Here is a 72,089-nt window from a genome sequence, read left to right on the forward strand (position 1 = left end):
TGTTTCCCTTACCTTACACAATTCAATATCCTTATCCTTAGTGAATACCAAAGAAAAGAAACTTGTTCAAAATCTCCCCCATCTCTTTTGGCTCCACACAGATCTGTCTACTCTGATTCTCTAAGGGACCAATTTTATTCCTCACTATCCTTTTGCTATTAATATAACTGTAGAAACCCTTTGGATATATTGTCACCTTACTTCCCAAAGCAAACTAATATCTTCTTTTAGCTTTTCTAATTTCTTTCTTAAGATTCTTTTTACATTCTTTATATTCCTTGAGCACCTCATTTACTCCATGCTGCCTATATTTACTGCGGATCTCTCTCTTTTTTCCAAACCAAGTTTCCAATATCCCTTGAAAACCATGGCACTCTTAAACTTTTAACCTTTCCTTTCAACCTAACAGGAACATAAAGATTCTGTACCCTCAAAATGTCACCTTTAAATGACCTCCATTTCTCTATTACATCCTTCCCATAAAACAAATTGTCCCAATCCACTCCTTCTAAATCCTTTTGCATCTCCTCAAAGTTAGCCTTTCTCCAATCAAAAATCTCAACCCTGGTTCCAGTCCTATCCTTCTCCATAATTATATTGAAACTAAGAGCATTATGATCACTGGACCCGAGGCGCTCCCCAACACATACCTCCGTCACCTGACCTATCTCATTTTCTAACAGGAGATCCAACACTGCCCCTTCTTTAGTTGGTACCTCTATGTATTGCTGCAAAAAACTAACCTGCACACATTTTACAAACTCCAAACCATCCAGCCGTTTTACAGAATGTGCTTCCCAGTCCAAATGTGGAAAATTAAAATCTCCCACAATCACAACCTTGTGCTTTCTACAAATATCTGCTGTCTCCTTAATTTGCTCCTCCAATTCTCGTTCCCCATTAAGTGGTCTATAATACACCCCTAAAAGTGTTACTACACCTTTCCCATTCCTCAATTCCATCCAAATAGTCTCCCTAGAAGAGCCCTCTAACCTATCCTGCCAAAGCACCACTGTAATATTTTCTCTGATTAGCAATGCAACACCTCCCACTCTTGGCCCTCCAATTCTATCACACCTGAAGCAGCGAAATCCAGGAATATTTAGTTGCCAATCACACCCCTCATGCAACCATGTTTCACTAATAGCTACAACATCATATTTCCAGGTATCAATCTATGCTCTAAGCTCATCCACCTTTCTTACAATGCTCCTATCATTAAAATAGATGCATTCAAGAAATTCTCCACCTCTTACTCTCTGTTTATCTCTAATGGTGCAAACAACTTTACTATCTTCTTTTTCTTCCTTCTCCCCTGCATCTTCAGTCTGAGTGTTCCCTTTCTCTATCACCTGCCTATCCTCCCTCACACACTGTCTACTAGCTTTCTCTATTTATGAACTAACCTCCTCTCCTAGTCTCTTCAATTTGATTCCCACCCCCCCAACCTCTCTAGTTTAAAGTCTCCCCAGTAGCCTTAGCAAATCTCCCCGTCAGGATATTGGTCCCTCTAGGATTCAAGTGCAGCCTGTCCTTTTTGTACAGGTCACACCTGCCCCAAGAGAGGTCCCAATGATCCAGAATCTTGAATCCCTGCCCCCTGCTCCAATCCCTCAGCCATGCATTTATCCTCCACCTCATTCCATTGCTGCTCTCTCTATTGCATGGCACAGGCAGGAATCCCAAGATTACTACCTTTGTGGTCCTTTTTCTCAACTCCCTTCCTAACTCCCTATATTCTCCTTTCAGGACTTCTTCCTTTTTCCTACCTATGTCATTGGTACCTATATGTACCGTGACCTCTGGCTCCTCACCCTCCCACCTCAGGATATCTTGGACGTGATCAGAAACATCTCAGAGGCTGGCACCAGGGAGGCAAACTACCATCTGGATCTCCTGACTGCGTCCACAGAATCGCCTACCTGATACTCTAACTATCAAGTCCCCCATTACTACTACCTTCCTCTTCCTTTTCCTACCCTTCTGAGCTACCGAGCTGGAGTCTATGCCAGAGGCACAGCCACTGTTGCTTACCCCAGGTAGGCTGTACCCCCCCCCCCCCCCAGCAGTACTCAAACAGGAGTACTTATTGTCAAGGGGTACTGCCACTGGGGTACTCTCTAGTACTGACTCTTCCCATTCGCCCTTCTAATTGTGACCCACTTGTCTGCCTCCCACGGTCCTGGTGTGACCACCTGCCAGTCACTCCTCTCTATCAACTCCTCATCAGTCTCCCTGACCAGACGAAGGTCATCGAGCTGCAGCTCCAGTTCCCTAACACAGTCCCTTAGGTGCTGCAGCTCGGCGCACCTGGTGCAGATGCGGACTTCCAGGAGGCCAGGAGACTCCAGGACCTCCCACATCCGACACCAAGAACAACAAGCTGCCCTCACACTCATAATTTCCCCTTTCCTCAAATAATAGGAAAAATTTAAAACTAAACCTACCTTGCCTCGCCTGTTTCTGCCTAAGCCCGTTGAGCCAAAGCCCTTAAGCCTTCACTCTGCTGCCCACAAACGACACTGCCCACTGTATAAGGCTGTGTTCCTTTTAAATCTTCCGCGCTTCACTGCCCGACGTCACATGCCTGCACAGTCACACCTCTCTTAACCCCGATGGGAAGAAAAATTCAGAATGGCTCCCACCTCAATCCCGTTCTGATTCTCAGACTTCCTTCTCCAAGTTCTTGATGAAATACCAAGATATATACCAAGGATATCAAGGAACCCTAATACTGTGAAAGATGGTGATAGAGAATGAATTATCGGATATGATTTCCTTGATTTACTTCATGAGTCATTGAGTAACTGGTGTAAAGTTAAAGTCGATGCATGCCTGGAGTCGTAGGACTTGTAACATTGACAGCCTCTAGAGCATTGGAGGTGTGTTTTGCATACCCTTGTCATCTATGAAGTATTAGATCTAAACAAATGTCCAGTTTAACTTATCTTTGGTTGCAACAAAATGGTTGAAGATGGAAAAAAATAGAATGTGTGTAAACTGAAAGTGTATAGAATGATGTGCAGCAATTGTAAGTAAATTAAAGTTTAGTATAATCAGCCTTTTATGCTTTATTTCTGAGCCTTCATAATTGGTTGAAGCTAGTTCTTTTCATAGTTAATAGCAGCTGAGATTTTCAGATCAATGTTTATAAAAATCTTGCTGCTGGTAAATTTTGGAGCTTGACATCATTTAGGATTATTTTTGCCCTTTAGAAGAAAGTGATAATTAACAAGATCTTGTCCTGATGTGAGTCTGATAATAGAGACTGGTCCAAAGACACCCAGAAAAATGTATGGAATTGTTTTAGCTTACCAAACCGTATTTTTTTACCATTCAGCATCAGAACATCTAAGCTGCACATTCAAAGATATTGGAACACAGAATGAAGCCTTTTCAGATAATATCTAAGTCCTAATTTTTTAGATTTTTGCGGCCAGTAGAAGTAATTGTTTGCTAAGTATTTCTCAATACTTGCAAATTTTTGAATATTTTTGTGAGAACATGATGTTATTTACTGATACATGGTATATATGCATAGAAATTAGAAAATCAATTAGGAGAGCAAAATTAGATTTAAAAAAATACCATTTGTACTCACACTGTTCTATTACTACATCTTCTGTTATGTTTTGTTATACTTCAACAACCATATTGACCACTTCGGGGGCATGTAAACAACAGATACCCCACTGTGCAATGGTGAAAGATCCATGAGTTACAATAGTTGTATTGGCAAATAGAACAGTTCAGCAAAGGAACTAATCTAAGACAGATTCAATCAGTAATTTTTTATGACCAATTATGCACATTTTTGAATGCAGAAAATTGCAACACTAATGCTAGAGGTAAAGATGAGAAATTGTGATGATATTTATATAAGGAATGTACAGTACTTATTATGAGAAGTGTTTTGTATATTTAGAAAATAGAGGTTAAAATTCATTTCCATTCTTCAAAACTTATATATGTTCCGACATTGGAATAATTGTACATTACATAATGGAGTAGGTACATAAGCTGTAGGCACCTACTCTTTCGGTCTGAAGACATTACTGTTAGGAACAGTTTCTTCCCCGCCACTAACAGATTTCTGACTGGCTCATGAACCCACTGAACACTACCTCACTACTTCGTTCTCTTTTTGCACCATTTATTTCTTATATATTCTTATTGTAATTTGTAATATTTTTATGTATTGCACTGTCATGCTACAAAACAAAGTTTATAACATTTGTCATTGATAATAAATCTGATTACTCTAATAACATTTAGACAACAGAACATTATTTTCAGTGTTGTGTATCAGTAATATTTAAGTAACATTGTAAATATATTGTTTGATTAAAATTCTTTATTAGTTAAATAATTAATTATTGTTGAAGTACTCATGAAGTCTCATTATAATTACATACATCATCACGCCACCACATCATACGTGTATGCCTCACGTGTATATGAAGTTAGACTCACATTCTGGACTCGCCGTTTTCATTTCAATTTATTTTAAGTTTTGGAATTGCAAAACATAACTGTGCTGACAATGAAATTTTAAACAAACCTGTTGAAGCACAGTGAGATATTTGAGTTAAAAAAAAGTGCAGTCAGATGGTTTAGTTCTTAAAAAAGCACAGTGAGATGGTAGAAATAAATGAAAGTGCAGCACACTTCCTTTGCAAGAGTGAAATGGTTGAGTAAATAAATGCAGAACAACATGTTTTTTCTTCAGAAGAGGAGAATGTCGGTTGAGTTAAAAAAAGAGAGGAAACAATCAAATTCACAGGTTCATAATGATTTCCAAGATGGCGGCGCGACGCAGCTTGCAGCTGCCACTCTGGAGCTGATTATCTGTTATTTGTGAAATGGGGTGCCGTGAGCAATCATAATCGATTGAAAATGGATGTGGGAGCATGGAGGAACATCAGGAAACCTCCAGGAAGACCTTCTTCATTGCTGCTGCTGCTGTGAGGTCCGGGACTCTGCTGGGAAGAACAGGCCCCCAGTCCTCGGGGTCACGTTGCTGATGGCCGTTGGTGGGGCCGTCTTAATACGCTCAGCAGAGGATGGGGCTCGGAGAAGCTGTGCCGGAGGGAATGGTTGGAGGCTTGGCAGTTTGACAGAGTCCGTTGTGGTTCGGTCGCTTTCGGTATGTGCTGCGTCTGCGAGGCTGAGTTGGGCAGTGCTGTGGAAGTCCATAGTGGGGGTATTCCTTTCTGCCACCGGCGTGGGATGGCGAGTCTGTCAGGACCCTGGGGACTTGTGGAAACTGTGTGGTGATTTCTTTTGAACTTATAGTCCTTTAACATCTTTGGACTATTTTTACTGTTCCCATGGTCTGTTTTTTTTTTATCAATTATGCTATTGTTTGCACTGTTGTAACTATGTGGTTTTGTGCAGGTAGCTTTAGTTTTTGGTCTTTTGGCTCCTTTCCGGGGAATGCGCTAAGACGGTAGCATGATATTAATACGCAGCAGCCTCTCCAGACTCTGGATTGGGGATTGCCAAATGTTATGTGGATTTTCTGGTGTAGCCTGTTTTGTAATATGCTTTTGTGATATCATTCTGGAGGTATGTTGTCTCATTTTTTAACTGCATTGAATTTGTGGTTTCTAAATGACAATAAACTGAATCTGAACCTGAATCTGAATCTGATTAAAGGGTGCCAGGTGATAATAATCATAAATAAAAGCAGAAACGGCTGGTTACATTGGAAGGATAGACACATTTGATAGCACAAGACGTAACCAGAATGTAAAGCAGAAACATTTAGCATTGAAGCCATTTTTGATTACAGAACACTTTAGGTTTTAAGTGGAAACCAAAGGAAGGGAAATCTATTTCAGCATACTTGGCTGAATTACAGAGATTGTCAGAGGATTGTCAGTTCAGTGATGATCTTAATAATTCACCGAGAGATTGTTTAGCTTGTGGAATCTCACAAAAAAATCATTTTAAAATGGCTCCTAGCTGAAGCAAAGCTCACATTTACAATAGTTGAAATTGCTGTATCAATGGAAACAACAGATGCAACTGAATTGCAGTCAGGAATGAAAGTGAGTGTGAACAAAATTGTAACATCTAAACATAAACTGGCCTAGCTGAAAAATTGTGGCAGTGGCTCATTCACACCAGACCAATGCAGATTTAACGGCAAAACTGAAGTTCAAAGTAAATTCAATAGGTGTATTTAATGTCAGAGAAATGTATACAATATACATCTTGGAATTCTTTTCCTTCACAGACATTGACGAAAACAGAGAAGTGCCCCAAAGAATGAATGATAGTTAAAATGTTAAAACCCCAAAGCCCCCCCCAGTTCCCCCCTGCCACGCACAAACAGCAGCAAAGCAATGACCCCCACCAGCAAAAAAGCTTCAGCACTCTCCATGGAGCATTCAAGTGTGCAGCAAAGCATCCATAAAGACACAGACTTGCAGTACCCCAAAAACGACTTTTTTTACCCGATAATTCAACATACCATAGGCCCTCCCTCTGTCCCCAAGAAGGGAAAAAGAGGTGTCCCCATTTTACAGTGAGGGGGGAGACTTAACAAATAACTCACTGATTTACAATGATAAAAGTCTGCTGTGTTGCTTTTCCAAGCTCTGAGCACTGAGAGTTGGCCCCAAGAAGATGCAGCTCTCTGGGCACACAACCCCCGGTAGGTAACCTGCTGCTCCCAATGTTCCATGTTCTCCCACAATGCTTCAGTCAGGGGCACCAGCCTAGAATCAGCATGTCCCAGAGCCACGAAATTCCAGAATCCTGAAGGCATGCTTGTCTGCAAAGCAGTCACATTGGGTTAGTAGTAGGTGGTAAGTGAACCAATGAGTGTTAAACCTAGTTATCCATTCATCACCAATAAGTATGCTGTAGGTGTGGTCACCACATATCCTTGTGGGGATGAAGTCCTATTTTCATACTGAGGATGTTTTGATTGTGTTATGCCAAACTGCTATCATGCTAATTACAGCATAGTTAGAATATATCTAGCTGTTCCCAGCAATGTGGAATCATAGCTTGTATTCCTCCAGTTTCTGTAATCTCATGGCCAACAATCAACTCCGTACTCAGATATCAACTATAGGAGTTCATCAGGGCAGTGGCCTAGGGTCAAAAATCAATAGTTAGTCACTTCCCTTCTGTAATAATGTCAGAGGGAGGGGATGTTTGCTGATGATTATATAATGCTCATTCCATTCACAATTTGTGAGAATCTGAAACACCACATGCTAACATACTGCAAGGTGTTGACACCATTTAGGAATGGACTGATAAGTGGCAATACAAGGTAATATTTATGTCCTCAGCCACCCATCTGATATTCCATTGCATTATCATCACCAAGTCCCCATCTTTTGATGTCAGTCCATCAGCATGGGAAGATGGTAGCTAGGGCATTGATTGCTTCATAATTATTAAGCACACTATGTTCATTAGTATATAATGTAGATTCTGTTTATAGTATTGCTTCAGAAGCAATCGAGTTTAGATTCCCATACACCCTTCTGGATTGGCCTCATTAACATTGGGGCTATAAGAGATAACAGGAGGCTGGGTATATTTTCTACCATCTAAGGGACATGTCAAAAGTATGACAGATTCCAATGTGTTTGCTTTGAGTCTCATTCCAGAATCTCAGACAACCTACTTGATTAATGCCCTAACAAACTAATTACTTTTAGTTTCATTTTCAATCTTTTTATTTATTTTCCAATAAAGAATATACAAGTCAGAGGAGAAGTTTAGCAAACAGATAATACAAAAGACATATAAACAGCAATAAAAAAAAACCAGAAAGTATATATTGTCAAAATCAGATAGGTAAAATATTATGCTGTTATATATACACTATAGTTGAAAAAACTATAACTCCCCATAACAATCATAAAAAAGATTGGACATTTTATTTGACGTAAAGGAAAAAAAACACTAACTAAACTAAAACAAAAAAAGAAAGGAAAAGAAAGATTGGGCAGTCCATTTGAGAATAAAATTAGAAAAAAGAGAAAGCGAAAAAAAAGTCCTTCCAGTCATCTCCAAACCTTCACGGATGAGAATTTTCCCTAAAGAGAATTAAAAAAAAAATTAAATCATGTGAAAATATTGAAGAAAGGGTCGCCAGACTTGTTCAAAATTAAAAGATGTATCAAATGTCCGGCTTCTAATTTTCTCCAAGCTTAGACATGACATAACGGAGGAGAGCCAATAAAAAAACAGTAGGTGCGTTCGGATCTTTCCAATATAGCAAGATAGCTCTCCTAGCCAGTAAAGTTGAAAAGGCTATCACATGTTGAGCGGAAGCAGACACTTTGCTTTCTTCCTCTGGAATAATCCCAAAAATTGCTGTAAGTTGGGTTAAACATCCACATCTATAACTTTAGATAATATTCCATATAACATATAACCATATAACAATTACAGCATGGAAACAGACCATCTTGGCCCTTCTAGCCTGTGCCGACACTTACACTCACCTAGTCCCACTAGCCTGTACTCAGCCCATAACCCTCCATTCTTTTCCTATCCATATACCTATCCAATTTTACTTTAAATGACAATACCGAACCTGCCACTTCTACTGGAAGCTCATTCCACACAGCTACCACTCTGAATAAAGAAATTCCCCCTCATGTTACCCTTAAACTTTTGCCACCTAACTCTGAAATCATGTCCTCTTGTTTGAATCTCCCCTGCTCTCAATGGAAAAAGCCTATCCACGTCAACTCTATCTATCCCCCTCATTATTTTAAATACCTCTATCAAGTCCCCCCTCAACTTTCTATGCTCCAAAGAATAAAGACCTGTGTATTCCAAACACATCCCTCCAAAAATTATTTAAGCTTACACATGACCAAAACCTATGAGTTAGAGTGGCCACTTCTGTGTTACATCTGTCACAAATAGAGCTTATATTAGCAAAAATATGCATCAATTTATCTTTGGACATATAGGCCCTGTGTACTATCTGAAGCTGAATTAAGGTATGGCATGCACAGATAGATGAATTATTGACTAGATAATACATTTTACTCCACTGATTATCTGAAAGTGGATGGTGTAGTTCTATTTCCCAGATGCATTGAACCCTCTCATAAGACGACATGCAAGCATTCATTAACTGTTTATAAATGATAGCTTTTAATCGTTTTTGAAAAGGTTTAAGCTGAAAAATAGCATAAGCCAAATTTAAAGAGCAGGGTAATTCAGGTACCAAGGGGTAATTCAGTAAAAAAAATCACATAAAAAATTCCTAACCTGTAAGTATTTGAAAAGAATGTGTATTAGAGATGTCATATTTATCCATTAACTGTGAAAAGGACATTAAACAGTCCCGTAAAAACAAATCTAAAAAAGTTTTTATTCCCTTAATTTTCCATGTTAAAAAAGCCTTATCCAAAGTTGATGGTTTAAAAAAGAAATTAGAATAAATATTACTAGAAAGTAGAAAATCATTTAATTCAAAAAATCTACGAAACTGAAACCAAATTTTTAAAGTATGTTTAACAATAGGGTTGAGAGCTTGTCTACCTATTCTGGAGAGTGAAAATGGAAGGGGAGCTCCTAATAAAGAAGCTAAAGAAAATCCTGTTACTGAATTATCCTCCAACTGTAACCATGAAGGGCGATCTTGGTCATCTATATCTTAAATCCAAAAAGTAACATAACAAATATTAATTGCCCAATAATAAAATCTAAAGTTTGTTAAGACCAGTCCTCCATTTTTTTTTTGGTTTTTGCAATATAAGTTTATTCACTCTGGAGCTTTTATTATTCCAAACATAAAGCAAAATCAGAGAATCTATTTTATCAAAAAATGTTTTTGGAACAAAAGAGGGAACTGCTTGAAATATATATAAAAATTTTGTTAGAATAACCATTTTCATAGCATTTATTCAACCTATCAATGATATCGACATAGGCAACCATTTAGAAAGCGCCTGTTGAGTATGTTCAACTAAAGGGGAGAAATTATACCTATATAGGTCTTTAAAATTTTTAGTAATTTTGATACCAAGGTAAGTGAAGTGGTTTTTGGCAATATTAAAAGGTATTTGATCATAATAATCTGAATAATTATTAATAGGAAATAATTCACTTTTATGTAAATTAAGTTTATATCCAGAAAAAATACCAAATTCTGTAAATATAGATAACATAAAAGGAATAGTTTCCTAGGATTTGAAATGTAAACTAATAAATCATCCCATACAAGGAAACCTTATGTAATTTATCCCCTCTCTTAATACCCTGCACAGAATTAGAATCCCTAAGAGCAATAGCAAATGGTTCTAAAGCCAAATTAAATAATAAAGGACTAAAGGGACAATCCTGATGGGTACCTCTATATAATCTAAAATAAGGAGACTTTTGATTATTAGTTATAACCGCAGCTACCGGGGCCTGGTAAATCAATTTAATCCAGGAAATAAATCCCAGGCCAAAATTAAACCTCTTCAAAACCTGAAATAGATAAGGCCACTCCACCCTATCAAAGGCTTTCTCTGCATCCAAAGATATGATACATTCAGATTCTTTGGCTGAGGGGGAATAAATGATATTTAATAATCTTTGAATATTAAAATGTGAGTATCTATTTTTAATAAATCCTGTTTGACCATTTGAGATAACATTAGGCAGGATATTCTCAAGCTTATTTGTTAGAGTCTTAGAGAGGATTTTAAAATCTACATTCAATAAAGAAATAGGTCTATAGGATACACATTCTAGTGGGTCTTTTTCTTTTTTTGGAATCAATGAAATTAGTGCCTCATAAAAAGTTTTAGGAAGGTTCCCAGAGGATGTAGAATCGGTAAACGTTTGATGAAGATGTGGTATAAGTGTTTCATGAAAAGTCTTGTAAAATTCTACCATATAACCATCAAGTCCTGGAGCTTTACCTATACTTTACCTAAATTTAGAATTTAGCTAAATGTATAAAATTTTAAAGGGATTGGACAGGCTAGATGCAGGAAGATTGTTTCCAATGTTGGGGAAGTCCAGAACGAGGGGTCACAGTTTAAGGATAAAGGGGAAGCCTTTTAGGACGGAGATGAGGAAAAACTTCTTCACACAGAGAGTGGTGAATCTGTGGAAATCTCTGCCACAGGAAACAGTTGAGGCCAGTTCATTGGCTATATTTAAGAGGAAGTTAGATAAGGCGCTTGTGGCTAAAGGGATCGGGGGTATGGAGAGAAAGCAGGTACAGGGTTCTGAGTTGGATGATCAGCCATGATCATACTGAATGGCGGTGCAGGCTCGAAGGGCTGAATGGCCTACTCCTGCACCTATTTTCTATGTTTCCATGCATAAAGGATATAGCCTTGGCTATCGCCTGCTTGTTGTTTAATAGGTGCATCTAACATATCAACATCTTGAATCGAAATTTGAGCTATGTTTAACCTTTTCAAAAATCTATTCGGTGCTATCAGAGAATTCAGATTTCTAATGATTAGAATAGAAGGTGCTTGTAATTTCTCCCAGAGCTGGCATACATTGGTTGTAGTGCATACCATCAATACTATGGCTGATAGCTGCTCTCAAACCTTTGAGAAAAGTAAGGGAAGGAGGCACCTTCAGGTTTACTTTCATCCTAATGTTGAAGTATATCACTGTTACTTTGTTGCCACTTAGACTTAATCCTAGATTACTAGCCAGCATACTTGGAGTCAAAACAGAAAGTACTGAAACTACTCATCAGGTCAAGCTGCATCTATGGAGAGAGCAGCAGAGTTCATGTCTCAGATCAGTAAGTTTTCACCAGAAGTAGAAAAGTGATACTTAAGAGTGTGCCTTATACTGCAGAGAGAGAGAGAAAAGGAAGAAAATGGAATATCTGTAACAGGATGGAAATGGAGATTGTACAAGCACAACTATGCTGTCAGATTCATCCAGTTTATAGGTAAATCAGGAGAGAATAAGAAAATGACAAAAAGAATATGTCGCCATGTAGAGATAGAACACAACAATTGCTAGAAATCTGAAACAAAAAAGAATGCCGGCAATATCTAGTACCATCCAATTTAACTCATTCTTTCTCTTTCCATAGAACACATCTAATCTCTCAGAAATTCCAAAAGAATGCTGGACTAGACAGCTTTGAAATCATGGTGTCACTTGGCCAGTGATCTCCATTCTATCAGAGGTACAATGTGCTCTCTACCTTTCCCTGTTATGCAATTTGTGATACTCTTGTTTCCCCATTTTGACAAAGGGTCATTCTGCTTTATTGTTAACTGTTTTACTCTCCATAGATGCTGCCTGATATGTTAATTATGTCATGGATTTCCTTCTTTTATTTATGATTTCAAGCATCTGAGTTTTAAGTTTTTAAATGCTGTGGGAGGACCATCACAAAACAGAAGTGGTTCAAAGTTCACCATCATCTTCTCCAGGACCATTGTGGATGGCCAGTTGATGCTGATCATGCGAATGATTCCACTGTGATGTCAGCATGGTTTCCTTCAGGGAAAAACTTGCCTGACAAACCTCTTGGAATTCTTTGAGGAGATTACACATAGGATAGATAAAGGGGATGTAGTGGATGTTATATATTTGGACTTTCAGAAGGCCTTTGAGAAGTTGCCACATGAGGTGCTTACCAAGTTAAGAGCCCATGGTATTACAAGAAAGCATGGTTAGTGCATTGGCTGATTAGTAGGAGACAACGAGTGGTCCTTTTCTTGTTAGCTGCCAGTGTCTAGTGCTGTTCTGCAGTGTTTGGTTTTGGGACTGCTTTTTAGATGATGGAATAGATGGCTTTGTTTCCAACTTTTCAGATGACATGAAGATTGGTGGAAGGTTGTGGCTGCAGAAGGACTTAGACAGATTAGGAGAATGGGTAAGAAAGTGGTAAATGAAATACAATGTTGGAATATTCATGGTTATGTACTTTGGTAGTAGAAATAAATGGTAGTGGAATTTTCTAACTGGGGGGGAAATCCAATAATCTGAGATGCAAAGAGATTTGGGAGTCCTTTGTGCAGAACACCTAAAGGTTAACTTGCAAGTAGAGTCAATGGTGAGGAACGCAAATGCAATGTTAGCATTCATTTCAAGAGGTCTAGAATATAAGAGCGGGGATATGATACTGAGGCTTTATAAGGCACTGGTGAGATCTCACCTTGAGTATTGTGAACAGTTTTGGGCTTCTCATCTAAGAAAAGATGTGCTAGCATTGGAGAGGTTTCAGAGGAGGTTTACAATGATGATTTTGTGAATGAAAGGGTTATCATATTAACGGAAGTCAACGGAAGATGTAACTTCCGTATTCTCCATAACTTCTGCCACCTCCAACGGGATCCCACTACCAAGCATATCTTTCCCTCCCCCCCTTTCTGCTACTCGTTCCCCCCCACCCAATCCCTTCTCAACAATCTCTGTCCTGGCACTTATCCTTGTAAGTGGAACAAGTGCTACACCTGCCTTTACACTTCCTCCCTCACCACCATTCAGGGCCCCAGACAGTCCTTCCAGGTGAGGCGACACTTCACCTGTGAGTCGGCTGGTGTGGTATACTGCGTCCGGTGCTCCCAGTGTGGCCTTTTATGTATTGGTGAGACCTGACGCAGACTGGGAGACTGTTTCGCTGAACACCTATGCTCGGTCTGCCAGAAAAAGCAGGATCTCCCAGTGGCCACACATTTTAATTCCACGTCCCATTCCCATTCTGATATGTCTATCCATCGCCTCCTCTACTGTCAAGATGAAGCCACATTCAGGTTGGAGAAACAACACCTTATATACCGGCTGGGTAGCCTCCAACCTGATGGCATGAATATTGACTTCTCTAACTTCCGTTAATGCCCCTCCCCCCCTTCTTATCCCATCCCTGACATATTTAGTTGTTTGTTTTTTTTTCTTCTCTCTCTGCCCATCACCCTGCCTGTTCTCCATCTCCCTCTGGTGCTCCCCTCCCCCTTTCTCCCGATGCCTCCTGTCCCATGATCCTTTCCCTTCTCCAGCTCTGTATCACTTTTACCGATCACCTTTCCAGCTCTTAGCTTCATCCCACCTCCTGCAGTCTTCTCCTATCATTTCGCATTTCCACTTCCCCCCACTACATTCAAATCTCTTAGTATCTTTCCTTTCAGTTAGTGCTGACGAAGGGTCTCAGCCCGAAATGTCGACAGTGCTTCCCTTTATAGATGCTGCCTGGCCTGATGTGTTCCACCAGCATTTTGTGTGTGTTGTTTGAATTTCCAGCATCTGCAGATTTCCTCGTGTTTGCTCTTTAGTGAATATCTAATACTTACAAGAAGATTAAGGACAGGTGAATCGTATTCTGTAATCTTCACACATTCCACTTGTTTGATTATTATTTAGACAAAAAAATCCAGTTAAGATGCTGCACCTGTTAATGCAAAATGGGAAGGTGTGATATGTCTGGTAAAACAAGTCTACCAATTGAAGTGAGTCACAATATCAAAATAGAGTGCTGGAATTATATACTCAGGAATGTTGTCATCAGTGCTTGAGGCTGGCTTTCCAAGTACTGTCTGTACTTCACAGGCAATTGGATTACTGCAGATTTCATTGGGATTCTCTTTCCGAAGATCTGTAAGTGTTTCAAAGTCTCCTCGACCCGTTGGGTCATCACGATCAAACCACCGAGTTTTCTTCTCACCTAGTTAAAAGAATGAACAGCAAGTTAACTTTAAGCACCATTTCAAGATAGAGTTGAAGATTCTGTATTGGGCAAAAAATTGAAAGGAAAAACTCAGACTATGTAGGCTGTTTTGGGTGTAGGTGAGTAAGTGGCTTGCATAATTGTATTGAACAGATAGTTGGTTTCTGGAAATCTGTAAAAGGAATGTCTTATGTCACCAATCCTGATATTTTCTGCAGGTTAAACTAAATGTTAGATTGACATTTAAGTAAATCAAGTCCAGTAAATCTCTTCTGACCCACTGCCACTAACGCTCTGACATAATGGTAAGTTTATTTTGAACTGTGCAAATATATAATGGTTCTTAGAAAAGTATTTCTTTTGGGTCGTTCATTTAAGCCTTACTGTGATGCAAGACACAGCCTGCACAGTTGTGGATGCCAGTATTCATAGATGCTTTTGCAACTTCATGCATTTGACGGGTCTTCAAAATTTACTTAGGTGATGCCCTCTCAGTTTGAAAATAGATTCATGGATCAAAAATCTGAGTGCCTCTTTTAGGATGGTAGTATATAGTTTTATAACACTGCAACTCTGACAGTGCCCTTCTTGTTGGCTATTGGACCATAACACCACAAGATAAGGCAACAGAATTAGGCCATTTGGCCCAACAAGTCTTCTCTGCCATTTCATCATGGCTAATCCATTTCTCCCTGTAACCCTTCATACCCCTGACTAATCAAGAACTTAGCAAATTCTTCCTTAAATATACTCAAAGACTTGGCTATCAAAGCGGTCTATGGCAAAAAATTCCACAGATTCACCACTCTTTGGCTAAAGAAACATTCTTTCCACATCCATTCCATTATGGCCTTTCACCGTTTGATAAGTTTCAATAAGTTCACTGCCCCATTCTGCTGAATTCCAATAAGTAAGGCCTAGAGCCATCAAACACTCATATGATAAGCTTTTCAATCCTTGAATTATTTTCGTGAACCACATTTGAACTCTCTCCAATGACAGCACACCCTTTCCTAGATAAGGGGCCCAAAACTGCACACAATACTCCAAGTGAGGCCTCATGGTGATTTATAAAGTCTCAACATTATATCTTTGCTTTTATATTCTAGTTCTCTTAAAATAAATGCTAACATTGTATTTGCCTTCCTCACCACTGACTCAACCTGTAATTTAGCCAGCCATTCTAACTATGGCTGCTTATATTAGGATGGTGTAGTTTTAAGCCAATCTTCTTGGCTTGAGCTATCTGTACTCTCCTCCCCTGAAAGACAGCAGTCATGCATTTATACACATTGTTACACGAGCATGGCAGTGGACAAAACCAAGTGCAGAATACGGGGATGGAGGCAGAGTTGGGAGGCATTATTAACATAGCGATTTTGGAGTCGGTATCCAGGAGCAATGCTAGACTTAGAACTGGCAGTCACAAGAACCATGAAATTTTAGTTACTCACACCAGAGTTAATCAATGAACTGGCAGATCCTTGTAGTGGTCACAGGGTTTTTATATTGCATTTGCTGATGGAAAGCAGGTGTTTGTAGTTAGTGGAATCTGGGAATGATTGGGAACTAAACGATGTGATTGAGGCCCAATTCTTGAGGAAAATAGCTAGGTGGGCAATTGCCGGAAGGGACCATGACAGCACTCCTCTCACAACAGGAGTCTCCAGGTGATTCTCCAGGCCTGTCTGGATGGTTCTGATGAAAATCCTGGTTGAGGGAAGGGTCTAGGAGGAAGGAGCGGGGGACCCAGGAACACTCTTCTGGACCATACCTTTCCCAGTCTACCAGGTATTGGAGACCCCTGCTCCTACGGCACACATCCAGTAGTCTTCGGACGGTGCATACCGCATGGTCATTGATGATATGGGCAAGTAGGGGGAGTCTCAGCCAGTGGACAAAAGGGGCTGATGGAGACTGGCTTTAACTGGAAAACATGAAAAGTTGGGTGGATGCGCATGGATCTTGGCAATTTTATGCAGACCGCTAGAGGATTGATAACACTTTTGACCTTGAATGGTCCCAGGAAGTGAGGGGAGAGTTTCCTATGCTTGTTCTTCATGTGGGATGTCCTTGGATGAAAACCAGACCATCTGCCCTGGTTGGTACACAGGCGATGATGATGATGAAATTTGTTAAGTCCTTTTCACCTGTGGTAATCTCGTGTCTCAGAAAACCAGCAACTATGCCTCTGAGAACGCGATGCCCATGTCTATCAGTTTGGTAAATATTGATGCAAAGTTCCCAATATTTCCTCCTCCTTTTAATCTTGTGCGGTTTTCAACATTTTGCATCAATTGCTATTTTATAATATTGGAAAAGAGTGCCTAAAAATTTTCCTTAATCCTTCTCAGCAAGGAGAATTCCTGGCCACTTTCAGACCTACCAACTCCCAATTATGTTGCAACCCTGCTTCCTTGCTATTCCGATATGCCTGGCCTGCTGTACCGAAACGTTTACCTGTGCTCACTGTTGTTCTCTGACTGAAATTACAAAGATTTTGTCATCAAAGGTCCGCAAAATTCCCATTCCTATCTTTGTCCTTCACAGGAAAATTTTCATCCTAATTTCTAATTAGTTGTGTTCAAAAAACATGTACACTTCAGCTATGGAGTAACCCAAGAGAGCTGATTCAGATCTTCAATGCGCAGCTGCATCCTGATGCTTCCGCCACTGGACATCGCCTAAGCATGTCACTTTCACCCAAGATCAATCTATCCCTGAAATTCATCATCAGAAGTATCCAAAATCGTTGAGTGGCTGAGGCAGAGTTAATCAGAGAAAACTGATAAATTCCAAGATTTTGGTTGATGTTGACTTGACTTGACTTGACTTGACTGACTGCCGCACTGGCACTTTTAACAGATTGCTGACGGATGAGGTTTAGCACTTCATCTCTTTGATTGATACTGAACTCAGTTTTCAATGTGGTGCTAGTTGGTGCACTGATAAACCTGCCTTCTTTGATATTACTACCATTTTGTATATTAAATTTTATCTGTACCTCTGAAAGGGATTTCTGTCCATATGAAGCACGCTGCATTGCACTTGGCATCACAAGGCAATGTAGACATCTTTTTATGCAGCAGTCAGTCTACGTTGATCACGTGCAGAGGTCGGTAGGTTAAGAATAGAGCGTGCGAATTTACAGCATAGTCCCGATTCCTTTGCCGGAATGAAGCAGAAAGGGAAGGAAACTACGAATTGTAAGAATTATACATTTTATTTCTTTCAGAAAGTAATGACTGATAATTGTAGTCTGGCCGTGATGCAGCTGTATTTCGTGTTTATGAATGTCAAGTAGCCTATTAAACAGAGTCTATGTGTTAAGAGGTTGGAATGCCATCAAAGTTTGCATTATTTAGAATAGCATGTTGATACTTACTGTGAACTGTAGTGGTTGCAGCACCTAAAAGTAGAAAGAAAAGAATTGATTTAGTCATAACTTGATACGCACTGACCAGTGGAGAAGATCCACCGTCATCCTGCCTAACTGCAGTGGATTCCAGACATCCCACAGTGAGCTGAACCGTCAGCTCAGGAACCACACAGCAAAATGGAGGTCAGGTATTCCTGCTCGGAAAGCACTGTCAAATCAGGGATGTTGAAAGTTGATGTGACTGGAAATTTTGTACAAAGGACATCAGGGTGTCTAGCAGTCCCAAGTAAGTTGCGGAGTGAATGATCGACATAAAATCTGCTGACCCTCAAAGCTATTTCTAGAGTATATGACAAAAAACACGGATCAACTTATGTCATACTTACAGAATGTTTCAGGGCAGGTGAATCTGATTCTGTAATCGTGGCACCTCTGATTATGTTGTAATTTGTTCTCACAAAAGAATCCAGTAGCTACATTGCACCTGTTGAGCACAGTGCAAGAAACTGAGATGAGGCCATTGCTCAAGCTTTTGATGCTGTCTGGAATGAAATGAAACTTGTGAAACAGTATGAGCAGCTTTGTTACGTACGGTTGAATATTCTGTCCGGTTTGTGAGGCTGGAACCCCTGAAGTTGTCTCCACTTCACAGCTGTCTGGATGAATGCAGATGCGGTTTGGAAATTCGTTTAGTAATAGGTTAAGAACTTCGAAATCTCCCTTTCCGGATGGGTCATCACGGTCAAACCATTCGGTTTTGCAGGTACTGACTGAAGATGAGAAAGAAGAGAAACTTAAAGAATCAATAGAAATTGTGGTGCTACTCATCTTCTGACTCAGTAGAGCTTAACCTGGAAGAAAATATCATCTCAGAATGTATCGCTTCTTCTCAACAAACTATACAGAAGAGATTGACAGAGGACTACTTTGGGATTCTCCTAAGGCTTTTATCCGTGGACAAATTATCTCATATTCTGTCGGTAAAAGAAAACAAAGATATTTAGATATTGTTTTATTAGTGGATAAAATTAAAGAAATTGATAAGATTTATTCCGTGACTCCTACCAAAGAACTTTATAAGAAAAGAGTTGAGCTTCAAATGGAGCATAGCTTATTATTATCTTCAATTGAGAATCAATTAATTAGGACCAGGGCCCAATTTTATATCCATAGTGATCGAACTGGTAAATTATTAGCTAACCAATTAAAAGTTATTTCGACTAAGCGACAAATTATTAAAATTCGTAAACAAGACGGAAATCTGACTACTGATCATAAAGAAATCAATAATACTTTTCAAGATTTTTATAAATCTTTATATCAATCAGAATTTGACGGCGATCTGTCCATGATGGATAACTTTTTTAACAATTTGAATATTCCCAAACTGACAGATGAAGATCGTAGCTTGTTTGATGCTCCTATCTCTCTGGCCGAAATAGGAGAGGCCATCTCATCAATGAACTCAGGGAAAGCTCCTAGTCCTGATGGTTTTATTATAGAATTTTTAAAAACTTTTTCTTCTCTGCTTTCCCCTTGGCTATGTGAAATTTTTAATGATGCATTTGTTAAGAAGAGATTGCCTCAGTCTTTTTATGAAGCTACTATCTCTCTAATTCTTAAAAAAGATAAGGATCCCACTCTATGTGCATCTTATCGCCCTATATCACTATTAAATGTAGATTCTAAGATTCTTACAAAAATTTTAGCTATTAGGTTAGAAATGGTATTATCACAGGTTATTTCAGAAGATCAAACTGGTTTTATTCGGATTCGGTAATACTTTTTTAATATTAGAAAATTGATTAATATACTTTACACTTCATCACCCACAATTCCAGAATGTGTTATTTCACTAGATGCTGAAAAAGCCTTTGATAGAGTTGAATGGGTATATTTATTTAACACTTTGAGATATTTTAATTTTAGTCCTAATTTTATATCATGGATTAAACTAATATATTATAAACCTGTTGCTTCTGTTCTTACAAATAATTACAGATCTTCCTTTTTTCAATTATCTCGTGGTACGAGACAAGGTTGTCCTTTAAGTCCTTTATTGTTTAATATTGCATTAGAACCTTTAGCCATTGCTATTTGTGAATCTCCTAATATTTTTGGTATCACCCGTAATGAGAAATTATACAAGTTATCACTCTATGCTGATGACTTGTTGTTATATATTTCTGATCCTGACAGGTCTATTCCCGCTATTTTATCCTTGTTGGCTCAATTTAGTAGTTTTTCTGGTTACAAACTAAACTTGGATAAGAATGATTTATTCCCTTTAAACGCGCAAACTTTATTAAATGAAAGGACACCATTTAAAGTTGTTGATGATAACTTCATCTATTTAGGTATAAAAATTACTAAGAAATATAAAGATTTATTTACATTGAATTTTCTACCTATGCTTTATCAAATTCAACAACTTACTACAAGATGGTCTCCCTTATCCTTATCATTAGTTGGTCGGATTAATGCTATTAAAATGATGATTCTACCGAAATTCTTATATTTCTTTCAAGCTTTACCAATTTTTATTCCTAAATCTTTTTTTGATAACATTGATTCAAAAATTTCTTCATTTGTGTGGCAAAATAAAAATCCTAGGTTAAGTAAAAGGCAATTACAAAAATCTAAAAAAGATGGTGGTTTAGCTCTACCTAACCTTAGATTTTACTATTGGGCGAATAATATTCGTAACTTAATGTATTGGAAATCAGATTTGGATTCACCATTGTGCCCACAGTGGGTAAATTTGGAATGCAATGAGGCACAGGGATATTCTCTATTCTCCGTTCTAGGTTCTTCTCTTTCTGCCGATTTAGTTAAATTTAATAAACAGATATCCAACCCTGTTGTCAAACATACATTACGAATTTGGTTTCAATTTCGTAAATTTTTTACTCTGAAAAACTTTGTTCTTGATAGCCCTATTTTACATAATTTTTTTTTCAAACCTTCTTTGACAGATCAAGCCTTTAGCTTATGGACAAGGAAAGGTATAAAATGTTTTCGTGATCTTTTCTTTGAAGGTAGTTTGATGTCTTTCGACCAATTTTCCAACAAATTTGAGTTACCTAAATCTAACCGTTTTAGATATCTACAAATTAGAAATTTTTTTACATAAAATTCTACCATCCTTCCCCAATTCAACTTCAATGGACTTTTTAGGTATGATTTTTACTTTAAATCCCTATCAGAAGGGATTAGTGGCTTTTATTTATAATATGATTATGAAGATACAACCAGAAATATCAGGTAGAATTAAACAAGAACGGGAAAAAGAACTTCAATATAATATATCAATAGAAAAATGGGAAAAAATTTTACAAATGGTTAATTCTTCTTCTATATGTGCTAAACATGCTTTAATACAATTTAAAATTGTACATAGAGCTCATATGTCTAAAGATAAGCTTGCTCGATTCTATTCTCATATTAACCCTCAATGTGACAGATGTCATTCAGATGTGGCTTCATTGACCCACATGTTTTGGTCATGTCCCGCTTTACATAACTATTGGAAGGACATATTTGCTACCATTTCCTCAGTTTGGAATATCGATTTACAACCTCATTTTATTACTGCAATTTTTGGTATACCAAATGAGGATGATAATCAGTTTTCCCCTTCAATTAGATGAATGATTGCTTTTGTAACATTAATGGCCAGAAGGTCTATATTACAAAATTGGAAAGAAGTAAATCCTCCTACCACGTTCCAGTGGTTCTCTCAAACTATTTCTTTTCTGAGCTTGGAAAAAATTAGAAGCACTATTTTTGACTCATCAATTAAATTTGAAGAAACTTGGGAACCGTTCATTCGACATTTTCATATGAATTAATTTGGCCTCTTCCAGACCTTCTCTTTACTTATCCTTGTTCAGGTATGGAGTTCCAGAGTTTTTGGCACTATCATATACAAATAAAATGTTATTATTGCCCATGTTAGTTTAGTTTAGTACTTTTTTCATATTTTTTGCCTGTATTTTTATAATTTTTTTTCTTTTGATGATTATTTTTATTTTTTTCATATAATTATTATAGACTTGATTGATAATGCACTATGTTTCTATGTTGAAATTTTAATAGGATATTGTTATCCTACTACTAATTCAATTTCAAGTCTTATGTATTTATAAACTATTTATTATTATATTATGTTTCTTTTATATATGAAATTCAATGAAAAGATTGAAAAAGAAAAAAGAACGTATCGCATCTACATGCGTATGAGACTCGGGTAGGTCACTGATATGTGGCCTGCCGATCAATTTCCTTTCCCTTCATGTCCCATTTTGGCTAATATCAACAAGAATTTCCCGTCAGTAACAGATCTCCTTCTTATCCCATCACATATGCCATCACCTACACTTATCTCAATGAACCTGCATCTTTAGAAATTAGCAGTAGATCAACAGTATCAGGTATGTTGGTCTCTCCCAAATTCTAGTCCATATTTCTTGTCAATCTGTTGAGCATGAACTATTCTGCAATCAGGTATCTTGTCTTTGCAGATATCACTGCCTACTGTGGCCTCTGCAACCATTGTTTCTTTCAAGTAGAAACTCTGCTGCTTTTCCTTCAGTTGTGCTGAACTGGTATCCATAAATCTGTCATTGGCAAGTAGGTACACTGTAAATGGTGACAAGTTGTAGCTGCTTAGGACCTAGAAAAAATCAGCTGTCTGTTGCATTGTCATTGCAAGTAAAGGAGATTTTTTTCCTGCAGATTATATTGTTTACATGATTGCAGTAGGAGCTGTGATTTTGAGGAACTTGTAATTGATAGTGGACATCCTAAACAGACTTATGAAGATGAAATTTGTTAAGTCCTTCCCACGTCTATCAGTTTGGTAAATATTGATGCAAAGTTCCCAATATTTCCTCCTCCTTTTAATCTTGTGTGGTTTTGAACAGTTTGCATCAATTGCTTTTTTATAATATTGGAAAAGAGTGCCTTAAGGTTTTCCTTAATCCTTCTCAGCAAGGAGAATTCCTGGCCACTTTCAGACCTACCGACTCCCAATTATGTTGCAACCCTGCTTCCTTGCTATTCTGATATGCCTGGCCTGCTGTACCGAAACGTTTACCTGTGCTCACTGTTGTTCTCTGACTGAATTTACAATGATTTTGTCATCGAAGGTCCGCAAAATTCCCATTCCTATCTTTGTCCTTCACAGGAAAATTTCCATCCTAATTTCTAATTAGCTGTGTTCAAAAAACATGTGCACTTCAGATATGGAGTAACCCAAGAGAGCTGATTCAGATCTTCAATGCGCAGCTGCATCCTGATGCTTCCGCCACTGGACATCGCCTAAGCATGTCACTTTCACCCAAGATCAATCTATCCCTGAAATCCATCATCAGAAGTATCCAAAATCGTTGAGCGGCTGAGGCAGAGTTAATCAGAGAAAACTGATAAATTCCAAGCTTTTGGTTGATGTTGACTTGACTTGACTTGACTTGACTGACTGCCGCACTGGCACTTCTAACAGATTGCTGACGGATGAGGTTTAGCACTTCATCTCTTTGATTGATACTGAACTCAGTTTTGAATGTGGTGCTAGTTGGTGCACTGATAAACCTGCCGCCTTTGATATGACTACCATTCTGTATATTAAATTTTATCTGTACCTCTGAAAGGGACTTCTGTCCATATGAAGCACGCTGCAATGCACTTGGCATCACAAGGCAATGTAGACATCTTTTTATGCAGCAGTCAGTCTACGTTGATCACATGCAGAGGTCGGTAGGTTAAGAATAGAGCGTGCGCATTTACAGCATAGTCCCGATTCCTTTGCCGGAATGAAGCAGAAAGGGAAGGAAACTACGAATTGTAAGAATTATATATTTTATTTCTTTCAGAAAGTAATGACTGATAATTGTAGTCTGGCCGTGATGCAGCTGTATTTCGTGTTTATGAATATCAAGTAGCCTATTAAACAGAGTCTATGTGTTAAGAGGTTGGAATGCCATCAAAGTTTGCATTATTTAGAATAGCATGTTGAGACTTACCAGGAACTGCAGTGGTTGCAGCACCTAAAAGTAGAAAGAAAAGAATTGATTTAGTCATAACTTGATACGCACTGACCAGTGGAGAAGATCCACCGTCATCCTGCCTAACTGCAGTGGATTCCAGACATCCCACAGTGAGCTGAACCGTCAGCTCAGGAACCACACAGCAAAATGGAGGTCAGGTATTCCTGCTCGGAAAGCACTGTCAAATCAGGGATGTTGAAAGTTGATGTGACTGGAAATTTTGTACAAAGGACATCAGGATGTCTAGCAGTCCCAAGTAAGTTGCGGAGTGAATGATCGACATAAAATCTGCTGACCCTCAAAGCTATTTCTAGAGTATATGACAAAAAACACGGATCAACTTATGTCATACTTACAGAATGCTTCAGGGCAGGTGAATCTGATTCTGTAGTCGTGGCAGCTCTGATTATGTTGTAATTGGTTCTCACAAAAGAATCCAGTAGCTACATTGCACCTGTTGAGCACAGTGCAAGAAACTGAGATGAGGTCATTGCTCAAGCTTTTGATGTTGTCTGGAATGAAATGAAACTTGTGAAACAGTATGAGCAGCTTTGTTACGTACGGTTGAATATTCTGTCCGGTTTGTGAGGCTGGAACCCCTGAAGTTGTCTCCACTTCACAGCTATCTGGATGAATGCAGATGCGGTTTGGAAATTCGTGTAGTAATAGGTTAAGAACTTCGAAATCTCCCTTTCCGGATGGGTTATCACGGTCAAACCATTCGGTTTTGCAGGTACTGACTGAAGATGAGAAAGAAGAGAAACTTAAAGAATCAATAGAAATTGTGGTGCTACTCATCTTCTGACTCAGTAGAGCTTAACCTGGAAGAAAATATCATCTCAGAATGTATCGCTTCTTCTCAACAAACTATACAGAAGAGATTGACAGAGGACTACTTTGGGATTCTTCTAAGGCTTTTATCCGTGGACAAATTATCTCATATTCTGTCGGTAAAAGAAAACAAAGATATTTAGATATTGCTTTATTAGTGGATAAAATTAAAGAAATTGATAAGATTTATTCCGTGAATCCTACCAAAGAACTTTATAAGAAAAGAGTTGAGCTTCAAATGGAGCATAGCTTATTATTATCTTCAATTGAGAATCAATTAATTAGGACCAGGGCCCAATTTTATATCCATAGTGATCGAACTGGTAAATTATTAGCTAACCAATTAAAAGTTATTTCGACTAAGTGACAAATTATTAAAATTCGTAAACAAGACGGAAATCTGACTACTGATCATAAAGAAATCAATAATACTTTTCAAGATTTTTATAAATCTTTATATCAATCAGAATTTGACGGCGATCTGTCCATGATGGATAACTTTTTTAACAATTTGAATATTCCCAAACTGACAGATGAAGATCGTAGCTTGTTTGATGCTCCTATCTCTCTGGCCGAAATAGGAGAGGCCATCTCATCAATGAACTCAGGGAAAGCTCCTAGTCCTGATGGTTTTATTATAGAATTTTTAAAAGCTTTTTCTTCTCTGCTTTCCCCTTGGCTATGTGAAATTTTTAATGATGCATTTGTTAAGAAGAGATTGCCTCAGTCTTTTTATGAAGCTACTATCTCTCTAATTCTTAAAAAAGATAAGGATCCCACTCTATGTGCATCTTATCGCCCTATATCACTATTAAATGTAGATTCTAAGATTCTTACAAAAATTTTAGCTATTAGGTTAGAAAAGGTATTATCACAGATTATTTCAGAAGATCAAACTGGTTTTATTCGGAATCGGTAATCCTTTTTTAATATTAGAAAATTGATTAATATAATTTACACTTCATCACCCACAATTCCAGAATGTGTTAATTCACTAGATGCTGAAAAAGCCTTTGATAGAGTTGAATGGGTATATTTATTTAACACTTTGAGATATTTTAATTTTAGTCCTAATTTTATATCATGGATTAAACTAATATATTATAAACCTGTTGCTTCTGTTCTTACAAATAATTACAGATCTTCCTTTTTTCAATTATCTCGTGGTACGAGACAAGGTTGTCCTTTAAGTCCTTTATTGTTTAATATTGCATTAGAACCTTTAGCCATTGCTATTTGTGAATCTCCTAATATTTTTGGTATCACCCGTAATGAGAAATTATACAAGTTATCACTCTATGCTGATGACTTGTTGTTATATATTTCTGATCCTGACAGGTCTATTCCCGCTATTTTATCCTTGTTGGCTCAATTTAGTAGTTTTTCTGGTTACAAACTAAACTTGGATAAGAGTGATTTATTCCCTTTAAACGCGCAAACTTTATTAAATGAAAGGACACCATTTAAAGTTGTTGATGATAACTTCATCTATTTAGGTATAAAAATTACTAAGAAATATAAAGATTTATTTACATTGAATTTTCTACCTATGCTTTATCAAATTCAACAACTTACTACAAGATGGTCTCCCTTATCCTTATCATTAGTTGGTCGGATTAATGCTATTAAAATGATGATTCTACCGAAATTCTTATATTTCTTTCAAGCTTTACCAATTTTTATTCCTAAATCTTTTTTTGATAACATTGATTCAAAAATTTCTTCATTTGTGTGGCAAAATAAAAATCCTAGGTTAAGTAAAAGGCAATTACAAAAATCTAAAAAAGATGGTGGTTTAGCTCTACCTAACCTTAGATTTTACTATTGGGCGAATAATATTCGTAACTTAATGTATTGGAAATCAGATTTGGATTCACCATTGTGCCCACAGTGGGTAAATTTGGAATGCAATGAGGCACAGGGATATTCTCTATTCTCCGTTCTAGGTTCTTCTCTTTCTGCCGATTTAGTTAAATTTAATAAACAGATATCCAACCCTGTTGTCAAACATACATTACGAATTTGGTTTCAATTTCGTAAATTTTTTACTCTGAAAAACTTTGTTCTTGATAGCCCTATTTTACATAATTTTTTTTTCAAACCTTCTTTGACAGATCAAGCCTTTAGCTTATGGACAAGGAAAGGTATAAAATGTTTTCGTGATCTTTTCTTTGAAGGTAGTTTGATGTCTTTCGACCAATTTTCCAACAAATTTGAGTTACCTAAATCTAACCTTTTTAGATATCTACAAATTAGAAATTTTTTTACATAAAATTCTACCATCCTTCCCCAATTCAACTTCAATGGACTTTTTAGGTATGATTTTTACTTTAAATCCCTATCAGAAGGGATTAGTGGCTTTTATTTATAATATGATTATGAAGATACAACCAGAAATATCAGGTAGAATTAAACAAGAACGGGAAAAAGAACTTCAATATAATATATCAATAGAAAAATGGGAAAAAATTTTACAAATGGTTAATTCTTCTTCTATATGTGCTAAACATGCTTTAATACAATTTAAAATTGTACATAGAGCTCATATGTCTAAAGATAAGCTTGCTCGATTCTATTCTCATATTAACCCTCAATGTGACAGATGTCATTCAGATGTGGCTTCATTGACCCATATGTTTTGGTCATGTCCCGCTTTACATAACTATTGGAAGGACATATTTGCTACCATTTCCTCAGTTTGGAATATCGATTTACAACCTCATTTTATTACTGCAATTTTTGGTATACCAAATGAGGATGATAATCAGTTTTCCCCTTCAATTAGATGAATGATTGCTTTTGTAACATTAATGGCCAGAAGGTCTATATTACAAAATTGGAAAGAAGTAAATCCTCCTACCACGTTCCAGTGGTTCTCTCAAACTATTTCTTTTCTGAGCTTGGAAAAAATTAGAAATTTGACTCATCAATTAAATTTGAATTCGACATTTTCATATGAATTAATTTGGCCTCTTCCAGACCTTCTCTTTACTTATCCTTGTTCAGGTATGGAGTTCCGGAGTTTTTGGCACTATCATATACAAATAAAATGTTATTATTGCCCATGTTAGTTTAGTTTAGTACTTTTTTCATATTTTTTGCCTGTGTTTTTATAATTTTTTTTCTTTTGATGATTATTTTTATTTTTTTCATATAATTATTATAGACTTGATTGATAATGCACTATGTTTCTATGTTGAAATTTTAATAGGATATTGTTATCCTACTACTAATTCAATTTCAAGTCTTATGTATTTATAACTTTATTATTATATATGTTTCTTTTATATATGAAATTCAATGAAAAGATTGAAAAAGAAAAAAGAACGTATCGCATCAACGTGCGTATGAGACTCGGGTAGGTCACTGATATGTGGCCTGCTGATCAATTTCCTTTCCCTTCATGTCCCATTTTGGCTAATATCAACAAGAGTTTCCCATCAGTAACAGATCTCCTTCTTATCCCATCACATATGCCATCACCTACACTTATCTCAATGAACCTGCATCTTTAGAAATTAGCAGTAGATCAACAGTATCAGGTATGTTGGTCTCTCCCAAATTCTAGTCCATATTTCTTGTCAATATCTTGAGCATGAACTATTCTGCAATCAGGTATCTTGTCTTTGCAGATATCACTGCCTACTGTGGCCTCTGCAACCATTGTTTCTTTCAAGTAGAAACTCTGCTGCTTTTCCTTCAGTTGTGCTGAACTGGTATCCATAAATCTGTCATTGGCAAGTAGGTACACTGTAAATGGTGACAAGTTGTAGCTGCTTAGGACCTAGAAAAAATCAGCTGTCTGTTGCATTGTCATTGCAAGTAAAGGAGATTTTTTTCCTGCAGAGTATATTTTTTACATGATTGCAGTTGGAGCTGTGATTTTGAGGAACTTGTAATTGATAGTGGACATCCTAAACAGTCTTATGAAGATGAAATTTGTTAAGTCCTTGCCCACGTCTATCAGTTTGGTAAATATTGATGCAAAGTTCCCAATATTTCCTCCTCCTTTTAATCTTGTGTGGTTTTGAACATTTTGCATCAATTGCTTTTTTATAATATTGGAAAAGAGTGCCTTAAGGTTTTCCTTAATCCTTCTCAGCAAGGAGAATTCCTGGCCACTTTCAGACCTACCGACTCCCAATTATGTTGCAACCCTGCTTCCTTGCTATTCCGATATGCCTGGCCTGCTGTACCGAAACGTTTACCTGTGCTCACTGTTGTTCTCTGACTGAATTTTCAATGATTTTGTCATCGATGGTCCGCAAAATTCCCATTCCTATCTTTGTCCTTCACAGGAAAATTTTCATCCTAATTTCTAATTAGTTGTCTTCAAAAAACATGTGCCCTTCAGATATGGAGTAACCCAAGAGAGCTGATTCAGATCTTCAATGCGCAGCTGCATCCTGATGCTTCCGCCACTGGACATCGCCTAGCTTGTCACTTTCACCCAAGCTCAAATCCGTCATCAGAAGTATCCAAAATCGTTGAGCGGCTGAGGCAGAGTTAATCAGAGAAAACTGATAAATTCCAAGCTTTTGGTTGATGTTGACTTGACTTGACTTGACTTGACTGACTGCCGCACTGGCACTTCTAACAGATTGCTGACGGATGAGGTTTAGCACTTCATCTCTTTGATTGATACTGAACTCAGTTTTGAATGTGGTGCTAGTTGGTGCACTGATGAACCTGCCGCCTTTGATATTACTACCATTTTGTATATTAAATTTTATCTGTACCTCTGAAAGGGACTTCTGTCCATATGAAGCACGCTGCATTGCACTTGGCATCACAAGGCAATGTAGACATCTTTTTATGCAGCAGTTAGTCTACGTTGATCACATGCAGAGTTCGGTAGGTTAAGAATAGAGCGTGTGAATTTACAGCATAGTCCCGATTCCTTTGCCGGAATGAAGCAGAAAGGGAAGGAAACTACGAATTGTAAGAATTATACATTTTATTTCTTTCAGAAAGTAATGACTGATAATTGTAGTCTGGCCGTGATGCAGCTGTATTTCGTGTTTATGAATATCAAGTAGCCTATTAAACAGAGTCTATGTGTTAAGAGGTTGGAATGCCATCAAAGTTTGCATTATTTAGAATAGCATGTTGAGACTTACCAGGAACTGCAGTGGTTGCAGCACCTAAAAGTAGAAAGAAAAGAATTGATTTAGTCATAACTTGATACGCACTGACCAGTGGAGAAGATCCACCGTCATCCTGCCTAACTGCAGTGGATTCCAGACATCCCACAGTGAGCTGAACCGTCAGCTCAGGAACCACACAGCAAAATGGAGGTCAGGTATTCCTGCTCGGAAAGCACTGTCAAATCAGGGATGTTGAAAGTTGATGTGACTGGAAATTTTGTACAAAGGACATCAGGGTGTCTAGCAGTCCCAAGGAAGTTGCGGAGTGAATGATCGACATTAAATCTGCTGACCATAAGCCTTTTGGTTGTCGTTGACTTGAGTTTACAGTCTGCTGCACTGGCACTTCCAACAGACTGTTGATGGAGTTCCTCATCTCTTCCATTGACACTGAACTCAGTTTTGAATGTTGTGCTAGCTGCTGTACTGATCAACCTGTCCTCTTTGGCATTACAGTGTTTTTGCATATTAATTGTTATCCATCCCTCTCAAAGGGACTTTTGTAGTGATGTCCATATGAAGTATGTTGCACTTGCTATCACAATGCTAAGCAGTCATTTATTTTAGACATCAGTCAATCTTAGTTGACTACTTGCAGAGTTTGATAGGTTAAGGACAGAGCATGAGAAACCACTGTATAATTTCAATTGCTTTGCTGAAGTGTTGCAGAAAGGGCAGTGCAATATAAATTGGAGGATTATATGTGTCAAAGTTTGCATTCGTTCGAATAGCAAGTTGATACTTACCAGGAATTTCAGTAGTTGCAGCACCGGAAAGTAAAAAGAAAACAATTCATTTAGCTATAATTTGAAATTCACTGACAAGTATTAAAGGTTATCTATCATCAATTCAGAATACAGTAAATTGCAGACCAAGTAATACCCACTTAATTAATATATGTCTCCACGTGCATGAATGCGATCAACACCCCATGACATGAATAGGACTCAGAGTCCACAGTGATTAGCACTCATTTTGGATGTGCTGGTGGGAAGATCCAGGTATCTGAAAACTACAGGTAGACTCAAAATGAGCATCATAAGGGCATTGCGATTATAGAAATTGTCCTCAGCCTTTGCTCTAAAAATGTATAAAAATAAAAATGTGCCATATTACTATGTCAGGCAGTCTTTCCCTCTCCCACAGTTACTTTTCAAAATTCATCTTAAATCTTTCACGAAAACCTTTTCATTCCTCTATAGTTGTAATTTTTAAGTTGATTAACATAATTTTAGAATGTACTGGATGAGGTTTTAAAGAGCTTTGATATTGTAGTCAAAGTTTTCATTATTTAGAATGGGAGATAAATACTCACGGTAAAATCCAGTAACATACTCTAAAAACAAAGATTTTAGTTAATTACCATTTGAAAAATATTCAGAATGGTTATGGTTATAAATGTTAAAATAAAAATAGTAATACTTACTGGTGGTATAGTGTATGATAGCAGTTAGAAATACCTGGAATTAAACAAAGACTTGTGTGAAACAGTACAGTTGGCCCTCCTTATCCACGAGGGATTTGTTCCGGGACCCCTCAGGATACCAAAATTCATGGCTGCTCAAGTCCCTTATTCAACCAGTTTCAATGCGGTGGATCTTAGGACCCAGTGGAACCCCAGACCTTATTTAACCTGTTTCAGTGCAGTGGACATTAGGACCCAGCAGTAGAGATCTGAATCCGCAGTGTTTCTGTTCACGAAAATAATGACGATAATGATTGAAAATAAAGTGGAAATAATAAAGCGATTGGAAAGAGGTGAAACGCCATCAGTCATTGGAAAAAGCGTTAAGCTATGTCGGTCAACGATCGGAACAATTTTAAAGGATAAAGTGAGAAAGGCTGTGCCCTGATGAAAGCTACAACTATTACTAAGTAACGTAGTGGTTTAATTATTAGGTTTTGGGGTTTTGTGTTTTTGATCCTCCGATCTGTCACTAGATCGAACTTGGGAACTTCCGTTCCCGTGTCCGGTGCTGAAACACACATTCTTAAGTGTTTTATATGCATAGGAAGGTAAAATATATACTATATATGGAGTCAAACGTTTGACTAACTGATGCTAAATAATACCGGATGTACCTGTTCTGACTTACTTAATAAGAGAACTTCTGATTTTTGTTGATCCCGATTCATGATAACCTATGCACATTCTCCCGTATACTTTAAATCATCTCGAGATTACTAAAAATCCCTAATACAATGTAAATGCTATGTAAAATAGTTGTTATACTGCATTGTTTAGGGAATAATGACAAGAAAAAAAAGTCTCTACATGCTCGAACAACGAGTGCTGGTAGAGCACTTCCGGGTTTTCGCGATTCGTGGTTGGTTGAATTAGTGCATGCAGAGTTTGCGGATAAGGAGGGCCGACTATATCTCAATCTTGCCTTGTAAATAAGTACAGAAAATGTTGGTTCAGTAACTTAAGTGAAACTTGCATCTTGTTAATTTTCAACAATAATTTGAAGCAAAGAGAAAATAGAGCATGATGCCACAGTACAGACCCTTCATGGTGTTGTTCCAACCTTATAACTTACTCTAAAATCAATCTAAACCTGCCCTCGACTTTTCTGTCATTCATATGCCTAACTAAGAGTTTAGTTAATGTTCCTAATGTTCCCCTGTCACCAAAATTGGCAGTGCTTTCAATGTACCCACTGCTCTCTGTGTATGAAAATGTATCTCTGACATCTCCCTGTGCATTAAAATCATGCCCCTCGTATTAGCCATTTCCACCCTGCTGAATGGGTAAACATCTTGTACACCTTAATCAAGTCATCTCACATTCTCCCTCTCTCTCAGCTCCAGCTCACTTAACCTATTCTCCTAAGACATTTTCTAGAATCAAAGCAGCATCTTGGTAAATCTCCTCTGCACCCTCTCTAAAGTGACCACATCCTTCCTATAAAGAGGTGACCAGAACTGAATAATGTTCCAACTGTGGTCTAACTAGGGTTTTATAGAGCTGCAATACACCATGGCTCTTGAACTCAGTGTCCCGACTGATGAAGGCCAACACACCATATGCCTTCTTAACAAACCTATCAACTTGCGTGGCACACTGCTAAAATGCCCACCATTAACCCCGTATTATGCCTTCAAATTCAACTTTCCAAAGTGCATCACTTCACAGTTTTCTGGGTTGAACTCCATTTGACACTTCAGTCTTCCCTGCTTCCCTGCACAATCCTCACTACACACACAAAATGCTGGTAGAACACAGCAGGCCAGGCAGCATTTATAAGGAAAAACACTGTTGATGTTTCGGGCTGAGACCCTTCATGCTGATGAAGGGTCTCGGCCTAAAACGTTGACAGTGCTTCTCCTTATAGATGCTGCCTGACCTGCTGTGTTTCACCAGCATTTCGTGTGTGTTGTTGTTTGAACTTCCAGCATCTACAGATTTCCTCGTGTTTGCTCTTACAATCCTCACGTGCCGAAGAAATCTTCAGTGTCCTGCCTAAATGACTACTTTCCCGTTGCACTTACATCCATCATCATGAAGTGTTTCGAGAGGCTCGTCATGAGGCATGTCAAGACCGTGCTGCCCCCCTCACTGGATCCCCTGCAGTTTGCGTACCGTCCCAACCGCTCAACAGATGACGCCTTTGCCATCACCCTCCACCTGGCCCTAACCCACCTGGACAAAAAAAACACAAACATTCGGATGCTGTTCATAGACACTAGTTCAGCATTCAACATGATCATCCCTCAGAAACCTATTGGAAAGCTGAGCCTACTGGGCCTGAACACCTCCATCTGCAACTAGATCCTAGACTTCCTGACTGGGAGATCTCAGTCAGTCCGGATTGGGAGCAGCATCTCCAACATCATCACACTGAGCATGGGGGCTCCCCAGGGCTGTGTGCTCAATCCACTGCTGTTCACTCTGCTGACCCACGATTGTGCTGCAACACACAGCTCGAACCATATCATCAAGTTCGCCAATGACATGACTGTGGTGGGTCTCATCAGCAAGAGCGACAAGTCAGCTTACAGAGAGGAGGTGCAGCTAACGGACTGGTGCAGAGCCAACAACCTGTCTTTTAATGTGAACAAAACAAAAGAGATGGTTGTTGACTTCAGGAGGGCACTGAGCAACCACTCCCCACTGAACATCGATGGGTCCTTGGTAGAGATTGTAAAGAGCACCAAATTTCTTGGTGTTCACCTGAAGGAGAATCTCACCTGGTCCCTCAACACCAGCTCCATAGCAAAGAAAGCCCAGCAGTGTCTCTACTTTTTGCGAAGGCTGTGGAAAGTCCATCTCCCACCCCCCCATCTTCATCACATTCTACAGGGGTTGTATTGAGAGCATCCTGAGCAGCTGCATCACTGCCTGGTTCGGAAATTGCACCATCTCGGATCGCAAGACCCTGCAGCGGATAGTGAGGTCAGCTGAGAAGATCATCGGGGTCTCTCTTCCCGCCATCACAGACATTTACACTACACACTGCATCTGCAGAGGAAACAGCATTATGAAGGACCCCATGCACCCCTCATACAATCTCTTCTCCCTCCTGCCATCTGGGAAAAGGCTCCAAAGCATTCAGGCTTTCGTGACCAGACTATATAACAGTTTCTTCCCCTAAGTTATCAGACTCCTCAATACCCGAAGCCTGGACTGACACCTTGCCCTACTATCCTGTTTATTATTTATTGTAATGCCTGCACTGCTTTTGTGCACTTTATGCAGTCCAGTGTTGGTCTGTAGTCCAGTGTAGCTTTCTCTGTTTTTTTTATTACCATATAACAATCACAGCACGGAAACAGGCCATCTTGGCCCTCCTAGTCCGTGCCGAACTCTTAATCTCACCTAGTCCCACCTACCCGCTCTTACGTAGTTCAGTCTAGTTTTTTGTACTGTGTCATGTAAACCATGGTCCTGAAAAACATTGTCTCATTTTTACTATGCACTGTACCAGCAATTATGGTCGAAATGACAATAAAAGTTGACTTGACTTGACTAATTTAATTTGGTGCTAACAACTCATTCCCTGTATATTTTGATTTACATGTGATAAATTAAGATAATTGTTAATATCTGTCTTTCTCTATATTAATTCCTGCACTTGGTCCATAGCCTGTTATGCCTTGAAGATCCAAATGCTCATTCAAATAATTTTTAAACGTTATAGACAATAGACAGTAGGTGCAGGAGTAGGCCATTTGGCCCTTCTAGCCAGCACCGCCATTCACTGTGATCATGGCTGATCATACACAATCAGTACCCTGTTCCTGCCCTCTCCCCATATCTCTTGACCCCGCTATCTATTAGAGCTCTATCTAACTCTCTCTTGAATGCATCCAGAGGCTTGGCCTCCACTGCCTTCTGGGGCAGAACATTCCACATATCCACCACTCTCTGGGTGAAAAAGTTTTTCCATATCTCTGTTCTAAATGGCCTACACCTTATTCTTAAACTGTGGCCTCTAGTTCTGGACTCACTCATCAGCGGGAACATGCTTCCTGCCTCCAGCATGTCCAATCCCTTAATAATCTTATATGTCTCAATAATCTTATATGTTTCTTATATGTTGTGAGGCTTTCTGCTTCCACCACTTTCTTGTGGAGTATGTTTCTGATTCCACCCATTCTCTGGTACAAAACTGTCCTTCTTACATCCTGTCCCAAAGTCTGTGCACTCTCTGCTTTGGGGAATCATTTTTTGTATCTGCTTTTTCTTTGACTTATACCTGTCCTAATCAATTTCCCTTCATAACTGAACCATTCCATCCCAATCAACATCCTGATGAACCTACTCTGCAGCCTCTCCAGCATATGTGTACATTTCTGTTTCGTACTTTCCCACAGAATAATGCACACAATTCACTAGCTGTGGCCAAATCAATATTTTATGAAGTTATACAATAATCTTCCTGCTTTTAAAGTCTGTATCCTGGCTAATGAAATCAATTATCCCCTCTGTATTTTTCACTACCTCATCTACCTAAACATATTGATAAAAATATTTCACAGCCTCCAAATGAATGAAATAGTTTGCGACCCCAAAGGAAGTCAAGAAACAGACATGATGAATTGTTTGTTGAAGTTGTGAGGAACCTGAAGGGCCCTCTCTGTAGAAGAAATTGTTCCTGAACACCAGCCAACCTTCTGAATAGCAGTGTTCGGGGAACCCAGATCCCAATGTGGAAACGTAGGTCTCTGTTGTAATTGACTAACGCATTCATACCACATTGCTCTACCAGGAAAATTGGGTCAGGCAAAAGCCATTGAACCCTTGGAGCCTGCCACAGAGTACAAATTTCTTCATTACCCACCACAACAATAATAAACATGATGTATTCAGGACCCTCAAGGAGGGTTCATTAGCCCTGGAAGCTACAGCCTGATGAGCTCACACCATAATCTCTCTTTCTAAAACTCACAGATAGTAAACAGTGGACAGAAAATGAACATTTTGCATTACTCCATGCTGCTGATAAACTTACCAAAAGTACTTTAACCATTTTCTTCAAACTCTGGAAAAGAAAATTCTCAGTTATGAACTATTAAATGTAAGCATTTAAATGTATTAAATGTAACATTTAAGAAAAACTTGGACAGGTACATGGATAAGAGGTGTATGGATGGATATGGGATGGGTGCAGGTGAATGGGATTAGGCAGAAAAATGGTTCGGCACAGCCAAGAAGGGCCAAAAGGCCTGTTTATGTGCTGTAATCCACACTGCTGTGAAATTGTTACACGAGAAGTAATAAAACTTGTGTGGACCTTACAGATACTCCAGTGATGCTAATGACACCTCCCACTGTGGACAACTTAGGAGCATACCAGTCCATTGTTACATAGAAACCCTACAGCACAAAATAGGCCCTTCGGCCCACAAAATTGTGCAAAACATGTCCCTACCTCAGAAATCATTAGGCTTACCTATAGCCCTCTATTTTACTAAGCTCCATGTTCCTATCTAAAAGCCTCTTAAAAGACCCTACCATTTCCACCTCCACCACCGTTGCCGGCAGCCCATTCCACACACTCACTACTCTCTGTGTAAAAACTTACCTCTGACATCTCCTCTGTACCTACTCCCCAGCACCTTAAACCTGCGACCTCTTGTGGCAACCATTTCAGCCCTGGGAAAAAGTCTCTAACTATCCACATGATCAATGTCTCTCATCATCTTATACACCTCTATCAGGTCGCCTCTCATCCTCCTTTGCTCCAAGGTGAAAAGACTGAGTTTACTCAACCTATTCTCATAAGGCATGCTCCCAAATCCAGGCAACATCCTTGTAAATTTCCTCTGCACCCTTTCTATGGCTTCCACATCCTTCCTGTAGTGAGGCGACCAGAACTGAGCACAGTACTCCAAGTGGGGTCCAACCAGGGTCCTATGTAGCTGCAACATTACATCTCAGCTCCTAAATTCAGTTCCACGATTGATGGCCAATACTCCGTATGCCTTCTTAACCACAGAGTCAACTTGCACAGCTGCTTTGAGCGTTCTATGACCCCAAGATCCCTCTGATCCTCCACACTACCAAGAGTCTTACCATTAATACTATATTCTGCCATCACATTTGACTTACCAAAATGAACCATTTCACACTTACCTGGGTTGCACTCCATCTGCCATTTCTCAGCCCAGTTTTGCATCCTATCAATGTCCCGTTGTAACCTCTGTCAGCCCTCCACACTATCCACAACACCTCCAACCTTTGTGTCACCAGCAAACTTACTAATCCATCCCTCCACTTCCAGGTCACTTATAAAAATCACAAAAGAGTAAGAGTCCCAGAACAGATCCCTGTGGCATTCCACTGGTGACCGACCTCCATGCAGAATACGACCCTTCTACAACCCCACTTTGCCTTCTGTGGGCAAGCCAGTTCTGGATCCACAAAGCATTGTCCCCTTGGATCCCATGCCTCCTTACTTTCTCAATAAGCCTTGCATGGGGTACTTTATCAAATGCCTTGCTGAAATCCATATACACTACATCTACTGCTCTTCCTTCATTAATGTGTTTAGTCACATCCTTAAAATTTTCAATCAAGTTCGTAAGGCACGACCTGCCTTTTACAAAGCCATGCTGACTATTCCTAATCATATTATACCTCTCCCAATGTTCATAAATCCTGCCTCTCAGGATCTTCTCCATCAAATTACCAACCACTGAGGTAAGACTCACTGGTCTATAATTTCCTGGGCTATCCCTACTCCCTTTCTTGAATAAAGGAACAACATCCGCAACCCTCCAATCCTCTGGAACCTCTCCCATCCCCATTGATGATGCAAAGATCATCGCCAGAGTCTCAGCAATCACCTCCCTCACCTCCCACAGTTGCCTGGGAGCCTTGTTCCATCAACTGAAAGGGTAAAGTGGGAGAAGCTGGGATGTAAGCAGCACAGTAGTATTTGTCTTCAGCCCATGGACTCATTGGGGCCTCAGGTAAATTGTAGATTGCCTGATGTGTTCAAAAATTCAGAAACAGAATCAGGTTTATTATCACTAGCATGTGTCTGCTGTTAAATAAGTGGCAGAAGTTCAATGCAATATATAATATAGAAGAAAGAAACGTAATAATAATAATAAATAAATCAATTACAGTATATGTACATTAAATGGATTAAAAGTTGTGCAAAAACAGAAATAATACATATTTAAAAATGTGAGGGAGTGTTCAAGGGTTCAATGTCCATTTAGGAATCAGATCACAGTGGGGAAGAAGCTCTTCCTGAATCGCTGAGTGTGTGCCTTCAGGCTTCTGTACCTCCTACCTGATGGTAACAGTGTCCTTAATAATGGACACTGCCTTTCTGAGACACTTCTCCTTGAAGATGTCCTGTGCACTTTGTAGGCTAGTACCCAAGATGGAGCCAACTAAATTTACAACCCTCTGCAACCTCTTTTGGTCCTGTGCAGTAGCCCCTACCCCATACTGGACAGTGATGCAGCCTATCAGAATGTTTTCCACAGTGCACCTATAGAGGTTTTTGAGTGTATTAGTTGACATACCAAATCTCTTCAACCTCCGAATGAAGTATAGTCACTGACTTGCCTTCTTTATAACTGCATTAATGTGTTGGGACCAGGATAAATCCTCAGAGATCTTAACACCCAGGAACTTAAAACTGCTCACTCTCTCCACTTCAGATATCTCTATAAGGATTGGTATGTGTTCCTTCATCTTACCCTTCCTGAAGTCAACAATCAGCTCTTTTGTCACAATGATATTGAGTGCCAGGTTGTTGCTGCAGCACCACTCCACTAGTTGGTATATCTTGCTCCTGTGCATCCTCTCATCACCATCTAAGATGCTACCAACAATGGTTGCTCACACATGTGGGTAAGAGGAGAATGATTAATTGAATAAACCAAACTTAGTATGCCCCTGGAGTACCTCAATTTGCAGAACAAATCTGTAGACAATGTGTGAGATGTGAGAGGTACCTTACAAAATCCAGGAAAGCTAGTATAAATAACGGGTTCATACCCTGCCATCAGGTGTTACTTTCCTTGTACACTTACAGATAGACTTTAGTAAATTGTCTTAATGTAAAGGCTAAAAGTATGTATTAGTCATTATTGATATGTGCTTACAACAGTTTGAATCACCTCCTTGTAGAATAATGCAGTTACAGTAGAGAAATGAAATAATCCCACAATTTGGGATCCCTGGAAAACTATCTAGCAATAATGGTACCCATTTCGCTGTTAATGTAATTGAAGAAGTATGCAAAGCCTTACAGGTGAATCAACATTTTGATTCTCAATCAGAGAGCCTAGTGGAAAAGACGAATGGAACAATTAAGGGTAAATTTAGCAAAAATGTGTGAGGAAACCAGACTAAAGTGGAATCAGATGCTGCCTTTGGTTCTGATGAATATTTGAGCCTCTGCTAATAGAACCACTGGTTAGTCCCTACATGAAGTCATAATGGGACTGCCCTTGTGCATGCCATTGGATGTGCCACTGGGAGTTAAACAGATGGATGTACATAACTTGGATGAGCGTATTCTGAACTATTGTTTTGCCAGATACAATCAACAGGTAATAGAATTCCAGCATTTCTGTTGGTCCAGGCTAGAAAAAAGAGATTTTGCTTAACTAAAGTTCTGAGACTGTATCATTTTATGATATGTATCTATAACCTTTATGTATTTTTAACCTGTAAAATGTAATATCAACAAAATGGAGTCAATTAAATCCCAAGGCACTTTACTGCTTTGCATGTGAAAACTTGCACAGGTCTTTGTATTTTATGACAGGCAATTTGTTTTATGACAAGAGGGGATGCTTTGACAACAGAATGAACAGGATAGAGCTTCTGAAAAAGCAAATAAGAGAATGAGATAATGGAGGATGTAACATTAAGGAATGGAGCAACCTAAGTATTGTTCTCTTGTTAAAAAAAGTGTAAATGTGCTTATACACCTCCATCACCCATCAGGAGGGCCTTTAAGCTCTCTGCTTCTTTCTAGAAAATAAATCTGCCTGTCCAGGTGAACCCTTTGCTTCTGCTTTCTCCTACCCCACCGAAAATATATCTGCATAACTCAACTCTGATTTACACCCTCGGTTCTGTCATGGCCCCAACCCTTAATTCCTCTTATTCTCCTAATTCCCTTTTCCCAGTGTTCTCCTGGGTTCATTGTTTATGGCACCTGATTCCCATCTAAACCTGCAGCATAAAAACCCTTGCTTTGCATCCAGTTGTTGCCAGAACGTTGCTTCAGTCAGTGTGTTAATTGACTTTGCCCCTAAGTTTTACTTCAGCACCAAGGTTTACCTGTGTAACTCAGTCTCTCCATATTAAGAAAAGTTTAGTCTGTCATTTGCCTTTCTGCACTCCGTATCAAGGTAATTGTTGCCTGTCGCCTGTCTCCTGTTTGTTGATAAGTTTCATCTCTGCCCTGTGTCAAGAAAAGGATTGCCTGCCATTTCCCTTTCCATTTAACACTCCGTCAAGATAAGTGTTGCTTGCTACCTGTCTCCTGTTTGCCGTTCAGCTCCAGCAACCCCCGTGTCAAGAAATGTTTTGCCTGCCTCCTGCTCCTCTGTTCACCTGCGCTGTTTGCCTGTGTTAATTCCATCTCCCGACCACTTAGAATAGTGTATTCTAAGTTCTGTTCCTGTGCTGTTTTCCAATGTTAATCCTGTCTTTTGACCACTAAGAATTGAGTATTCCAAGTTCTGTTTCCACACTGTTTACCTGTGTAACTCTGTCTCTCCATGTTAATAGGAGCATTGCATGACACCTGTCTTCCAGTTTGTCCTTCTGCCTGCTGTTATCCTCAAGCCACGCTCGCACCCTGGTCTGTATCCCTGTTCTGCCTCATTCAGCTACCCACCTACACTGTCCATTGGCTTGAAGGTTAAACACTGTGTTCCCACCTTAGCGACCCGGGTTCGATCCTCGGTCCAGCCTTCCTGGTTGCTCAGCTTTCCTCTGCCTAGTCCTCGCTCCCCGGCCTTCACTGTAGCCATTAATAAACACTTTAGATTACTCTACCCACGTGTCTGTGTCCTGCATTTGGGTTCGCCCCGTTCCATTGCCACAGAACAGTCTGGCCAGCACGGACCCAGCAGACACAAACACTATCCTACAAGTCTCTGCCAGCCAGAGTTTCCTACTGGAACCCCACCCACAGAGCAACTTGAAGAATTGAAGAAAGTGACTCAGAGCTCCTAGATATAAAATGAGAAAATTGTGCATTTACAAAGACAATTAGAAGAAGCCAATGTTTTGTTACGAACTGAATCATACTTCAGAGCAAGGATTAAGGGACTGTCACCATTTGACAAGTTAGGGGGTGTTATGACATGGTGTATTACAACATGCAACTTTGATATTGATGTTGATTTGCTTTTCAATAAAATTCTACAATTGGTCAGAAAGTAGCCTTGACTGAGAAAATTGTGTCTCTGTTGCCAAACATGAAGTGCTTTTGGAACCATATCAAATTCAGGGTCTGGTATTCCTACACATATTCCCTGTGGTACAATGATTGGTAAAACGTGCTATTGAAACCAGAAAATTGACAAACCTTAAGGATGGTGAAGATTTGATGGATGAAAGTGTTTTGAAATTTTATACCCAGCAGTGGGAAGATTACAGGTTTTCTAGTATATATGTTGAATGGAATCTGTGCCTACCTCAATCAACATTGGGTCAGCTGTGAATGTGATGAAGGTACTCAGGATGAGCTGGCTTGTAAATGTGAACAAGTACTTATTGAGAAACAACTAGAAATTTTTCATCTGGAATTCCAAAACTTATTAGATGCTGATAGAAATGAGAACTTGGATAAAAGAATATCTTAGTGCCTCGAATCCAAGATCACCCTGGGGAGCTGAAGAAACTTCTAGAAATGCATATCCAAAACCAGGACTTGGCTGCCATTGAGGAACGTGGAGAAGCTGCTCTGAATGATCCCAAGATACATGTACAGACAATTCTGGATGTTCATAAGAAGTATAATGCTTTAGTCTCCCATTTGCCCTTTCATTTAATGCTCCGTGTCAAGATAAGTGTTGCCTGCCATTTGTCTCCTGTTTGCCATTCAGCTCCAGCAACCCCCGTGTCAAGAAAAGTTTTGCCTGCCTCCTGCTCCTCTGTTCACCCCCACTGTTTGCCTGTGTTAATTCTGTCTGTCGGCCACTTAGAATTCTGTATTCTAAGTTTTGTTTCCACACTGTTTGCCGGTGTTTAACTCTGTCTCTTGACCATTAAGAACTGTGTGTTCCAAGTTCTGTTTCCATGCTGTTTGCCTGTGTTGACTCTGTCTCTCCATGTTAATAGGAGCATTGCATGCCACCTGGCTTCCTGTTCATCCTTCTGCCAGCTGTTACCCTCAAGCCACGCTTGCAACCTGATCTGCATCCCTGCTCTGCCTCATTCCACCACCCACCTACACTCTCCATTGGCTTGGCAGTTAAACGCCGCATTCCAACCGTAGCCCTGGTCAAGTCTTCCTCGCTCTTTGGCTTTCCTCTGCCTAGTCCTTGCTATCCAGCCTTCAATGTAACTGTTAATAAACAATTTAGATTACTCTACCCCTGTGTCTGTGTCCTGCATTTGGGTTCGTCCCGTTCCATTGCAACAGGTTCAGTCCCTTCTGACCTACGTCCATGACACTTCACACACTCTGAATCATTTCAATGACTTCAAGTTTTAACAATAAAATTTACTTTAAACTTTGAACTGTGTTGGTGCGTGGCCAAGTGGATAAGGCGTTGGTCTAGTGATCTGAAGGTCACTAGTTCGAGCCTCAGCTGCGGCAGTGTGTTGTGTCCTTGAACAAAGCACTTTACCACACATTGCTCTGCAATGACAGATGCCCTTCCATTGGACAACATTGGTGGTGTGGAGAGGGGAGACTTGCAGCATGGGCAACTGCCGATCTCCCATACAACCCTGCCCATGCCTGTGTCCTGGAAACTTCCCAAGGCGCAAATCCCTGGTCTCTCGAGACTAACAGATACCTATTATTAAACTTTGAACTTCTTTACCGCTTATGTTGCCATTTTCTGAGAATTATGGCTTTGGGCATGAAAAAAAATCACCATTCCTTCGTGACCTACTATTTACTGTGTATGTCCAACATTTATTTGGCTTCTAAAAATGCACCTTCTCACAATTGTCGAGATCGACAACACCAGGAATGTTTGTGTTATTCACAAATGTATTAATCATACCTCCACCTTTCACATCCAAGTTATTACTGTAGATCACAAACTGCAAAGGTCTCATCACTGATCCCTGAGGTACAGCACTGGCTACAGATTTTCAATTGGAAAAGCATCCTTCCACCAATCCAATTTTAGATTCAATTAGCCAGTTTGTCTTGGATATCAAGTGTCTTCACTTTCTGGACCACACAGGACCATATCAATTGTTTGCAATAGCTTATGACACCAGCAAATACAATTATGTTGTTTTGTAAACCAAGATGCCAATCTTTTTTTTTTTTTTTTTGACAAAATTTTCGACATAATGTTAAACCATCACACATCTCTGTTAGATTTCTACAAATGCTGTTTACAGCTTTTCTTTCTTTCTTTTTAATTTTTTTTTAAATTTTTAAACAAACATAAATGAAACATGAATACAAAGTGTTTGAGAGTACATAATTGCTAGTTTAAGTAGACATTCAAATATATAATAATCAATATATATAGCCTCCCAAACTCATAGTATTTATGAACAAAAGAAACAAAAAGAAAAAAAAACAAAAAAGAGAAAAAAAAACTAACCAACATGGGCCGTTGCATAATGTTAAATACATACAGTAGTGCCAATAACTTCAAACCTCCATCCAAATAATTAAGGATAATAAAAGTAAGGTTTAGGAAAGGACAATTTAACTCATATGAAAATGTTGAATAAATGGTCTCCAAGTTTCTTCAAATTTAACTGAAGGATCAAAAACAATGCTTCTAATTTTTTCTAAGCTCAAACAAGAGATAGTTTGAGAAAACCACTGAAATATAGTTGGAGGATTAATTTCTTTCCAATTCAATAAAATAGATCTTCTAGCCATTAATGTAACAAGTGCAATCATTCGTCAAGATGAAGAGGATAAACGTCTATTATCCACCATTGGTAAACCAAAAAATGCAGTAAAAGGATGCAGTTGGAAAATGATATTCAGAACCCTTGAAATAATACTGAAAATATCTTTCCATTAATTTTGTAAACAAGGGCAAAACCAAAACATATGGGTCAATGAGGCAACATCAGAATGACATCTGTCACAGGTTGGATTAACATGAGAATAAAATCGAGCAAGTTTATCCTCAGAGCTCTATGTACAACCTTAAATTGTATTAGGGCATGTTTAGCACAAATAGAGGATGAATTGACTAATGGTAAAATTTTCTCCCACTGCTCAGTGGATATAAGACAATGAAGTTCTTCTTCCCATTCCTTCTAAATTTTTTCTGATACATCTGGCTGTATTTTCATGATCATATTATAAATGACAGCTACTAAACCCTTTTGACAAGGACTCAGAGCTAAAATTCTTTCCGCAATGTCCAATGGGCATAGTTTCGGAAAAGGCTGTAGCTCATTATACAAAAAATTTCTAACATACAAATATCTAAAAAAATGGGTTTTAGGTAAATTATATTTATTAGATAGCTGTTCAAAGGACATAACACTATCATCCAAAAACAAATCATGAAAACATGTTATACCTTTTGTTTTCCATAAAAGAAAAGCTTGATCCATAAAAGAGGGCCGAAAGAAATAGTTAGATATTATAGGGCATGATAAAATAAACTAGTTCAAACCAAAAAATTTACGAAATTGAAACCAAATTTGCAATGTGTATTTGACTATAGGATTAGTTATTTGTTTATTCAATTTAGATAAAGAAAAAGGAAATGAAAATCCCAAGATTGAAAACAATAAAAAGTCTTGTACAGATTTACATTCCAAATTTACCCATTGTGGGCAAGCAGCTGTAGTCAATTCTTGTGCCCAAAATATTAAGTATTGTGTATTAACTGCCCAATAGTAAAATCTCAAGTTTGGCAAAGCCAAACCACCCTCCTTCTTAGGCTTCTGTAAATATTTTTTGCCTAGTCTAGGAATTTTATTCTGCCACAGTTAAGAAGATATTTTGGAGTCAATAATATCAAAAAAAGATTTGGGATTAAAAATTGGTAATGCTTGAAATAAATATAAGAACTTGGGTAATACCATCATCTTAATAGCATTAATTCTACCAACCAATGACAAAGATAGTGGAGACCACCTGATAGCAAGTTGCTTAATTTGGTCAATTCAGGGTAAAAAGTTAGCTTTAAATAAATCTTTATGTGTTTTATTAATTTTAATACCTAAATGAGTAAAATAATCTGTAACAACTTTAAATGGTAAATGTTTATAAATTGGAACTTGCATATTTAATGGAAATAATTCTCTCTTATTAAAATTCAATTTATAACCAGAAAAGTTACTAAACTGAGCAAGCAAGGACGAAATAGCAGGAATGATCTTTCAGGGTCTGATATGTATAGTAACAAATAATCAGCATATAATGATAACTTATACGTCCCCTCCCCATGAGTAATACCCAAAATATTAGGTGATTCATGAATGGCTATAGCCAAAGGTTCTAAAGTGATGTTAAATAGTAAAGGATTTAAAGGACAACCTTGCCTTGTACCACGGAATAACTGAAAAAAAGGAGATCTTTGATTATTGGTAAAGACTGAAGCCAAGGGTTTATGGTATGTTAATTTAATCCATGATGTAAATTTTGAACTAAAATTAAAATGCTGCATCATATTAAATAAATATGGCCATTCAACTCTATCAAATGCTTTTTCAGCATCTAAAGAAATGACACATTCTGGTATTTTGGGTGAAGGGGTATAAATAATATTAATTAATTTTCTAATGTTAAAAGATGAATAGTGATTTTTAATAAATCCAGTCTGATCTTCAGAAATGATTCGAGGTAATATATTTTCTAATCTAGTAGCCAAAATTTTACTAAAAATCTTAAAATCCGTATTCAGCAAGGATATAGGCCAATAGGATGCACATTCAATAGGGTTTTTATCTTTTTTAAGAATTAAAGAAATAGAAGCTTCATAAAAAGATTGTGGCAATTTGCCTATAATTAACACATCTTTAAAAATTTTACAAAGCCAAGGAGAACATATAGAGGAAAAAGATTTAAAAAATTCTGCAGAATAACCATCTGGAAATGAAGCTATACCGGAATTCATTGAAAAAATAGCGTTTTTTATTTCAGTTTCCATGATAGGTGTATCTAAGAATACACTATCCTCTACTGTTAATTTTGGAATATTAAATTTCCTTAAAAATTCATTTATTATAGAAGAATCCTCAGCAAATTCTGATTGATATAAGGAATTATAAAAATCTTGAAAGGCTTTATTTATCTCTTTATGGTCGATCATCAGAGTGCCTTCTTGTTTTCGAATCCTAGTAATCTGTCGTTTAACCAAAGCAGTTTTCAATTGATTAGCCAATAATTTACCAGACTTATCTCCATATACATAAAACTGGGTTCTAGATTTAATTAACTGATTTTCAATTGAAGAGGATAATAACAAACTATGCTCCATTTGAAGTTCCACTCTTTCTTTATATAGTTCTTTGCTGGGGGGTCACTGAATAAATCTTATCAATTGCTTTGATTTTATCAACCAATGTTAATATTTTAGAATTAGTTTGTTTCCTAACTCCAGCAGAGTATGAAATCATCTGTCCACGAATAAATGCTTTAAAAGTGTCCCATAAAATTCCACTAGAGATCTCTGCTGCAGAATTTGTTGAGAAAAACAAATCAATTTGTTGTTTGATAAAATTGACAAAGTCTAAGTCCTGCAATAGAGTTGAACCTCCAAGATTTAGCATTAATAGATGAATCCATTATCATAATAGGTGACTTCAAAGGTGCATGATCAGAGATGGTAATAGAGTCATATTTACAATCAATAACATCTGTAAGGAAATGGTGATCAATGAAAAAGTAATCAATTCTTGAATAATTATGATAAACATGCGAAAAGTATGAAAACTCTTTGTCATTGGGGTGTAAAAAATGCCAAATTTCGAAAATTGCTGAATCAGTCATAAAGGAGTTGATAAGAGAGGCTGATTTATTCGGAAGAACTTGGGTGGGCTTGGATCTATCCATCGAAGGGTTTAAATTGGGAAAGGATGTAAATAGACACTTAAAAAATTCAGGACAATCAGTGTTTGGAGCATAAACATTAACTAAAACAACTTTTTGATTAAAAAGTAGACCGGTAATAAGCAAAAATCTACCTTGTGGGTCTGAAATTGTTTCATGATGTATAAAGAAGGTTGAAGAATCTATAAAAATGGAAACGCCTCTTACTTTGGCTTGAGAATTTGAGAGATATTGTTGACCTTCCAAAACCTAAAAAAAGCATTGACTATCCACCTTCCTTACATGAGTCTCTTGTACAAAGATAACATTAGCATTCATTCTATAGAATACTTTGAATATTTTTTCTGTTTGATTGGATGATTTTAAACCATTAGTATTCCAAGAAACAAAATTAATAACCCTATCCATATTGACAATATTTATTACAATTAACACATAAGGTAAAAAAAAAGATGAACTCATGAATCCAGAAGAGGGAAGTAAGTTCAAGGAGAAACCAGAAGTCATGGCACTACAACCATTTTTGTAATTTCATATGAGCCCATGAAGTAAAACTAAGCATGAAGCAAGCAAAAAGAAAAGAAAGAAGAAAAATCCCCCTCCCTCCACCCTCAAAACCCCAGGAAAAAAGCCAAAAAGAGGCAAGCAAGCAATCTAACACTAAAATTACCCCCATGTCTCAAGACGGCAACTCAAACAAAAAAAAAGTTGAATAGAAGATACAAACTATCCATATTATAAGAAAGGGTTGGTATAGCAAAAATTAAAATATAAAATTAGTATTAGATATATAAAACAAAAGGATTCTTTAAAAAATTAAAATGTTAAAACCCATAAATGAATAATACTGAATTAGTGGTTTAAAAGAGAGTTTAAAACTTATTCAAACACATCAAAACAGATATGACGTTCCAAGCACTAAAGTCTTTCGGGGAGAAGAAACGACATTTTATTTTAAAAAAAGCTCTTAATATTTAAACGTTAAAAATATAAAAAGTGTATACAAACTTAAAAGAAAACCCTAATAAATTATTTTCAAAACTAACAGAATAATAATATGAAAAATAACAAACTCAGAATAAACCAAAAACAAACTTTTACCATGTATAAAAAACACATGTAAGCCATATATTAAAAAAAACATCATTTTATAAAAGATCCAAATCTTATAAACTAATTATTACATTAGTCAACCTGATAAAATGTTATTCTTCCAGAAAACTTTGAGCATCCGCTGGAGATTTAAACAGCCGATAGGTTCCGTCTTTGAGAGAAACTCTCAAATGTGCTGGAAATAGCAGCGCTTCCTTGTAGCCTTTCTGATGAATTTCCGACATAACTGATTTAAAAGCCATTCTTGCCCTTAAAACTTTGGGACTGTAGTCTTCCAGAATACAGAATTTAAAATCTTGAAAGCTGATCATACCCTTTTCCCGTGCAGCCCGAATCAAACGCTCTTTGGTATGAGGATAATGGATCTGGAGAATTACTGTTTACAGCTTTTTATAGCAATATATGTAATGAAAAGTTTCAAGTGGTTTCCAGAATTGGTTCTGCCTACACTATTCATCAAAAGATACTAATCCTGGTAAGAGTTATAAACAGAAGAAACAGAAGATTCATTTGTAGCGCACACAAAATGCTGGAGGATCTCTGCAGGTCGGGCACCACCCATGGAAATGAACTAACAGTCAACATTTTGGGCCAAGATCCTTCTTCAGGACTGGAAAGCAAAGGGGAAGATGACAGAATAAAAAGTTAGGGAGAGGGGAAGGAGGATAGCTAGAAGATGAAGCCTGGTGGGGGGAATGGAGAGGGAGGAATCTAATAGGAGAAGTGAGTGGACCATGGGTGAAAGGGAAGAAACCGGGACTCCAGAGGAAGTTGATAGGCAGGTAAGAAGTGCTAAGAGACCTGAGTGGGAATAGAAGAAGCAGGGTGATGGAGGAATTTTTTTTTAAATTTTTTTATTAGTTGTTCAAAACATTTTACAAATTAAAAACCCCAAATTCCAATGAGGAACATTAAAACAGTGCAAAATTAAGCATACAATAACAATATGCTACAAAGGAAGAGAATTTAACAAAAAAAAGCACCTAAATTAAAGACAAGTAAGCTTAGTGTCCTCCCCAAGACACACAACACAAGAAGAAACAACAGCAGCTCCAGACCAACCACAACACAATATAGAGAGTATAAGTCAGGACAGCCAAACTCCCAGACTGTGAATACACTCAGCAACAGAGGGTAATAATGCCTTCTACCAGAAAAAAAAGGAGCTGAAAGCAAGGGACCTAAAAGAAAAAAAAACCCTAGTCAAGAGGAAGGTTATGAAAGTACTCGAGAAAAGGTCCCGAGACCTTATGGAACTTTAGATCCGAATTGAGAACTGAATAATGAATTTTTTCAAGGTCCAAACAGGCCATGATGTCGTTAAGCCATTGAGCATGAGTGGGTGGGGCAACATCTCTCCATCTGAGGAGGATCAAGCGTCTAGCCAGGAGAAAGGCAAAGGATAATATTCAGCATTTGGTCGGACCCAGACATAAATCTGTCTCGCCCCAAAAACTGAACAGAGCAATTAAGGGGTTTGGTTCTAGGTGCTGATTCAGAATACACGATAATGTAGTGAAGACATCTTTCCAGAATTTCTCCAAGCTAGGACAGAACCAGTATATATGGATGAGAGAGGCCACGCCCCTCTTGCATTTATCACAGAGCGGACTAACGCTAGGGTAGAATCGAGATAGTTTAGATTTAGACATATGGGCTCTATGAACAATCTTAAACTGTAAAAGGCAGTGGCGAGCACAAAGAGAGGTTGAGTTAACCGATTTGAGAACTGAATCCCAACTCTCCTCAGATAAGGAGATATTTAAATCCTGCTCCCAGGCCATTTTGATTTTATCCATGGGGGCCCGTCGTAAGGCTGCTAGTTTATCTCGGATGATTGATATTAAGCCTTTACCTAGTGGATTCATGGAAAGAAATAGGTCCATAGTATTTTTCACAGGCATTTCAGGAAAGTTAGGAATTAAAGGAAAATAAAGTGTTGGATTTGGAGATATCTGAAAAAATGAGCATTGGGCAGATTGAACTTAACAGAGAGCTGCTGAAAAGAAGCGAAGCGATTATCAATGAAAAGATCTTCAAAATGTCTAATGCCCTTCCTATACCAAACCTGGAATGCTGAATCGTATGTAGTAGGTAAAAAAAGGTGATTATGAGCAACAGGGCTGGAAACGGAAAACCCCTGGAAACCATAGCATTTCCTGATCTGAGCCCATATACGCAAAGTGTGTCTAACAAGAGGATTAGCTATTGATCTGGGCAGACTACTAGGGAGTGATATATAGAATGATTATGCACATTAATACGAGGCTGAGAGCATGGTGCAGGAAGGAAGGGTTCAGGTTTTTGGATAATTGGTCTTTGTTCCAGGGACATTGGGATCTGTTTCGAAGGGATGGTCTACATCTGAACCAGAGGGGTACTAACATTCTTGCAGGAATATTTGCCAGTGCTGCTCAGGGGGGGGGGGGGGGTTAAACTAGATGTGAAGGGTGCAGGGATCCAGATCCAGAGGGTTGGTCAGAAGGTGCATGGGGTTAAATGTGTACAAGGTTTGGGTGATCTTGAGAAGGTCATCAAAATTCAGGGTGCAATTTGCCCGATGGAAGTTCAAGGAGCTGGGTTAGGTACAGTAGACAGTGTTTTAAGCAAAGAGAGGAGGAATGGGCTAAGAATTCTATACTTGAATGCGCGTAGTGTCAGAAATAAGACAGATGAGCTTGAAGCTCAGATGAAAATGGGGAACTATGATATTGTTGGGATAACGGAGACATGGCTGCAAGGGGATCAGGCCTGGGAATTGAGTGTACCAGGGTATACGTGCTATCGTAGAGACAGAAATATGGGAAGAGGGGGTGGGGTGGCCCTGTTGGTGAGGAATGAGATTCAGACCTTAGCAAGAGGTGACTTGGGAACAGGGGAAGTAGTCTGTGTGGATTGAGCTGAGGAACAGTAAGGGTAAAAAGACCCTAATGGGTGTTGTGTACAGGCCCCCAAACAGTAGCGTGGATATTGGGTACAAGTTGATTAGGGAGTTAACATTGGCATGTGCTAAAGGTAATGCAGTCGTTATGGGAGAGTTCAACATGCAGGTGAACTGGGAGAATCAGGTAGGTGCTGGACCCCAGGATAGGGAGTTTGTAGAGTGTCTAAGGGATGTATTTTTGGAACAGCTTGTGCTTGAGCCAACCAGGAACGAGGCTATTTTGGACTTGGTGATGTGTAATGCACAGGAATTGATAAGTGATCTTGAAGTAAAGGAGCCATTAGGAAGTAGTGATCATAACATGATAAGTTTTTTTTTTAAACTTTTTTTATTGCATTTTTAAATGATTACAAAGTATGAAAAAACAATGTATATAACCCTTACCCCCTCCCTTTAACCCCTCCCCCCTAACTACCCTATTATCTACAATTTGAGAGGGATAAGGGCAGATCAGAGGTGTCAGTGTTGCAATTAAATAAAGGAGGCTACGGAGCCATGAGGGAAGAGCTGGCCAAAGTTAAATGGGTGGATGCCCTGGCAGGAAAGACAGTGGATCAGCAGTGGCAGATTTTCTTGGGCATAATACAAAAGATGCAAATGCAGTTCATTCCAATGAGAAGGAAGGATTCAAAGAGGGGGAAGGGGCCACAGTGGTTGACAAAGGAAGTCAGAGATTGTATAGCATTAAAGAAAAAGAAGTATGACAGGGCTAAGATGAGTGGGAATACAGATGATTGGGAAAGTTTTAAGGAACAGCAGATCTTAACTAAAAAAGCAATACGGAAAGAAAAAATCAGGTATGAGCTCAGTCTAGCCAGGAATATAAAAGGGGATAGCAAAAGCTTTTTTAGCTATGTGAAGAGAAAGAAGATAGTTAAGAACAATGTTGGCCCCTTGAAGAATGAATTGGGAGAAATTGTTATGGGAAACAGGGAAATGGCAGCAGAATTTAATGCATACTTTAGATCTGTCTTCACCAGGGAGGACACAAGCAATCTCCCAGATGTATGGATGGGCCAGGGTCATAAGATATCAGAGGAATTGAGACAGATTGACATTAGGAAAGAAACTGTGATGAGTAGACTGGTAGGACTGAAGGCTAATAAATCCCCGGGTCCAGATGGTCTGCATCCGAGGGTTCTAAAAGAGGTGGCTCAGGAAATTGCGGATGCATTGGTAATCATTTTCCAATGTTCCTTAGATTCAGGATCAGTTCCTGAAGATTGGAGAGTGGCTAATGTTGTCCCACTTTTCAAGAAGGGAGGGAAGGAGAAAACGGAGAACTATCGCCCTGTTAGCCTAACGTCAGTTGTGGGGAAGATGCTTGAGTCCATTATTAAGGACGAAATAGTGGCACATCTAGATGGCAGAAATAGGATTAGGCCGAGCCAGCATGGATTTACCAAGGGCAAATCATGCTTGACTAATCTGTTGGAGTATTTTGAGGGTGTAACAAGGATGTTAGACGAGGGTAAGCCAGTGGATGTTGTGTACCTAGATTTTCAGAAGGCATTCGATAAGGTGCCACATAGGAGATTGGTGAGTAAAATCAGAGCTCATGGCATTGGGGGCAGGGTTTCAACATGGATAGAAAACTGGTTGGCAGATAGAAAGCAAAGGGTAGCAGTGAATGGGTGTTTCTCAGACTGGCTGGAGGTGACTAGTGGGGTACCACAGGGCTCTGTATTGGGACCACAGCTCTTTACGATTTATGTCAATGATTTAGATGAGGGCATTGAAAACTATATCAGCAAGTTTGCTGACGATACTAAACTGGGTGGCAGTGTGACATGCGAAGAGGACGTTAGGAGAATACAGGGAGACTTGGATAGGCTGAGTGAGTGGGCAGATACTTGGCAAATGTCATTCAATGTGAATAAATGTGAAGTTATCCACTTTGGAAGCTGGAACAAGAGGGCAGAGTATTGTCTGAACGTTGTCGAGTTAGGTAAGGGAGAAATGCAAAGAGACCTAGGAGTCCTAGTTCACCAGTCAATGAAGGTGAATGAGCAAGTGCAACAGGCAGTGAAGAGGGCAATTGGAATGTTGGCCTTTGTTACAAGGGGAATTGAATACAAGAGCAAAGATGTTCTTTTGCATTTGTACAGGGCACTGGTGAGACCTGGGATATTGTGTACAGTTTTGGTCTCCAGGTTTAAGGAAGGACATTCTGGCAATTGAGGAAGTGCAGCGTAGATTCACTAGGTTGATTCCTGGGATGGCAGGGCTGTCTTACGCAGAGAGATTGGAGAGATTGGAGTGATTGGGCTTGTACAGGCTGGAATTGAGGAGATTGAGAGGGGATCTGATTGAAACGTTTAAGATAATTAAAGGATTTGATAGGATTGAGGCAGGAAATATGTTCCAGATGTTGGGAGAGTCCAGTACCAGAGGGCATGGATTGAGAATAAGAGGTCAGTTATTTAAAACAGAGTTGAGGAAGAGCTTCTTCTCCCAGAGAGTTGTGGAGGTGTGGAATGCACTGCCTCGGAAGATGGTAGAGGCCAATTCTCTGGATGCTTTCAAGAAGGAGCTGGATAGATATCTGATGGATAGGGGAATCAAGGGATATGGGGACAAGGCAGGGACTGGGTATTGATAGTGAATGATCAGCCATGATCTCAGAATGGTGGTGCAGACTCGAGGGGCCAAATGGTCTACTTCTGCACCTATTGTCTATTGTCTATTGTCTATTGAGTGCGGAGCCAAGAAGTGCAGAGATAGATAATTCTTTAGTGGAGCTCAGCTCCATCGCCACCCAGTTAGGGCACTCGGGTTGGCCATGGAAGAAAGACCAAGATGTAGCACAACATATATTAGCTGCCCAATAATATAAACGAAAGTTAGGTAAAGCCATGCCACCCTCTTTTTTAGATTTTTGGAGATGGATTTTATTAATTCTAGAGCGCTTATTCTGCCACAGATATGACAAAATAATAGAGTCTAAGGAATCAAAAAAAGATTTAGGAATAAAAATTGGGATAGATTGAAATAGGTATAAAAATTTGGGGAGAACATACATTTTAACAACATTAATGCGACCTACCAAAGACATAGATAGAGATGACCATTGTACCAGACTCTGTTTTATAGCATATGAAAGATTGGCAAAGTTTTCACGAAAGAGATCTTTAAACTTCCTTGTGACTGTAATTCCAAGATAAGTACATTGATTATGGACTACTTTAAAAGGGAGATCACGAAATGTTAGTTCTTGTGCTTCTTTATTAATTGGGAGAAGTTCACTCTTATGTAAATTAAGTTTATAGCCAGAGATCTGGCTAAACTGGTCAAGGAGTGAAAACATTAGAGGTAAAGATGTAGACTGATTTGAGAGAAAGAGTAATAAGTCATCAGCATAGAGAGAAACTTTATGCTCAACACCCCCTCTCCAAATCCCAGTCAATTCAGGGCAGTTTCAAAATGCTGTCGCCAGAGGTTCCATAGCCAAATCAAAGAGAAAGGGACTTAAGGGGCATCCCTGGCAGGTGCCACGTTTGAGATTAAATACTTGGGATTTCTGAAAATTGGTTAAAACAGAGGCAGTAGGACATAGGTATAGCAATTGAATCCAGGAGATGAAACTTTGGCCAAGGTCAAATTTTTCTAAAACTGCAAAAAGGTAGTTCCACTCTATACGATCAAATGCTTTCTCCACATCGAGGGAAATAACACCTTCAGGAATCCCAGTTGGAGGTGAGTATAAGATATTAAATAAATGCCAAATGTTAAAAAAAGGGAGACGGTTTTTAATAAAGCTTGTTTGGTCATCAGAGATAATGGAGGGAATGACGGTTTCTAATCTATGAGCCAAAACTTTAGCTAAGACCTTTACATCAACATTGAGCAGAGAGATCAGCCTATATGAGGAACACTCTGTTGGGTCTTTGCCCTTTTTTAAAAGAAGAATAATAGATGCCTCACTGAAAGAGGGTGGCAATTTGCCATAATTAAATGAGTCAGATAATACTGAAAGTAACTGAGGAGAAAGAAGAGAAGAGAATGATTTATAAAATTCTACAGGGAACCCATCAGGTCCAGGAGATTTCCCTGAGGACAGTGCAGAAATTGCAGTTGATATTTATTCTAATGACATAGGCGCATTGAGTTTGGCTTTGAAATCAGATGAAAGTGAGGGGATATTCAGATTCTGTAAAAATTGATCAACAGAGACATTGTCATTCAGAGATTCAGAGGAATAAAGCCAAGAATAAAAATTTTTAAATGCGTCATTAATTTCTAAATGATCCGATGTAAAGTCTCCATTCTCCTTCCGGATCTTTGTAATATGTTGTTTGGCTTTGGAACGCCTCAGCTGATTGGCTAGGAATTTACCAGACTTATCCCCATGAATGTAAAAGCAACTCTTGCTTTCGAGAAGTTGGCGTTCGACAGGTTGAGTGGACAGAAGGTTAAATTTAGTTTGGAGTTCAACACGCTTCTTGTATAATTCAGGGTTCTAAGTTTGGGCATATATTTGATCCAATTCCAAATTAAGGGATGCCCCTTAAGTCCCTTTCTCTTTGATTTGGCTATGGAACCTCTGGTGATAGCATTTTGAAACTGCCCTGAATTGACTGGGATTTGGAGAGGGGGTGTTGAGCATAAAGTTTCTCTCTATGCTGATGACTTATTACTCTTTCTCTCAAATCCGTCTACATCCTTATCTCTAAAGTTTTCATTTCTTGACCAGTTTAGACAGATCTCTGGCTATAAACTTAATTTCCATAAGAGTGAACTTCTCCCAATTAATAAAGAAGCACAAGAACTAACATTTCATGATCTCCCTTTTAAAGTAGTCCATAATCAATTTACTTATCTTGGAATTACAGTCACAAGGAAGTTTAAAGATCTCTTTCGTGAAAACTTTGCCAATCTTTCATATGCTATAAAACAGAGTCTGGTACAATGGTCATCTCTATCTATGTCTTTGGTAGGTTGCATTAATGTTGTTAAAATGTATGATCTTCCCAAATTTTTATACCTATTTCAATCTATCCCAATTTTTATTCCTAAATCTTTATTTGATTCCTTAGACTCTATTATTTTGTCATATCTGTGGCAGAATAAGCGCTCTAGAATTAATAAAATCCATCTCCAAAAATCTAAAAAAGAGGGTGGCATGGCTTTACCTAACTTTTGTTTATATTATTGGGCAGCTAATATATGTTGTGCTACCTTCTGGTCTTTCTTCCATGGCCAACCTGAGTGCCCTAACTGGGTGGCGATGGAGCTGAGCTCCACTAAAGAATTATCTATCTCTGCACTTCTTGGCTCTGCACTCCCTGGTAGTCTGCCTAGATCGGGGGTCGGCAACCCGCGACTCCGGAGCCACATGTGGCTCTTTTACGTCTGTGCTGTGGCTCCCTGTTGCTTTGGGAAATAGTTGGTCAGTATTTAATTAAAATGTATTTTATGTTAGTTTGTTAGTTTTTGAAATGTAATTCTAAATTTGAAGATTATGGTGATCTTGTACAATCTAAATAAGACGTTGTGGCGACCCATTTCCTGACACATCCGAACCGGCTCACAATTAGCCAGCGTTCAGGCTAAGGGAGATAGCCTACGGGGGTTTGTGAGTACGTGTCTTTTGCAGCATCCGCGCCCATGGGGGGGAGGGTTGAGGGAGGCTTAAAAGCAAGGCTGTTTAGTTCGAATAAAGCTATCTTTGACTGCAGTTTACTGACTGCGTGTAGCACACCGCTACAATGTGTTTTTATCGCTGGCTGTCCAGGGGGGAGGTGCTGAAACGCTTTGTCGCGTGTCTGGAAGAAGTGAAAACTTTCCTGGGCAGCAAAGGGCTCACCTTTCCTGAGCTGGAACAGCCAGAGTGGCTGGAAAAGCTACACTTCATGGTAGACATGACAGCGCACCTGAACACGCTGAACACAGCTCTTCAGGGGTAAGGATGTACAGCCCTGCACATGTTGGAGGATGTTTTGGCATTCGAGCGCAAGTTGACAGTGCTTGCCAAAGGCACATTGTCTCACTTCCCCAATTTGAGAGAGTTCAAAAAAAGGTCACGACATGATAAATTCGGAGTATTTACATTCTGCAATCATCGCAATGCAAACATCGTTTGGGAAACGCTTCTGTGAGTTCAGAGAGGAAAAAAACACATTATCCTTCCCGGTCACTCCCCTAAGCATCGATCCATCCCTACTGAATACGACTGCATTGTCAGGTGTGAGTCAACCTGACCAAGTATGATAAATATTTTAATTGCCTATTATTTTACGTATATTCATATGTTTTCATTGTTCAGTGAAATACTCCTTTTATTTTTCAGGTTGACAGCTGGCTGACGTTAATTTTGGTTTGCTGCTGGCGGCAAATTTAAGTTTGGCGTTTTTCATAAATACAAGAAGGACGTTGAATAGACGAATAGACATTGAGTATTTTACTTAAAAGTAACCTTCAACCCAACGTCTTTTTTTCGGAGTTCAAAATGTTTTTGTTGCAAGCAGAAATGTAATTTCGTTTTCTCTGCAGGAGTTCATCAATTTCATAAATGCAACACATTATAGTTTGTTTATACATAGCATAAAGGCAAAACAAAACGTTGTATGCAGTGTTATTTCATTTTAAATGTCAAATGGGTTTTGCGGCTCCCAGTGCTTTCTTTTCTGTGGGAAACGGGTCCAAGTGGCTCTTTCAGTGGTAAAGGTTGCTGACCCCTGGTAGATCAATAGCTAATCCTCTTGTTAGACACACTTTGCGTATATGGGCTCAGATCAGGAAATGCTATGGTTTCCAGGGGTTTTCCGTTTCCAGCCCTATTGCTCATAATCACCTTTTTTTACCTACTACATACGATTCAGCATTCCAGGTTTGGTATAGGAAGGGCATTAGACATTTTGAAGATCTTTTCATTGATAATCGCTTCGCTTCTTTTCAGCAGCTCTCTGTTAAGTTCAATCTGCCCAATGCTCATTTTTTCAGATATCTCCAAATCCAACACTTTATTGCTCCTTTAATTCCTAACTTTCCTGAAATGCCTGCGAAAAATGATATGGACCTATTTCTTTCCATGAATCCACTAGGTAAAGGCTTAATATCAATCATCCGAGATAAACTAGCAGCCTTACGACGGGCCCCCATGGATAAAATCAAAATGACCTGGGAGCAGGATTTAAATATCTCCTTATCTGAGGAGAGCTGGGACTCAGTTCTCAAATCGGTTAACTCAACCTCTCTTTGTGCTCGCCACTGCCTTTTACAGTTTAAGATTGTTCATAGAGCCCATATGTCTAAATCTAAACTATCTCGATTCTACTCTAGTGTTAGTCCGCTCTGTGATAAATGCAGGAGGGGCGTGGCCTCTCTCATCCATATGTACTGGTTCTGTCCTAGCTTGGAGAAATTCTGGAAAGATGTCTTCACTACGTTATTGTGTATTCTGAATCAGCACCTAGAACCAAACCCCTTAATTGCTCTGTTCGGTTTTTGGAGCGAGACAGATTTATGTCTGGGTCCGACCAAATGCCGAATATTACCCTTTGCCTCTCTCCTGGCTAGACGCTTGATCCTCCTCAGATGGAGAGATGTTGCCCCACCCACTCATGCTCAATGGCTTAACGACATCATGGCCTGTTTGGACCTTGAAAAAATTCATTATTCAGTTCTCAATTCGGATCTAAAGTTCCATAAGGTCTGGGGACCTTTTCTCGAGTACTTTCATAACCTTCCTCTTGACTAGAGTTTTTTTTTCTTTTAGGTCCCTTGCTTTCAGCTCCTTTTTTTTCTGGTAGAAGGCATTATTACCCTCTGTTGCTGAGTGTATTCACAGTCTGGGAGTTTGGCTGTCCTGACTTATACTCTCTATATTGTGTTGTGGTAGGTCTGGAGTTGCTGTTGTTTTTTCTTGTGTTGTGGGGCTTGGGGAGGACACTAAGCTTACTTGTCTTTAATTTAGGTGCTTTTTTTTGCTAAATTCTCTTCCTTTGTAGCATATTGTTATTGTATGCTTAATTTTGCACTGTTTTAATGTTCCTCATTGGGATTTGGGGTTTTTACTTTGTAAAATGCTTTGAAAAACTAATAAAAAAAATTTAAAAAATTCGTCTCGGAGCTGACCGAGCGCAGCCAGGGTCTCGTTTGAGAGAGCCGTAGCTTCCTTTCTCCCGGATTTAGAGCTCTTTTAGACATTGTAAGTTAGATGTGTTCACAGGCAAGTAAGAGGTACCGAAAAAGTTCCCGACTAAGGTTTAAAAAATGGAGACATTTAGTGCAAAGATAGCGACAGTAACGGAACAAAAGTTCGGAGCAGCTAAGCAATCGCCATCTTACCGGAAGTCTCAGGAATTATTTTTAACCAGAAGGAGAAACTGATATTCATGCCATCAGGTTGGAGGCCACCCAGGCGAAATATAAGGTGTTGTTCCTCCATCCTGAGGGTGGCCTAATCATGGCACAAGAGGGGACCATACACTGACATGTCAGAATCGGAATGAGACTCAGAGTCAAAATGTTTGATCGCTGGGACAATTCAATTGTCTTCTGTGAAAGAGCTCTTCTTTTCAATCTCAACAACCAGTTCCATCTTAAAATGCTCCAAATTTTATAAAAGTTTGGTCTTTAATACTGGTCATAAACTCCTGAATTTCTGACTCTAAACCCTGGAATTCACTCCCTAACCCCATTTGGGAGCAACTTCACTAAAGAGAGTGCATTGTATCAAGGAGGCAGCCCACCAAAGCTTTAAGCTGAACAATAAATATTGGTTTTGCCTGTGATGCCCAGACCCTAAAACATGAATATAAGATAAATTAGAACTCCTGCCTTGTGGTCTGTAAATTCCTGCATAGATTCTCCATGCATTTATTGTGGCAGCAAGTTATCTTCAATCCTGACTAACTTGATAAGAAGTACAAAAGAATATTTCTTAAACTGGAAACTTCTAAATATCTTTTAGCTTTAAAATTTTCCCTGCTTGTGTGAATCAACAATTCCTGTTTCTCAGTTCAAAAGAATACAAAAGTGAATTCAGAAATAGTTACCTGCAAGAGCCACCTATGACCGAAGTATCATGAGAGCAGTGTTGTTGTGGAACCTGTTGGCACACTATTACCTTTTTATATATTTTCAGGGGATCAATGGTTGGAAAGAGGAGGTGATTAAAAAGGCGTCATTATGAAAGTATTTCAGCTTAACTTTCATCATCAGTAAAAGAGGAGGAAATGACCTGATAGTCCAATGTTGCAATCTAATACAGATGTTGCATATTTTCTGAAGTTATTGCATTCAGAAAAACATATAAAGGACAGATTAAAAAAATGAAAAATTATGTTTAGTTTTACAAAGGAATTTAGATTTATTTAAGTAAGGCAAGAGTGCAGATGACTTTAGTGTCTCCAAGCAAAATAGTCACAATAGTTTTTGATGGAATAGTTTTGGAAAGGAGCTCAAAGAGTGCACATTAACTCATAGCAAGGAAATCCTTCAGCCCATCAAGTTGATGCCAGCTATTAAGCACCAATTTACATTAAACCTACAACAATTCTATTCATTCACCCCAAGATACAGAACTACTAACCAATTTACAGGGGCAAATTAACCTATGAAACCTCAAATCTTTACAATAGAACATTAGCCCCCAATGTTGTGCCAACATCTTAACTTGCTCTGAAGATCAATCCTAACCCTTCCCTCCTACATAACCTTCCATTTTTCTATCATTTATGTGAAGATCTCAGAGTTTTCTATGTGCCCTTACTATATATGCCTCTACCATCACCCCTAGCAGGGCATTCCATGCACCCAGCTCTCTCCGTGTAAAAAACTTACTTCTGACATTCCCTCTGTACTTGCCTTCAATCACCTTAAAATTAGGCTTCCTTGGGTTAACCATTTCTGCCCTAGGAACAAAGATGATGAGAAAATGGCGGCGCGACAGCAGTGCGCGTGGCCTCTCCAGGAATGAATAACTGTTATCTGTAAGTAGGGGCCATGCACAATCCTGATTTGATGGGGACAGACGTGAGAAGCACAGAGGAACATCCGGTGAAACTTCTGACATGCCTGTTTCGCTGCCGCTGCTACTGTGCAATCAGAAATCTCCAGAGAGGAAGGCCCCTAATCCTCGGCTTTGCCTGTTGCTTGGCGGCCAGGGCCGGGGTCGAATTGCTTGGCAGAGATGGTGCTCGGTGTCAGAGGGCTGGTCGGAGGGTAGAAGTTTTTCGGCCGGACTCAGAGTTGGCTGTGGTCAGATGCTTCCAGAGGCTGCATCGGGAAGCTTTGCGGCGCTGGAGTTTCATGGCAAGGAGAGTTCTTCCTTCTACTGTCTACGTGAGATGATGACTATTGAGGACTTCGAGACTTTCCTTTACTGTGTCCATGGTCTGCCCTTATCAAATTACAGCATTGCTTTGCACTGTTGTAACTATATGTTATAATTATGTGGTTTTTGTAAGTTAGTCTTGTTCTGTCTTGTGTTTTTGTGATATCATACTGGAAGAACATTGTATCATTTCTTAATGCATGCATTACTAAATGACAATAAACAAGGACTGAATGTCCTCACAATCTAAAAAGTCTCTGGATATCCACTCTACCTATGACTTCTATCATCTTATATTCCACACAGACTGCACCCAATGTCAGATTGAACTCGGTTCTCTGGAGCTGCGAGGTAGCAGCTCTGCCAACTACATCGCTGTGGGCATTCTTTGAAAGCACAGATGTTTAAAATACGTTTTATTTTTTAAGTTTGTTTTGCAAATGCTAACTCTTAAGGTTTCTTCAGCAAAGTTATGGTAATAAGAACATTTCTGGGAAGAGTAACCTCTTTATAGGTAGGCAATTATTTGCTTATAGCAGTCCAGGCGTTCTCCCATCGACAAAATGAATTCATATGTCATCACCACATCAAAAGAAACAGTTTGACTGAAAAATTGGACAGCCTCCAAATGGATGAAATAGCTTGGCAACCAAACTGAAAATAATGAACCATCGAAGATATGATGATTAGGTCAGAGTAACTAAGAAGTATAACAAGCTAGGTGTCAGCCATGGCTTAATGGGAATAAACCTATCTCCATGTCTAAAGGCTGTGAGTTCAAATTTTAATCCAGGCACTTATTGAGCCATAAACCAGTACAGCATAGATTCAGTTCTTCAGCCCAATCCATGCTAACCACAGTTAGTCCCAATTTCCTGGGTTTGGGGCAAACCCCTCTAAGCCCTGTCCTTCCATCTACCTGTACAAGTGCTTCTTAACTGATACTACAGTGTTTATCTCAACCACTTTCTCTGGCAGCTTATACTCACCACCTTCTGTGTGAAAAAGTTTCCTCTCAACTCCCCTAGAAAGCTTTCATCTCTTGAGCTAAATTTGTGTCACTTAGTTTTGGACTCCCCCCCCCCCCCACCCAGTGGAGAAGACTGCTACCATCCACTTTATTTATGCCTTCCATAATTTTATATGTTTCTGTAAGGTCACCCCTCATTCTCTTCCAGTTTAAGATGGTGCTATGGAGGTCAGGTGACTGCTTACTGATAGTTTAAAAGTGACGGTGTTCAAGTCGCCAGAGCTGGTGTTGGTGTCAGAGGTGGAGTTGGAGCGAGCGATTCAGAGAGGTGTTGAGGCAGAGGAGCTTTGCTGTACATCCACCCAATCCGGGATTGAGGTTAGATCAGCTCCAAGCCGAATTGTAAAGGTCGAGAATAGCCTTGGGTTGGGCAACAAGGTCTAGTCCTGTAGCGTATCACTGCAGCAGGGCCTGGGTCCTAGTGTGCAGCATAATCAGGTGTTTGGGTAATTTAAATGCTAGCCCAGAGAGACTGGAAAGGCTGGACTTGAGGTGAGGGTCGGAAGGAAGGAGTGGAGAGGGGAGGAGAGGAGAGGGAGAGAAAATTGACAGGAGTTACCAGAATGAAAAGTTCAAAAATTCAATCTTAAGACTATAAGGCTACAACACGTGCAAGAGAGAGGTACCTTGTGTAAGCAGATAGCTCCAGGAGCACCTCACCATCCACCATGAACAGTTCCTGTACATGAGTGAAAAGAGATGAAATGTGAGAGCAGGATATTATCCTACACCTATTGAGTCACTTTCAAAGACTCTACAACTCATTTAATATTTATTCTTTAGTTATTTATCATACTTATTTGTTCTTTTTTGTTTTCTATTTGTGCAATTTGTTGTCTTTTGCACATTGGTCATCCATTCTATTGCAGGTGGTTTTCATTGATTATCTTGTTTCTTGTATTTACTGTGAATGCCCACAAGAAAATGAATCTCAGGGTTGTACATAGTGACATATATACATACTTTGATAATAAATTTACTTTGAACTTTGATCTATAAGCCTATTTTTTTTCCTCTCCAGGAATAGGAACAGGTTCAGTCACTCTGACACCCCTCTGACAAGAGCTTTATTAACCTGGCTGCTGATGCTAGGGGGAAAACTTTGGTATGACCTCCCAGCTCACCATAACCTCTTGCTAGGGCATGATACTCCTGCAGTCACCCAGGGAAGGACAAAACCACTGTAAATCAAGGTGTGTCAGCTGCCTCTGGTCTAGGACCATGCAGATTGGGGCACCATTATCTAATATAACTCCTGGGAGATTGCCTAGTCTGCAGGCTGGGGCCACTACTGTCTTCCTCTCACAAGGCCTTCCACTACTGCCCTGTACATGTCACACTATATAACCTCACAGAGGACAAATAAACAGCTGATGCAAGGAGGTGATTCCAAAAACATTCACATCCTGAATAATGCTGGGTTTTATCATATACTCTCTTGTCATTATTATCACCAGGGAGGAGGTACAGGGCTCTGATGTGAATGTTTCATCCCCTCTGCCATCAGATTTTGAAACAGTCTGTGAACTTACTTCCCTATTCCCCTCTAGTACTATTTATTTATTTATTTAACAATTTATTGTAACTTACAGTATTGTTATGCCTTACGCTGTACTGTTGCCACAAGACAACATATTTCACAACATATGTCAGTGATAATAAATCTGATTCTGATTCTGCTGAGTGCTGGTCATGAGACTAAAACATTTGCCACATGATCCACCAGAATGTGGACAGCTGATCCATCTCACCACGTATCACCGAAGCCTATCTCCAACCAATTTGTTTTATTACACATGATAACCAGAAACAGCTCAGACCACTGGATACAGAAAGAATTTGGGAACAAACAACACACACAAAATGTTGGATGATGTCAGCAGGCCAAGCAGCATCCAGGAAAAGATTACAGTCAAAGTTTCAGTCCCGCCGGAAACGTCAACTGCACTCATGTGTGTTGCTCGTGAAACCCCCTGTGTTCCATGGCTGCACAGATCTCAGGAAAGCACTCGAGACCCACCAAAGCCGTGAGATTTAGATGGCTATCCCACACCCAAGCCTTGGTTTTTGTGGATGCCGTGCAATTTGCTACCCTGTTACAAATTAGTTCCATGAAATAACAGACAGTACAATGTATACATTTACAGGAATTATATTTTTGAATTTTAACTTAACTAAAGGCATAGTAAAGAAATGCAAAAAGAAAAGGGTCAATTTTAATTAAACAGTCAAATGTGCGCAAGTTGGAGCTCAGCTTGAACTTTTCTGTCACTCACATGCTGGGCCCTCAGTCTGCATGAAAGTACACACAACCTTCCAAACATCACTCGCAATGGTTCTCCCACCGGATTGTACGCCACATACGGTTCTCCCCAGCATCTTCTCTCTTCATCTCCCTCTGAACAAAAGCCCCAAGCCCAACCTAATCGGATGGCACACATTCCTTATCATAGAGACATAGAAACATAGAACACCTACAGCACAATACAGGCCCTTCAGCCCAGAAAGTTGTGCCAACCTTGTCCCTTCACTAGAAATTACTAGGCTTACATATAGCCCTTTACTTTTCTAAGGTCCATGTACCCATCCAAAAGTCTCTTAAAAGGTCCTATCATTGCCGGCACCACCACCGTTGCCAGCAGCCCATTCCACGCACTCACCGCTCTCTGAGTAAAAATCTTACCCCTGACATCTCCTCTGTACCTACTCCCCAGCACCTTAAACCTGTGTCCCCTTGTGGCAACCATTTCAGCCCTGGGAGAAAGCCTCTGACTATCTACACGATCAATACCTCTCATCATCTTATACACCTCTATCAGGTCCTCTCTTGTCCTCTGTCGCTCCAAGGAGAAAATGCCCTTAGTTTCAATATAATTATGGAGAAGGATAGGACTGGAACCAGGGTTGAGATTTTTGATTGGAGAAAGGCTCAGTTTGAGGCAATGCAAAAAGATTTACAAGGAGTGGATTGGGACAATTTGTTTTATGGGAAGGATGTAATAGAGAAATGGCGGTCATTTAAAGGTGAAATTTTGAGAGTACAGAATCTTTATGTTCCTGTTAGGTTGAAAGGAAAGGTTCAAAGTTTGAGAGAGTCATGGTTTTCAAGGGATATTGGAAACTTGGTTAGGAAAAAGAGAGAAATCTACAATAAATATAGGCAGCATGGAGTAAATGAGATGCTTGAGGAATATAAAGAATGTAAGAAGAAACTTAAGAAGGAAATAAGAAAAGCTAAAAGAAAGTATGAGGTTGCTTTGGCAAGTAAGGTGAAAATAAATCCAAAGGGTTTCTACAGTTATATTAATAGCAAAAGGATAGTGAGGGATAAAATTGGTCCCTTAGAGAATCAGAGTGGACAGCTATGTGTGGAGCCAAAAGAGATGGGGGAGATTTTGAACAATTTCTTTTCTTGGGTATTTACTAAGGAGAAGGATATTGAATTGTGTAAGGTAAGGGAAACAAGTAGGGAAGTTATGGAAACTATGACGATTAAAGAGGAGGAAGTTCTGGCGCTTTTCAGGAATATAGAAGTGGATAAATCTCTGGATCCTGACAGGATATTCCCTAGTACCTTGAGGGAGGTTAGTGCAGAAATAGCAGGGGCTCTGACAGAAATATTTCAAATGTCATTAGAAACAGGGATGGTCCCGGAGGTTCATGTGGTTCCATTGTTTAAAAAGGGTTCTAAGAGTAAACTTAGCAATTATAGGCCTGTCAGTTTGATATCAGTGGTGGGTAAATTAATGGAAAGTATTCTTAGAGATGGTATATATAATAATCTGGATAGACAGGGTCTGATTAGGAAGAGTCAACATGGATTTCTGCGTGGAAGGTCATGTTTGACAAATCTTATTGAATTTTTTGAAGAGGTTACGAGGAAAGTTGACGAAGCTAAAGCAGTGGATGTTGTCTATATGGACTTCAGTAAGGCCTTTGACAAGGTTCCACATGGATGCTTAGTTAGGAAGTTTCAATCATTAGATATTAATATTGAAGTAATAAAATGGATTCAACAGTGGCTGGATTGGAGATGCCAGAGAGTAGTGGTGGATAACTGTTTGTCAGTTTCATCAATATGCAGATGATACTAAGATAGGTGGTGGAGTGGATAATGAAGTAGGTTTTCAAACTTTGCAGAGAGATTTAGGCCAGTTAGAAGAGTGGGCTGAGCGATGGCAGATGGAGTTTAATGCTGATAAATGTGAGGTGCTACATTTTGATAGGAATTTTGATAGAAAGACCATCACTATATGTGCCAACCAGAAGCCATGGATGACCGCAGAGGTGCGTCCGCTGCTGAGGTCCCACGACTCCAACTTCAGAGCAGGTGAGAAGGCAGCTCTAACAACAGCAAGGGTCAAACTGTCCTGAGCCATCAGAGGGGCAAAGCGTGCACATGCCCAGCTAATCCACAATCACTTCCAGGATGGCGGCGACATGCGGCGTATGTGGAAGGGCATCCAGGATATCACCAATTACAAGACAACATCACTTGACTGTGCAGGTGATGCCTCCCTCCCAAATGCGCTGAATAGCTTCTACGCCCGGTTTGAGGCAGAAAATGACATGGCAGCGAGGAAGTCCACCCCTCCTACAAATGACCAGGTGCTGAGTCTCTCCATGGCCGACGTGAGAAGAACCCTGTGCAGGGTCAATCCACGGAAGGCTGCTGGACCATACAACATCCCTGGTAGCGTGCTTAGAGGATGTGCAGACCAGTTAGCAGATGTTCTTACTGACATCTTCAACATCTCCCTGAGCAATGCCACCATTCTAAAGTGCTTCAAGGCCGCCACCATTGTCCCTGTGCCGAAGAAATCTTCAGTGTCCTGCCTAAATGGCTACCGGCCTGTTGCACTTACATCCGTCATCATGAAGTGTTTTGAGAGGCCTGTCAAGAGGCATATCAAGACCCTGCTGCCCCCCTCACTGGATCCCCTGCAGTTTGCGTATCGTACCAACTGCTCAACAGATGACGCCATTGCCACCACCCTCCACCTGGCCCTAATCCACCTGGACAAAAAAGACACATACAGTTGGATGGTGCTCATAGACTTCAGTTCAGTATTCAACACAATCATACCTCTGAAGTTGATTGGAACGTTGAGCCTACTAGGCCTGAACACCACCCTCTGCAACTGGATCCTAGACTTCCTGACTGGGAGACTTCAGTCAGTCCGGATTGGGAGCAGCATCTCCAACATCATCACACTGAGCATGGGGGCTCCCCAGGGCTGTGTGCTCAGTTCATTGCTGTTCACTCTGCTGACCCACGACTGTGCTGCAACACACAGCTCAAACCATATAATCAAGTTCACCGATGACATGACCATGGTGAACAACAGCAAGAATGACGAGACAGCTTACAGAGAGGAGGTGCAGCGGCTAACGGACTGGTGCAGAGCCAACAACTTATTTCTTAATGTGAACAAAATAAAAGAGATGGTTGTTGACTTCAGGAGGGCACAAAGCGACCACTCCCTGCTGAACATCGACGGCTTCTCGGTAGAGATCCTAAAGAGCACCAAATTCCTTGGTGTGCACCTGAAGGAGAATCTCACCTGGTCCCTCAACACCAGCTCCATAGCAAAGAAAGCCCAGCAGCATCTCTACTATTTGAGAAGGCTGAGGAAAGTCCATCTCCCACCCTTCCATCCTCATCACATTCTACAGGGGTTGTATTGAGAGTATCCTGAGCAGCTGCATCACTGCCTGGTTCGGAAGTTGCACCATCTCGGATCGCAAGACCCTGCAGCGGATAGTGAGGTCAGCTGAGAAGATCATCGGGGTCTCTCTTCCTGCCATCACGGACGTTTACACTACACGCTGCATTCGCAAAAGAAACAGCATTATGAAGGACCCCATGCACCCCTCATACAATCTCTTCTCCCTCCTGCAGTCTGGGAAAAGGCTCCGAAGCATTCGGGCTCTCATGACCAGACTATGTAACAGTTTCTTCCCCCAAGCTATCAGACTCCTCAATACCCAGAGCCTGGACTGACACCTTGCCCTACTGTCCTGTTTATTATTTATTGTAATGCCTGCACTGTTTTTGTGCACTTTATGCAGTCCAGTGTAGGTCTGTAGTCTAGTGTAGTTTTTTTTCCTGTGTTTTTCACATAGTTCAGTCTAGTTTTTTGTACTGTGTCATGTAATACCATGGTCCTGAAAAACGTTGTCTCATTTTTACTATGCACTGTACCAGCAGTTATGGTCAAAGTGACAATAAAAGTTGACTTGACTTGAATAGGACTCATAGGACACACATGGTAAATGGTAGGGCATTGAAGAATGCAGTAGAACAGAGTGATCTAGGAATAATGGTGCATAGTTCCCTGAAGGTGGAATCTCATGTGGATCTTTCTCATGGGTGGTGAAGACAGCTTTTGGTATGTTGGCCTTTATAAGTCAGAGCACTGAGTATAGGAGTTGGGATGTAATGTTAAAATTGTACAAGGCATTGGTAAGGCCAAATTTGGAGTATTGTGTACAGTTCTGGTCACTGAATTATAGGAAAGATATCAACAAAATAGAGAGAGTACAGTAGAGAGTACAGATTTAGTAGAATGTTACCTGGGTTTCAGCACCTAAGTTACAGGGAAAGGTTGAACAAGTTAGGTCTTTATTCTTTGGAGCGTAGAAGGTTCAGGGGGGACTTGATAGAGGTAGTTAAAATTATGAGGGGGATAGATAGAGTTGACGTGGTTAGGCATTTTCCATTGAGAGTAGGGGAGATTCAAACAAGAGGATATGAGTTGAGACTTAGGGGGCAAAAGTTTAAAGGTAACATGAGGGGGAATTTCTTTACTCAGAGAGTGGTAGCTATGTGGAATGAGCTTCCAGTAGAAGTGGTAGAGGCTGGCTCGGTATTGTCATTTAAAGCAAAATTGGATATGTATACGGACACAAAAGGAATGTAGGATTATGGACTGAGTGCAGGCCAGTGGGATTAGGTGAGAGTAAGTGTTCAGCATGGACTAGAAGGGCCAAGATGGTCTGTTTCTATGCTGTAATTGTTATATGGTTATATGGTTATAAAAGGCCGAGTTCACTCAACCTATTCTCATAAGGCATGCTCCCCAATCCAGGCAACATCCTTGTAAATCTCTGCATCCTCTCTATCGCTTCCACATCCTTTCTGTAGTGAGGTGACCAGAACTGAGCACTGTACTCCAAGTGGGGTCTAACCAGGGTCCTATATTGCTACAACATTACCTCTCAGCTCCTAAATTCAGTTCCACAATTGATGAAGGCCAATACACCATACGTCTTCTTAACCACAGAGTCAACTTGCACAGCTGCTTTGAGCATCCTATACCCCAATATCCCTCTGATCCTCCACACTGCCAAGAGTCTTACCATTAATACTATATCTGCCATCATATTTGACATACCAAAATGAACCATTTCACACTTAACTGGGTGGAACTCCATCTGCCACTTCTCAGCCTAGTTTTGCATCCTATCAATGTCCTGCTGTATACCTCTGACAGCCCTCCTCACTTTCCACAACACCTCCAACCTTTGTGTCGTTAGCAAACTTACTAACCCATCTCTCCACTTCCTCATCCAGGTCATTTATAAAAATCACGAAGAGTAAGGGTCCCAGAACAGATCCCTGGGACACACCACTGGTGACTGACCTCCATGCAAAATATGAGCCATCTACAACCACTCTTTGCCTTCTGTGGGCAAGCCAGTTCTGGATCTACAAAGCAATGTCCTCTTGGATCCCATGCCTCCTTACTTTCTCAATAAGCCTTGCATGGCGTACTTTATCAAATGCCTTCCTGAAATCCATATACACTACATCTACTGCTCTTCCTTTATCAGTATGTTTAGTTATATCTTCAGAAAATTCAATCAGGCTTGTAAGGCAAGACCTGCCCTTGACAAAGCCATGCTGACTGCTCCTGATCATATTATACCTCTCCAAATGTTCACAAATCCTGCCTCTCAGGATCTTCTCCATCAACTTACCAACCACTGAGGTAAGACTCACTGGTCTATAATTACCTGGGCTATCTCAACTCCCTTTCTTGAATAAAGGAAAAAGATTCACAACCCTCCAATCCTCCAGAACCTCTCCCTCAACAATGTTGGTCATCTCCAGAGGCTCAGCAATCTCTTCCCTCACCTCCCATAGTAGCCTGGGGTACATCTCATTCAGTCCCAGCGACTTATCCAACTCGATGCTTTCCAAAAGATCCAGCACATCCTCTTTCTTAATATCTACATACTCAAGCTTTTCAAGTCATCTTGAATGACTGCTGTAAGTCATCACTCCTATCACCAAGATCCTTTTCCATAGTGAATACTAAAGCAACATATTCATTAAGTACCTCTGCTATTTCTTCCAGTTCCGTACACACTTTCCCACTGTCACTCTTGTTAGGTCCTATTCTTTCATGTCTTATCCTCTTGCTCTTCACATACTTGTAGGATGCCTTGGCCTTTTCATGGCCCCTTCTGGCTCTCCTAATTTCTTTCTCAAGCTCCCTCCTGTTAGCCTTATAATCTTCTAGATCTTTAACATTACCTAGCTCTCTGAAAATTTTGTAAGCTTTTCTTTTCTTCTTGACTAGATTTATCACAGCCTTTGTACACCATGGTTCCTGTACCCTACCATAACTTCCCTGTCTCATTGGAATGTACCTATACAGAACTCCACACAAATATTCCCTGAACTTTTGCCACATTTCTTCTGTACTTCTCCCTGAGAACATCTGTTTCCAATTTTAGCTTCCAATTTCCTGCCTGATAGCCTCATAATTCCCCTTACTCCAATTAAATGCTTTTCTAACTTGTCTGTTCCTATCTCACTCCAATGCTATTGTAAAGGAGATAAAATTATGATCACTATCTCCAAAATGAGAGGTCTGTGACCAGATTCATTTCCCAATAACAAATCAAGCACAGCCTCTCCTCTTGTAGGCTTATCTACATATTGTGTCAAGAAACCTTCCTGAACACACCTAACAAAGTCCACCCGATCTAAACCCCTTGCTCTTGGGACATGCCAGTGGATATTTGGGA

At 39.4% G+C, this 72,089-nt stretch overlaps 1 protein-coding gene across 1 annotated transcript; it reads right to left on the bottom strand.

Moving 5' to 3' along the window:
- Positions 1–6,440: 6,440 nt before the first annotated feature.
- Positions 6,441–30,500, bottom strand: si:dkey-205h13.2 (uncharacterized). Its single transcript, XM_059951610.1, has 11 exons — positions 30,362–30,500; positions 30,007–30,030; positions 24,618–24,795; positions 24,412–24,509; positions 24,032–24,055; positions 18,601–18,778; positions 18,395–18,492; positions 18,015–18,038; positions 14,452–14,626; positions 14,256–14,353; positions 6,441–6,781 (listed from the first exon to the last, which is right to left on the bottom strand). Exons 1-10 carry the CDS (start codon positions 30,498–30,500, stop codon positions 14,263–14,265), a joined length of 1,029 nt encoding a protein of 342 aa, XP_059807593.1. The 3' UTR covers positions 6,441–6,781; positions 14,256–14,262.
- Between the last annotated feature and the right edge of the window lie 41,589 nt (positions 30,501–72,089).

This window comes from Hypanus sabinus, chromosome 27 (assembly GCF_030144855.1).
Source record: "Hypanus sabinus isolate sHypSab1 chromosome 27, sHypSab1.hap1, whole genome shotgun sequence".
Taxonomy (NCBI): domain Eukaryota; kingdom Metazoa; phylum Chordata; class Chondrichthyes; order Myliobatiformes; family Dasyatidae; genus Hypanus; species Hypanus sabinus.

Bases quoted from the DNA above. Each gene is read 5' to 3' on its own strand.
- si:dkey-205h13.2 (XM_059951610.1), bottom strand. From the start codon at position 30,500: ATGCAAAAACACTGTAATGCCAAAGAGGACAGGTTGATCAGTACAGCA. The intron at 18,779-24,031 runs GTAAGTCTCAAC...TCTCATCTTCAG, and splicing joins TGCAACCACTGCAGTTCCTG to TCAGTACCTGCAAAACCGAA. The intron at 14,354-14,451 runs GTATATAATTCC...TTGCATTAACAG, and splicing joins ACTGATGACAACATTCCTGA to GTGCAGCATCTTAACTGGAT.